The sequence below is a fragment of the Thermobia domestica genome, chromosome 4 (genome assembly GCF_964235325.1).
Source record: "Thermobia domestica chromosome 4, izTheDome1.hap1.1, whole genome shotgun sequence".
Classification (NCBI taxonomy): Eukaryota; Metazoa; Arthropoda; class Insecta; order Zygentoma; family Lepismatidae; genus Thermobia; species Thermobia domestica.
Genome location: NC_137457.1, coordinates 327,016,532 through 327,088,620, shown reverse-complemented (window position 1 = coordinate 327,088,620; position 72,089 = coordinate 327,016,532). Strand labels below are relative to the sequence as shown.

The 72,089-nt window shown below is 35.5% G+C and overlaps 1 protein-coding gene across 1 annotated transcript; it reads right to left on the bottom strand.

The window, feature by feature from the left end:
• Nucleotides 1-52,108: 52,108 nt before the first annotated feature.
• On the bottom strand, nucleotides 52,109-53,266 carry LOC145683570 (trypsin-4-like). The gene has a single exon (XM_081754919.1). It carries the CDS (start codon nucleotides 53,253-53,255, stop codon nucleotides 52,305-52,307), a length of 951 nt encoding a protein of 316 aa, XP_081611045.1. The 5' UTR covers nucleotides 53,256-53,266; the 3' UTR covers nucleotides 52,109-52,304.
• Nucleotides 53,267-72,089: the final 18,823 nt, after the last annotated feature.

Sequence of the window (72,089 nt, the reverse complement as noted above, 5' to 3'; positions counted from 1 at the left end):
ATCAAAAAGAGACTTTTCCGCGTGTGCAACAAAACCTGCACGAAGTGTTGCTTCTTGTCCTTGTCGACTGAAATGTTTTTCCTTAGTGTGGCACTTATTATAAAATGTTTTCAGCATGTCAAAAACTCTCTTTTCAGAAACCACAGGAATGCTTGCTTTACGCCAAATATGTACAACTCTTTGTCCAACTAGTTTACAAATGTCAGTCACTGGTAATTTAGTTACACTTTCGTCACCACTTAAACCACTTCGAAACCAATGACAGTGTCGCATTACGTCAGCGTATGTGGATAACTGCACTTCACTCATTTCACCTTGAGTGCCAAATAAGTCTCGTTTCACACTTTCCCGCGTTGGTCTGCTATGGGGCTTTTTCTTCATCTTGCTTTCCATCGCTTCCGAACTTGGAAACCAAAGCATACAAAATGTCTCTGAATCGTATAGCACTAAGAAGACTGAAATTTTAGGTACAATGCACAAACTCTCTGTCTTAACAGAAACAGTAGCGAACTAAAACCATTAAAGCTTAAGCTGCAATTAACTGGCCTGTTGGATTGGTTGGCCGGAGTACGCAATATTTATACCACCGCCGAACTTCGAGCGATAATATTCTAGAAGCGTTGGCGTAGGTTCTGGAGCCAACGAGTCGAGCGGGAGGTGCGCGAATCTTCTGGACGGAGCCGAATGTTGCAACGACGCTCAAAGAGCGTGGCCATAGTATGCAAACATAAAGTTGTGTAGCCTGCCGCTAGATAGCATTTGCTGTCGGTGTACATAACAAGCGAAGAGTTGCCAAAAACAAATCGTTGAGTTGATTTTGGGTTTAATGTCCCGTTCAGCAGCGAGGCTATATGAGACGTGGACCTACTGATTGACGTTGAATCCGAACCACTTGAGCTCCCTCCGGAAATCGAACCCGCGTACGCTAACCGCTTAGCCACGAAGGAGCTCAAAACAATTCGTGTTATATCAAGAGCTATGCCTATAATTATTCTGGCTATCACAAAATGAATTATCAGCTCTACAGCAGATGCTAGAAGTGCCCCTATTTTGATTCAAACAATAGTTTATACATTTCACCATGTTGGCAGTAACTTTACGAAGAGTAGAAGTGTTAATGTTCTCAATGGCACTGTGAATGTTCGTTGCCAGGTCTTGTATAGTTCGAGAACTGTTGTTGTATACCTGTTGCTTTAAATAGCCTCATAGAAATGAATAGCAGTGTTGCCGGGTGTATGTAAGTAAAAGTTTTATCATGATAATTTCAAAGCTTCTTTTTCATTGTTTTCAGGAATTGCATAGTGTAAACAGATCCTTAACACACCTTTTGATGCACTGAAACATCAGCAATGTTGCCAATTCAGAGTGTTAATTTATGAAAACTTTGATTTCCCTACTTCACCCTTACAGAGGCCTCATCGGATTAGTTATAGGTGGAAATAAAAAAATGTTTTTTCTGCTCCATAGTTTCCAAGATACTCCAACTAATCAAACTGAAAACTAAGAACAGAATATCCATACGTATGAGTTATGAGTCAATTTACGTGCTTTGTAAAAAAAAAAATTGATTTACACGTTCGGTTACATCTGGCAACACTGTGTGGTTCCTAGTGTACTTCAATCGTTGCTTTCTATTTTAAAAATATATACATGAAAAAGGTTTCATTTTGGTATAACCATTATTTGTGTATCCCTTCAGGTTCAGAAGTTCTACTATCCCAAACTCCGGGTTGCATTGTGTATTGGACACACTGTATAAGAATACACATACACAATAATATGCTCTATAGTATTATACTCTCAATTTTGTGTTGTGTTTCATACGATATCCACTTTCTCTTCCAAGCAGTTGTGGATAGTTAACCGCGTAGTTCATGGAAGGCCAAGAAACCACAAGAAGTTTTAACCACGATTCTGACTTCTTGAACAATATAACTGTTAAAGCTATCTACAATCATATAGATGGACAGAGTTAAAATTATTATTTTTCGGTATGTACGTATAATAAAACGTGCAAAACGGATGACATTTTCAATTCGAAGCTTTTACAATTACAGGTCTCATTTTCTTGCTTTCTATAGTTGCTTGAAAGAGCGCTGAAGAAATTAATCAATTTTGATACGTCTTCTTTTATAGTTATGCCCACTTGTTGGAGATCATTTTAGGACACTTTGAACGAAACAAGAACCATCACATTCGCAAACACTGCACGAGCCACCTGTAGATAGAAAGATGTAATTAAAAGATTTTAATTATCAAACTATATATATATAAAGCATAATAACAATAAAAGAACAACCTTGAACCTCTAACTCATGTGTTCAAGAACTCACTTGTATTTATGTGGTTAGGGTACGCTCGTCTGGCGTTGGAGACCCTGCTTCGATTCCCTGCGAGGCCACATGTGATTTGAAACACACGTTATGCTGTAGGTTCACATCTTATATGGCATCGGTGCTGAAAGGGGCACTAAATTAAAATTCAACCAATCCTGTATTAACAAGGTGCATACCAAAATTATGTGCCATTTTCCCATAACTCCCAGTTTTCAATTTTCGAGTTATATACGATATCGCTTTACAACACAATTTCAGTTCTGAGTTACACAAATTTGCAAGTTTGTATCCCACGATCAAAAGTTTCCAGGATGTGTTTTTGAGAGATATGTCTTAATCAACAAATCCCTCAGTTTTGAGAGTGGACAGGAGCTACTAGAAACATAATGGACGACGCACCATTTTGAAGTTTATATCCTGTAGAGCGTCTTCTACCGCCAGAAAACCTTGTCTCCATCGAGTTGTCGAAGAACCTAACTAAAACTGACCTTGATAACTTTAAGAATGACGCACAGTTTTGATGTTTATATGATGAAGAACGCATTCTTCTCCGGAAGTCCTTCTCCTCATCATCAAGGAACCTAACTTGAACTGACCTTGACAATTTCAAGTGATCTGTCAATATTCTTTCAATTATGCAATAAGAAAATCTTGTAACATTACAGATACCCTCAATGGTTAACCTTTTATAAAACATTACCATGGCCTCAACAGGAGCAATGTTTTCGAGTAGTTGCAGAAACTGGTCTTCCGGATCTCGACAGAACTTCAGTTTACTCTCTCCACCTAATAAATTCAAGCACACACTTCCGGAAAGTACAGTAAGCAAGATATGTGCCCTCACAAACATCATTTTACTGGCGATGGATATCTACACTCTTGTAGCAACATGTAAACAAGAATTTTAGGAATGATCAAGAAAAATAGTTGTGATCTTGGCCAAGAATTAGTTTTTGGATCAGAGGCCACAAAATTTTTGAACGGCCCCTAAATCTAGTTTTTTTTGTATCTTTTTTTTACGGACTAAGCACATCAAACTGAGTTAAGTGATAACTTGCATTTGGCTACACTATATGTAGTTCTCCAAATATAAGGCCTATAAGAAATCTTTTTACCTGAAATATATTGGATTTTTGATCCAAAAAGAAGAAGAAAAGAAAACCTTCTTAGGAACCTAGATGGTGAAATGTGTCACTTCAGCTCAGTATTCTAAAAGAGTCAATCCACTCTAAGTGATCAAGCATGTGCCGCTCGACCATCTCCAAAAAATCTAATTTTTTCATGAATGTTTATAGTATATCAGGGTACTTTAGAACCACAATTAATTATTTTTTAAAAACATCTCGTAGCGACGCAGCTTCTGCCCCCATTTCGCGTTTTCTCGATTTTAGGCGTTTACGTTGTTTTGAATATCCCAGCATGTATTTGTTCTAGCAAATTGAAAATTGCTGGGCGTGTCCAACTTGTGCAGAGCTAAAACTTTGTCCTCTTTACATTTTTGCCTAAAGCCACTTGAAAGGGTTGAAATCATAGCCTACAGTAGCAACATTTTTGGACATTGAAAACATGTTTGGGAAGAGTAAGCAACTGACGTAGACGTCTGAATTTGTGTGTGCATGTAGTCCGGTGTCATAAGTTTATACTAAAAAATTTTCCGACCTGTAGCTGCTCCCAAAGGCCTGAAAAATATCGTAAAGTTGGGAAATCATGCCAATTTGGATTATTTCACTGTCCAATATTTCCAATGGGCCTGATAAAAAATCTCAAATTTTGAGAGTAGTTACCGGTACTCCTTTAGCATACCATAACACACAAGAAACCGCGTTTTGTGCTTATGAGCAGAAGGGGGTCAAAGTATTAGGGAATGACGTCATACTCTAGGAGGTGTTTTGTTCATATATTCAACTGGAAATTAGTTGTTGTAAAGTAAAATAAAATAGAATGAATGGCTAATCCAGTTAAGGCCCTCAAGCTCCTTTGTTTCCTCTTGTTGTGACTCACTGTCTTATCACTCACAGCAGCACTGGCGAAGAAAGCCGCTATCATCAGAAGGTGAGAAAAGTCAATTTCTAAAAGCCTGATCTTATATATTTCCTGACTAAAGAATTTATTAGTATTTTATTAATATAATAAAAAAACCTTGATGTCTTTATTACTATTGTAATTTTTCTGAAGTACTTCAATATTGTAAAAAAATATTAGATATTAAATTTTGTTCGTTGTCTGTTGAAATATCTTTGCTTGTTCTTATAACTAAGTCTATGGCTTAGGAAACCCGGATATTCAATGCCGTGTTCACAAAAGCTCTCCATTGACTTCTATCCTTAGTCCGTATGGATCCAGTTTCTACTTTGTACTCCTATTTCTGCAAGATCCATCTTAATAGTGTCTATTGTCCTCCCATCTGCGCCTAGATCTTCCTAATAGTCGTTTTCCGATTGGTCTTCTAGTTAAGACTTTGAGAGCGTTCCTACTTTCTTTCTCCTGGCTATTTGACCTGCCCACCTGAGTATCCTAGACTTGATGACCCTAACAATGTTACATGAACCTCATGAATTATGTAGTTCCTGGTTATGAAGTTTCCACCATTCCTCATTCCCATTCCGTTTGGGCCCGAATATTCGTCTCAGCATTTTATGCTCAAGTATCTTCAGTTTGTATTTTTTCCTCAGAGTAAGGACCATGTTTCGCAACCATACAGCTCAACGGGCATATTATTGTTTCGTATATTTTAAATCTCAAATTTCACGACAGAATTCGAGGCGACAAAATATTTTGAACTGAATAACTGTACGAACTTCCTCCTTTCAGTCGACATTTAGTTTCGTGGATAGTGTTTTCATCTGTTCGATTGATTCTAAACATTTGGAGGCATCCACTTTGTAGAAAGTATTTGATTTTCTGACGTATCCATAATTCGCAGTATTACGATCCCAGCAAGCTTCCACGTTTTAGTTCTCTATGCAGTTACTTCCAACTTTATCTCCCTGCAAGCTCTTAATAAGACCTCAGCATTTCTTCTATCATCTCCTATCAGATTTATATAAGCAGCATACACCATATCCTGGTGAATACCATTCAGCTGTAGGCCCTGGTTGTTATCCTGATTTTTCTTATACAGTACTCCAAAACTGAGTTGAATAATAATTACAACAACACATCTCCTTGTTTCACGCCATTCTAGAAGTGAAAGCTCGCGAAAAAGAATTTTTCTGCTAGGACTTAACTTAGGGATTCGTTTCAACACATCTTAATTAATCTAACTAGCTTCTTCGGTATTCCAAATTTTGTAAGAAGAGTGCACAATGATGCCCTCCTGATAGAGTAGTAGGCCTTTCTAAAATCAATAAATAATGCACCGGGGTATTGTATTCCCACTTCATTTTGAGTACTTGCCAAATGGTAAAATATCTGGTCGATAGTTGATTGATTTCGCCTAAATCCGCACTGATTATCTCGAATAATTTGATATGCGTATGGTGTCAATCTTGAAAATAGAATGTTTTAGAGCATTTTATAGGAGATTGACAGATGAGAAATGGCTCAATAATTATTACAATAAGTTTTATCGCTTTTCTTGTGAATAGTAAATACAGTATGACTGATTTCTTCCATTCTTCTGGCAGTTTCTTCTTGTTCCAGGTAAGGAGAATGAGTTTGTGTATTTTGTTCTACAGTTCTTTTCATCCAGTTAAAATTAACTCAGCCGCAATTTCATCTACACTCAGAGATTTACTGTATGTTTCTCTAATTTATTTATAGCGATTTATATTTCTGTCCGGTTAGGCTCTAGAATACATGGTTTTACTGTATACATTTCACTTTCCATGAAAAATTTGTTTTGGCTGCCTGTTAGGCAAATCATCAATGAGATCTTTACATCTATTGAAGACTCTATCTGTATCAGTGAGAATTGTTCCGTCGGATTTCTTTAATATATAAGTGCGAGGTTGATATATTAAAGTTAAATCATTGATTAAAATCATTGATGCCCTTATACATGTCCTGAACGTTTTTGTATTTACTATTATGTTCAAGTTCGTTACTTTTAGCTTTCAAAAATCGCTTTTATTTGTTCTAACAGTTTCCGAAGTTTCCACTCTGATGTGAACGAAATTTTGTGCAGTCATATCGTTCGGATTTTGTAGCCATCATAGTTTTGCCTGATTACTCTTCTCTGCTAGTTTTGTGCATTCCTGCTCAAACCATGGTTTGTTCCTATGCATTTCCAAAATTTCTCTTACTTCACTTTAATCCGATCAATAATTTCATCCGACGTATCCACTATTCCACTCCGAGCCTTCTAAAGCAGAAAATATATTCGACACTTCGTTCTGGTATTCCCCTCTCACCTGGCTCTTCTTTAATTTCTTTTAGTTCAATTTCGATGTGTTCAGATGTTGACTATTTCGTTTATACAACGAACTCTCTCTCACTCACCTCCACTTAACTAATTGCACGCTATCTATCTGAAAACAACGTACTTAGAGAGGGTGCGGTAAATGTAAACCTGTTAAATTGAAGCAGGCAGCGTGCAGGATGCGTCAGAAAAAAAGCATTTGTGCACCCAGGTTGGTATATACTTTTAGTGTTATCTTGAAGTCAAGAATCATCTCCCAAATGTTGCCTGTGTTCGTTTGAAACACTCTGTCGCTTTTTGTAGTGGTTTGTGTTCATTTGACCCTTTCACCGTGAGTTGAATGCGAATGGAGATAAGGCGAAGGTCAGTTGCTGGTATGGGTATATCCAACATACTACTTGGTTGTGGCAGTTCAGTTACAGTACGTGAACTTGCGTAAGGACAAAGTGAACATGGGACCTTCACAGAGCATCATAAGAGCGTGTATCCTGTACGAGTTCAAACTGGGGTCAAACGCTTCTGCAGGCGGAAGATATGCCAGGCCTTTGGTGGGGTTGTCGTGACTAGGCGGACAGTGCAGCGGTGCTTTAACAAGTTGGCTGTGTGGCGTCGACGAAACACTCGAAGACGCACCACCTACCAGAAGACCAACACATGTACAAAATGAAATTTCTGGCAGAAATTGAGGCAAACAATGGCCAGACATATGAGGAACTGAGACTACAATTCAGTGTGAGTGAAGAAACCGTTCGACAGCACTCCATCAACTTTCGAAGCACTACAATTTGTGTCGATGGGTCCCACATGATTTGACTCGAAGCCAGAAGGCAACGCAAGCAGATGCCTATGTTTCTGTGTTGTCTCGTCTGAGGAAGGAGCCATTTCTCAACAGGGTGTTGACATGTGAGAAGAAATGGGACCTGTATGAAGCTCTACGATGCCGTCATAATTGATTAGCATCCCACGAACCGGTTCCTAAACGGCTGAAAGCAGCACTGAAGAAGGTGCTCCAGTGTGCTTGGTGGACTGCTCGCGGCATCGTGCATTGGGGACTGCTATCAGCAGATCAGAGCATCGATACAACTGTGTTCTATCAGCAGTTGAGCCATGTTCAAGAAAAATTCAAAACTCTGGAGCCAGCACTTCTGAATCGCAAAGAGGTCCTCCTTTACAGGACAATGCTAAGCTCCGCGTGGCTAGGTTGACCCGGGACACCATTCTACGCCTTGGATGGAAAACACTATTGCATCCACCATACTACCGAGACATTGTACCGTCCAATTATCACCTGTTCCATTCCTTGGACAATCACCTTAGAGAACGTCAGTTCAAATCCTTAATACAGGTGTAAAATGCACTTGATACCTTGTTCGCTTCACTGTCCACCAAGTTCTACCGCGATGGAATCAATGGCCTTCCAGAACGTTGGCAGAAGGTTATCAATGCTGAGGGGCAATTTTTGATTTTCCAAGTACGTCTTAGGAGATATATCGATGTTCGAAAGTGATGTTTGAAAAAGCAACAGAATTTTCTTGGTTACCTTTATACTGTATATATATACATACATACATACATACATATATATATATATATATATATATATATATATATATATATATATATATATATATATATATATATATATATATATATATATATATAGGGAGAGAAAGAGAGAACCGGTTCTTAAAAAAATTAGAATAGCACCACTGTTTGTATGGGTTATATTTTGCAGATCATGTCGCTGAAAATGTTCTCGCTTGCTCCCCTGCTTTGATCGGAGGTTAGGATTATTCTAAAGGTTCAATTTTTGCACTTTTTACATATAATTATATATACGTGGGAGAATCATGTTATTGCTTTGAGTGTCACCTTTCAGCTCACGAGTTGTTTATGGCTTAATCTGATATACCTTTGACTTTATCTCATTGAAAATAATCTATCAGGACAAATTACATGATTTGGGCTGCCATGTTTTCATTAATTCAATATGTTTAGTGTAATATGATAAATTGGAATAATTTCCGTGAGTTGTTCAAATATGTATCTCTCCCATGCTGATTTGCAATAAACTAGTGCAATCTACTTTAATCTCTCTAGCTTAGTATTGCCAGAACACGATTTCAAAGATCGTACTTTCTTATTGATAAACCCTTATATAGATACCTAAATACACCTATTCTTTCATAACTTCAGGTAACCCACTACATGAACAAAAACAGTTTCTTAACTTAGCAATTTTCCTATATGCTAATACGTTATTTATGCCCACACTAAAGACTTTTTACTCACAATATACTGCTCACTTTCCCAATAAGAATATGCACCGACCACTAGACCAGCGAGCAGACATGAACAATTAACATTGAATATGTAACCTATATTATAAAATTCAACGTGACCGTGACTTTTAATCTTTTGAACCACCCGACCGATCTCAATCAAATTTTCAACATTTATGAGGTTCGTGCCTGGGAGTGCTTTTATCATTTCGCTTTGACTGTAGAACTTGGGGTGGAGGAGGAGGGGAATTATTAAAAAAAAATAAACAAAACTTAACTTTTGAACCAAAGGAGCAATCTCGATCAAATTTTGAATATAGATAAGGTGTGAGCCTGGGATGGCTTTTATTATTTCACTTTAACAGAGCAACTTAGAGGAGGGGGAGATATACAAAAATGAATATACTATATGTAAAAATAAAAGTGACTATGTTTGTGAGTCAATAACTCTTGAACCATCCGATCGATCTCAATCAAATTTTTAACATAGATGAGATTCGGACATGAGTTGTTTTTTATCATTTCACTTCTACAGTAGAATTTGGGGAGGGGGAGAGGAGTGGAAAGGGAGAGAGAGATGCATAAAAATAAATCAATCTTAACTCTTGAACCACAGTACGGATCTCAATCAAATTTTCAACCTAGATAAAGTTATAATCTGAGATGTTTTTTGTCATATCACTTTTACAGTGTATCTTAAGGGAGGGGGAGATACATTTAAAAATAATCGAAAGTAACCGATATTAGTATCGAATCTGTAGTTTCTGGCGTCACTCAGATGAACAGTGACACTTTTGATGGCGTTTAAATCCAAATTCAGCTCCGCGACTTGCGAGAAAGGGAGGGGGAGATACATAAAAAGATCTAAAATGACTAATATTAGTGCCGAATATATAGATTTCCAGGTCGCTGAGATGAACAGTAACAATTCTGATGCTGTTTAAATCCAAATTCTGCCAAGCAACTTCGGGGAGGGGGTGATATATATAAAAAAGATCGAAATAACCAATATCAGTGGCGAATTCATAGTTTTCGGGATCGCTGAGATGAACAATGACATTTCCGATGCCGTGTCCCGCAACATGGGGAGGGGAGGGGGATGTATAAAAATTATCGAAAATGATCGATATCAAAGAGCGCTTTAGTAACACAAAAATGACTGACTAAAGGAACATATATCTATTTTTTTTATTTAATAATTTAATTAATGGGTAATTGATGCTAGTACTTATTAAGATGCTGTAGAGCTTACCATGTATAAGAATGTGTAGTTCAAAGGGAACCAATCATAGGCCGTGAATTCCACTTTCCTGAACTCGAGCAGATGAAAGAACTTTAACAGCTTGAAGAGAAAAGAGAAGACAAAGAATTAGTTACATGCAGCATGTATGTATTTAAAATGAAGCAAATACAATTAGCGATTTTATATTTCTAATAACATATTTACGAGAGTGGACTACAATCCCAGTAGTAATTTTGAAAATGCATGCTTCGGGTTTGATACCAAAGTGAACTTAGTAAGATCTTTACCATTCGTTTCAATCACCGCTGCTTTTCTTTATCTTGCACTATTCCTTCTGTGTTCTTGGCAGCTTTTTCTCAAGTTTTGTAACTTTTTATTAATTGTCTTTTCAGATTCCACAAGTGTCATGCATATATATCTAATCATTCTAATTTTTACTGAAATACAGTCTTCATTATGCAGACCCTTCTTCACTGCCTATTCCAGATACATATTAAGTAACGATGGCAAGAGGTAATATTCATAATGAACTTCCCTTCCTATTTTCACTCTCTTCTGTTACTTCTTCCCCTAATCTATTGCTTACTTATCGGTTCATATATGAATGCGATCCTTCCAGTCCAACGCAACATTCTTTTGAACTTCCATCAACAATTAACAGTTCAAAAGGTCAAAATATTTTCCAGATCAATACAATAACCCTGCCTTACGTCCGTGTATAACAGAACAAAACTCCTGGTTTCGCTCCGTTACAGACATATTAATACTTTAATAAACCGTCATTTTCATCTCCCAGAAGAGTTATTTACTAAAGAAGAAAAATTAACTTGGAGAATTTTTATTCCTATATTTTATTAATAGAAAAATTTAAATCTATCTTTTCACAAAATACTACTTCATAATCTTTATTTTTAACTTAAATAAAACTATGTATTTAACACCTTCTTTTTTGTAATACATCAAGCATGGAAGTAATATTACTACATTGCATTTTACATATTTAACTATATTTTTCATACCAGATTAATCATGGAACTAATCACCAAAATATAACGAAATTAACATACATATTTAACATTTTGTTATCCTACATCAATAATAGAAATAATAATCTGATATGATATGATATAACTTGGAGAATTATTTTTATTTCCAAAAATATTTTAATTTAGAAAGGACATAAATCTATATAATAGTAGGAGAGATTTCGATTATTTTAATATTTAAAATTATAATTACTATTGAATTTCTTTCCTTTAAACTATTAATATCAAATATAAATGATCATTGTAATGTAGTACAATGAAATTATGTTCTCTCTAAATGATTGAAAACATATTTATGATGTTATGTTTCTGATTTAACCTGTCAAAAGAAAAAGAAGAGAAATATATATGCTGTTGTTGATTTATAAAAGTAATATATAGATCTAATTAAGTATCGACGACAAGAAGTAGTTTGAGAAATGTCGTTAACATAGTTCACAGATGAATAAATCTCAAGATTTTGATTATTTCTGTCAATATTGGATATTCTGAATAATTTGAAGTTTATGTATTGTGATATGAAAACGGAATAAGTATGTGCGAGTAAATAAGTTTCGGGTTCCCTCAACTACTACATCTCACCTTACGATGAGCAAATTACCTCCTATGCGCTTATATATATTTCAATAAGAGATGATTTAGGATCGAATAAGGAAAAAATGGAGGAAAGTTGGAACAAATTTTATTTTCTCTATATAAGTGTCCGTAACAACATACTAAGTTTTTACCACTCTACCACCCCGGATTTGGCCGACGTCTAGGAAAAATAGCGCCAAAAATTAGTTTTTGTTTGTAAATATATCGCATGGAAAGCATTTTAGTGCAAAACAGGTTATTACAAAAAATAATTTACACTAAATTCTAACTCTACGGCCTATGGAACCCGGAGGTTCAATGCCGCGTTCACAAAAGGTCTCCACTGACTTCTATCCTTAGCTAACTGCATCCAGTTTCCACTTTGTATTCCTATCTCTGCGAGATCCATCTTAATATTATCCTCCCATCTGCGCCTAGGTCTTCCTAATGGTCGTTTTCCTATGGGTCTTCCAGTCAAGACTCTGAAAGCGTTTCTACTTTCTTCCATTCTAGCTACATGGCCTGCCCACCTAAGCCTCCTAGACTTGACGACCCTAACAATGTTGGGTAAACCGTATAAACTATGTAGTTCCTCGTTATGAAGTTTTCGCCATTCCCCATTCCCGTTCCTCTTGGGTCCGAATATTCTTCTTAGGATCCTGTTCTCAAATACTTTCAGTCTATGTTCTTCCCTCAGAGTAAGCGACCATGTTTCGCAACCATACAGAAGAACAGGCATGATTATGGTTTTATATATTTTAAGCTTCAAATTCTTCGACAGAATTCGCAACGACAAAAGATTTTGAACCGAATAGTAACACGGATTCCCTGCTATTAGTCGACATTTAATTTCTTCGTGAATATGATTTTCTTCTGTTAATATTGATCCTAAGTATTTGAAAATATCCACTTTATCAAAAGTATTATTTAATATTTTAACACATCCACAATTTGCCGTATTACGGTCCCGACGCACTTCCATGTATTTAGTTTTATCTGCATTTACTTCTAAACCCATGTCCCTGCAAGCGTTTAACAAGATCTCTGCATTTTTTCCATTGTTCTCCTATCATCCCCTATTAAATTTACATAATCAGCATATGCCATAACCTGGTGAATACCGTTCAGCTCTAGGCCTTGGTTGTTGTCTTTGATTTTCCTTATGGCGTATTCCAGCACAAAGTTAAATAATAATGGCGACAACGCATCTTCTTGTTTCAGGCCATTTTCGACGTGAAAACTAGTGGACAAAAATTTTTCTACCCGGACTTTACTTTGGGATTCATTTAAACATATCTTAATTAATCTAATTAGTTTTCTCGGTATTCCAAGTTCTGTAAGAACGTTGTATAATATTTTTCTCCTAACCGAGTCGTACGCCTTTCTAAAATCAATAAATAATTGATGTACCGGGGTATTGTATTCCCACTTTTTTTCGAGTATTTGTCGAATGGTAAATATTTGGTCGATAGTTGATCGATTTCGTCTAAATCCGCACTGATAATCTCCAATAATTTCATCTGCGTATGGGGTCAGTCTTGCTAATAGAATATTTGAAAGGATTTTATATGATCTTGACAGAAGAGAAATGCCTCGATAATTATTACAGTCAGTTTTGTCGCCTTTCTTGTGAATTGGAACAATGATTGATTCTTTCCACTCTTGTGGTAATTCTTCCTTGTTCCAGATAAGGAGAATGAGTTTGTGTATCTTGTTCCACAATTCTTCGCCTCGAACTAAAATTAACTCAGCCGGAATTTCATCTACACCCGGAGATTTGTGTTTCTTTAATTTCTTTATAGCGGTTTCTACTTCTATCCGATTGGGTTCTGGAATATACGGTTCTGCAGTGTGTATCTCCTTTTCTCCACGCATATTAGTTTTTGGCTGCGTGTTCAGCAAATCGTCAAAGAAATCTTTCCATCTATTTAAGATGCTATCCGTATCAGTGAGAACTGTTCCGTCAACTTTCTTTAATATATAAGCACGAGATTGATAGCCTTTCTTAAATTCGCTGATCCCCTTATACATGTCCCGGATATTTTTATTTTTACTATTATCTTCGAGTTCCTTAATTTTAGCTTTCAAAAAATTGCGTTTCTTTGTTGTAAAAGTTTTGGAAGTTTCCCGCCTGATATCTGCGAAATTTTGTGTAGTTATTTCATTCGGATTTTGTAGCCAGCGTAATTTTGCCTGTTTTCTCTTCTCTGCTAGTTTAATGCATTCCTGATCGAATCATGATTTGTTCCTACGTATTTCCGCGTGTCCCAATTTTTCTATTGCTGAACTTTTAATGCTATCTCTAATTTCAATCCAAGTATCCTGAACACTAGTGCACTCCGAGTCTTCTAAAACCGAGAATCTATTCGAAAGTTCAATCTGGTATTCCTCTCTTACCTGGCTCTCTTCTAGTTTCTTTAAATTAAATCTTTCCGTTTTCGGACATTGAATATTACCGTTATTTGAACGACATTTTCTCTCTTATTATCGCTACTACCAGGTAGTGATCAGTGTCACAATCAGCCCCTCTAAACGACCGGACATCAATTATGCTAGATTGCCTTGTTCTATCTACTAAAACGTGATCAATTTGATTATGTGTTTTTCTGTCTGGTGATGTCCAAGTGTATTTATGAACGTCGCGATGTGGGAGTTTCGTACTCTTCATGATTAGGTTTTTGGATGTTGCAAAGTTCACGAGTCTAACACCGTTGTCATTACTTTCCTTATGCACACTTTCGTTCTTTATAATCGGTTTGAAAATATCCTCTCGTCCTAGCTTCGCATTGAAATCCCCTAACAGAATTTTCATATGGTACTAGCTGAACCTGCGCTCACTACACAGCGCATCATACGCATATGAGCATAAATCTTCTTATCATTCCTTGCAACATCTGTACCTGTCCCCTTACAGACACAAGTGAAAGACGTATTGATTAAAAAAAAGCCAAGGGGTATCATAAAGGGGAGACTTTTTTCGATTATTTTTCTCAATATCTCGCATCGTTTGCAAGATTTGAGCCAGCTTCCGGTTGGAGTTTCTAATTCATGTATGACCAGTGTTTTATTTCTTCTTGCATGCAGTATGTAATAAGCAAATACATGACATACACCATTAATTATAATGTCAATTATATATGGTGTTCATTGGGCAAAACACTCCCCCCTCCCAAAAAAAGGTTCATCTTAGACTGGAGAAGTGCTTATCCTTCCTTTTCCATTATTATTTGGCCATGAAACAAACGACTGAGACATATACAACCCCTATATACAACAGTGTGGTGTTGGAATGTATAATGCTTAGGATGTGATGCTTTATTGTTTTTTTTTTAATTTCAACACTTCCAATGTACCCATAAAAATGTAATAAAGAAATAGTGTCCATGTTTTTTTTTAAATATTCAATTAGAACTGGACTATCTACATGAAATTTGCAATCGATCAGTGAAAACGTCATCTTTCTAGAGCCTGTAGTTTCCGAGATCTCATTGTCGAAAGGATTGGCCACATACATATACGCGTAGTTTAAAAGAGCTCCAAAGATGGCAGCACAATTCATTTGCATTTATTTCGGAGAAAGCTTATTAAAGGCAAAGGCCTTCGAACAATAATTTAAAAGGATAAAAATTTTCTGAAAAATATTTCTTTAGGTAATTTATTTAAAATACACTCTTTTAAAAATATTTGCCTTTGTTATAAACGTGAAATCACAAATAACCGTAAATCAAAGGGTTGAAAGCCAGGGTTATAGGTTAGAGCTCGGTCGCTCTTAAGAATCGAATAATCCTCTTATTTGTCCAATTACACCTTTGGAGATTACCGCAGTTTTAGCCAATAAGAAGAATACAGCTCCAGGGTTTGACGGTGTCACTTACCGCCATATTAAAGAGGCTCCACTGGTGGTTCTGCTACTACTGTCCGCTATTTATAACCTTATACTTCGAACAGGTGATTATCCGGCTTCCTGGAAAACTTCAAAAGTCTTAATGTTTCTGAAACCGCATAAAGATAACACCAAGGCAGAGTCATACCGTCCAATACAACTCACGTCTACACTGGGAAAGATCCTCGAACGCATCTTAGTTCGGCGTCTACATACTCACTTCTTCCATAATCAAATTCCTATACACCAAACTGGTTTTCGTCCTAAATGCAGTCTCAATGATAATCTACTCAAACTTACCACTATTCTTACCAACCACTTCAATAGCATCCAACCTTCCTGTTTATTATTATTTGACTTAGAGAAGGCTTTTGATTCAGTTTGGCACGATGGGTTACTTTACAAACTTCATCTTCTACGATTACCATTCGCATATATCAGACTAATTTATCACTACCTCACCAATCGCATAGCATATGTCTGCATTAATTCATCTTTATCATTTCCTATTTTTCCGCTTAGTGGTGTACCCCAAGGGTCAGCGTTATCTCCACTGCTATATATATTATATGTTCGAGATTTGCCTGTTCCTCCTGATCCTATCTACACCTTTACCTTTGCAGATGATACTGCTTATCTTGCCTGTGGAAAATCTATTCAGCATATCAATAGTATACTTCAAGAGGCAATAAATAAGTTCTGTGACTGGTGTGATACTTGGCGACTCCGAATCAACTCCACTAAAACACAGACACTTGTCATCATACCATCAGGACGTACCAGTAGGGTCCGACGCAATAGATCTCTCTTACATCTTACTATAGCTGGCACACGCATTTCCGTCACCCGTACAGCGAGATATTTGGGTGTTATCTTTGATGACCATCTTTCATGGCGTGGACACCTTCAGCATCTTACAACTCTAGCGCAAAATAAACTAAACCTTTTGAAGAGATTAGTCGGAACTTCCTGGGGCCTTCATCAAGTGACTGTGTTAAACACTTACAAAGTCTTCTTGCGACCATCCATACTCCATGGACACATCGCATGGCTTAATGCCAGTAACAAATTCTACAGCCGCCTACAGATCATTGAAAGACATGCATTACGCCTTGCATATCGTATCAAACTGCCTAGCCCTACCCGGCTACTCTATGAGCGTATTCCATTTCCACATCTTCTTCTTCATCTAGAAAAACTGCGTACCAGGTACATCACTACACGTTGGACTCAAGGCCATCCCATCCTTCGCAGTTGTATACGCATCGATGCAGATCAAGATGTTCCACCCCGTCTACAATCTACACCACTTCAGCACTTAGTTACACTGTATCTTCTCACACATCCTGACGAACAAATAGACGAATTTTTATTAGCATATCAACAACCAGACTTATCACCAAACATTTATCCATCTTTTGGACTTTAATTCGCACTAACAAGGGCATCATTGTGTCTCTCATCATGTGTCGAGTCGCCCCAACACAAGAAGATAACCCTTCACCTGTCTAACTAACAATATCACTGTGTTGTGGCGTCTAACTTGCACCTCATCTTTCATCTCATCACACATACATTTCGATAGATATTGTACGTAAAATAAATAACGATTCCTGATCAATTGGTGAATAAAAATCCCAATTATGAATGAATAAAGACAATAAATAAATAAATGAAATTAAACCTCTTTGTCCATCCAACTTATCCTTTGTTCCCCTTACGCATAACTCCACTCCCAAGAGAAGGTATTCCCTTCTACGGGTTCTTGCATTGTAAAAAAAAAAAAAATCGCTCTTAATTGGTACTGTAGCATTTTAATATATAGATTGCGGAAGTTGGTTAAATATCCGTTCCACTTCTTCGTAAAAACTATCTTTTATATCGTCACCCTTATCTTCAGTTGGAGCATGTACATTTAAAACAATAATATCACACCACCGTCTCTTAAGAGTAATAAAAGAAAGTCTGTCACTACAAAAAAAAGTCTTCTTCATTTTGCTCTACGATAAATCGTTTAGATGTTATAAGCGTGTCAAATTACGCAATTTTCTTTTAGCATCGCTTTGTAGCAGAATATAAACGAAAATTTTCTGATACTATTTTGTTTTGAATTTTTTATATATATAAAATATAAATTAATATATTTTTCATTCATTGCAGGTGTGACTAAGGATAAATAATCAGGTCTATTAGATCATCTATGTTCAAGATGTCAGCTAAAAAGTGTTTTATCTGTGAGAAACTTCTCGGGGATGGTGTTACATGCAAAATAAAAGAAAAGGGACTGAAAACATTAGTAGACTGCTGTATTAAAGTGAAAGATGGAAACGAATGTCAACTTAAGGGACTGAGAAGTGATACATTCCATGAAAAATGTAGAAAAGTTTTCACAAAAACAAGAAGTAACAAAGCGTTGCTATCACAACCTACGCCGATAAACCTTAGATCAGAAGTACTAAGATTTCATTTTTCAAGAAGACTGCCTGTTTTGTAGGCAATGTACATCATATGCATTTTTAAAGAGAGAGAGTAAAAAACTTGTGAGTGAGCGTGAGAATGCACATCGCGTCGAAACCATTTAAGTTAAAGATTCTACCTAGGTATTATGGAAGCTAACAAGGAAGAGTGCCAATTCTCATTCAGTGAAAATTTTCAAGATCATAATGATGCACTGCCAACTGAAAAAGCAATAAGAACTAAACTGAAAGAGAATAACTCGGAAGATATTATTATACCAACAAACAAAAACATAGAGCCATAGTTTGCTTCCGTGATACAGGGCATAAAATTCTCGCCGATGCATGGTATGATCGTCAAGAGCGTAAGTATATAGACGTAGAGATGTTGAGAATTATAATGACAGCCAGGCAAATAATTGCTGATATCAGATCCCAGGTTTACGAAACTGATGAATAGCCATCAACAGGTAATCTTTGAATGACGTTAATTCCTTTATTTCTTGTACCTTAAAATGCCTTCTTGATACTACTATCTTGAAAAACAAGACAGGCAATAGCACAAAATGGGAAGGAAAAAATATAACAATTTCACGTCATAATTGCAGCAGCTACACCAAAATATCTTTTATCCTCATCGTAGGTAGGACTTGCGGTGCATATCTTATTGTTCTCTCTTCGTTAGGACTGTGTGCATCATAACAAGTTTCGGTTCTTCTTCACCCTGCATTCTTAGTTTGTTCATATAATAATATCTTTTGAGTAATTTTCTTTCAGTTTAATTCTTATTGCTTCTTCAGTTAGCAGTACATCATTATAATCTTGAAAAATTTGACCGAATGAAATTTGGCACTCTTCCTTGTTAGCTTCAAGGTAGTTGAAAGCACAAGCGATAGCATCTGAAAGAACATTATCTTTCGGACGACCACATTTCATTCCAGAAGAAATCTTGTAGAACGTTTTCATGCATGAGACTGGTATCTGGCTTCTGCAGCAACTAAATCATGAACATTGCCAATCCTAACTTCTTTGTCCCAGTCGTTATTTCTTCTGTCGGCTGCGTCCATAATAGAATCTTTAACTTGAATGGTTTCGTTGCGATGTACACTCTCACGCTCACTCACAAGCTTTTTACTCTCTCTCTTTAAAAATGCATCTGATGTACACTGTCTACAAAACAGGAAGTCTTCTTGAAAAATTAAATCTTAGTGCTTCTGACGTAAGGGTTATCGGCGTAGGTTATGAAGTACGTTGTGATAGCAACGTTTTGTTACTTCTTGTTTTTGTGAAAACTTTTCTACATTTTTCATGAAATATATCACTTCTCAGTCCCTTAAGTTGACATTCGTTTCCATCTTTCACATTAATACAGCAGTCTACTAATGTTTTCAGTCTCTTTTCTTTTATTTTACATGTAACACCATCCCCGAGAAGTTTCTCACAGATAAAACAATTTTCAGCTGACATCTTGAACATAGATAGTCTAATAGACCTGATTATTTATCCTTAGTCACACCTGCAATGAATGAAAAATATATTAATTTATATTTTATATATAAAAAAAATTCAAAACAAAATAGTATCAGAAAATTTTCGTTTATATTCTGCTACAAAGCGATGCTAAACGAAAAATGCGTAATTTGACACGCTTATAACATCTAAACGGTTCATCGTAGAGAAAAATGAAGAGGACTTCTTTTTGTAGAGAATATAGTGTAAATTATTTTTTGTAATAACATGTTTTGCTCTAAAATGCTTTCCATGCGAGATATTTACGTTTAAGTATAGACGTTTAAGTATACGAATAGAAGGGAAATAAACGCTTATTCGTAACAATAGGATGGAAGTAGCGTTGTTCATAGACGCTTCTACTTGCAATTAGAACGAAAGTAATATTTTGTTCATAGACGTTTATTCATGTGAATAAGATGGAAGTAGTGTTACTCATCATACGAATAGGTGTAACTAACTACGAAAGTGAAGGTGAAATAGATTGTTTAATTTATCACAGTTTGTACACCAAGTTTTGACTTAATTCTGATTCAGTGTAGCTACAGCATAAATCGTTACCCAAGTGCGCTGGATTTCAAAGATCAGTTGGTATGCTATTGCAGTTCGCGACCGGAGATCTCAGGGTATGGAACACTACTCACGCTTAGCGGGGTCTTCTGAGGAGAACGTTGGAAATAATTAACCGTCCTGAAAATGCAGTGTTAGGTATACTTGAATGAAAATAGAACTTTTTCGTGTTAATTTAATTTTTTCTTCTTTTTTTTCGCAGTGGAATATATATATATATATATATATATATATATATATATATATATATATATATATATATATATATATATATATATATATATATATATATATATATCTTGAATGAAAGTATGAAGGCATAACCAGTTATGTTCTAAGGTTCTAGCTGAGCTTTGTCATGTCATTGTACGCCGAGCATTTTGAGACACAAGAAGTTCATAATTGTAGCTGACAAAGTAGCACGGAGAAACGCTCGCTCAAATTGTCACTCAAAACAAGCCTCAGTGTCATAATTCCGGACTTTTATATGTTTTTATCCATGGTGAAGTCTGCCTAAGCTTGTATCAATCTTCTCCGCTCTATGAATATATGCTGCTCCACTGTCATTTAAGAAATGTAGTTATATATTAAAATTTTTATCTGTTTTCTTTGTTTCTTTGTCTTTACGTCTTGTTTCTTCTTTACATTCTATTACTTGTCTTCACTTTTTAGTATGACTGCTCAGCGCCCTGCCAAAAAAAAAAAAAAAAAAAACGTTAGCAGCAGAGCACTCACTGAGTCGGTGCCCCTGTCGTTGGCCAATGCTCGATCAGAATATAATATATACTACTACTCCCTACAATAGGCTGCCAGCTGGCTAAGTTATGCCCAAATCGATTTAGAATAAGACAGAAATAACCAAAGTCTGTTGTAAGCCAGCAACCTAACCGTACTTTCATCTTCATGTATATGTATTAAAGTACATGGTATTGGACATTTGTTTACTATTTGCCACTTAATTCTAAATTAATATTCTAACATAGGAGGCGTACGGTAGAAATTAAGACAAAGCCAGGTAAAGGTAGTATAAAGAGTCACACGAAATTTTCAATGTGTGGAATATGGATAGCCACCTTTAAACTAATCGTTACCCGTTAAGATATTCAAGGATTGACACCATTAAAGAACACGACCAAGGTATAGCTCAAGCTGTCTACTGAGAAAAATGAAAAATTCGCTTAAGAGGCCACATCACGGCGAAATTAAAGCTAACTTTACAGTAATTATGTGATATCTTCAAGTAGATAATAGATAAAAGATAATCGAAATGTAGAACAAGACCTACTTAGACCATATTATTTTATATGAGATACCGTTATCACGACTCACTTATCTGCTTTCGATTTCCAGCCATTTAGAAAATCGGCATTTATTTTTGGGTTTCTAAATGGCTGCAGGCAGAAGGAAAACCAGGAAGAGGAAGACCAAGGATAGAATATCCAGATGCAGTTACGAAGAAGAGACCTTATCAAATTATAAAACAGCTCTCCCAAGGGAGAGAAAAGTTCTAAAATTTCCATGTTGCCCACCAACTTATGGTTGAGGTGAATAAGAAGAAATGGCTGCAAACTGAGAGCTACTAGGTGACTCGTGATAACAATATGTTATGCAAAATAATATTGTCTAGGGTGCTCTTGTTCCATATTACGATTATCTTTTATCTGTTTGAAGACATCACATAATTGCTGTAAAATTAGCAGTATTTTAATTTCGCTGTAATGGAGCCTCTTAAATTGGAGGCATCAAATTTCGTATTTAAGCTTAAATACTTAATTAAGAGTAAGGGAATACATGTTGCAGCGTTTTCGAATTCGCGGGGGCTCAGTGGTAGAGCGTTCACCTCTGGTGCATGAGGTCGTTGGTTCGATCCCTGCTAGCGACAAGTGAGCTTCGTGGTGGACAAACACTGTGTGAGGGGTTTTTCTCAGGGTTGCCCCGTTTCCTCTCACTTCCTCATTCCACCATTTCAATCATATCTCGTAATCACCATTTCGTTTATCTTAGCCGGCATAATCGTGCGACGTAAAACTTAGAGATTTCATTTCATTTGGAATATTTTGCTTTTAAAGTAGAAAAGGGGGTTCATGGTATTAACAATTCAAATGCTTTATTCAGGAAATGACGAACGCAGGGGCGGATCCAGGGGGGCGATCGGGGCGATCGCCCCCCCCCACGAGAGGAAAATTTCTTGTTGTATATATATAAATAATATCCATCCCAGAGTTTAGAGCCCTTAAAAGTAGCATTATGACAATCCATCGCTCCTCCCCAGAAATCGGTCCTGGATCCGCCCCTGGACGACCGTAAGAATTACAGCATGTTAAAGACGTGAAAATCTGCAACATTATTAGCTTTCAAATTTCAGATTTTATATTCCTTAAACTTTATTCTTCCCGTGAAAGGACCTGCAATTCTAGTCAGATTTACAGGAAATGCAGGAAATTAAGATGCTTAGGAAGGGAAGGCAACTTACCTGATGTTCAAATTCTGCTGATTGATATTCTTCTAACGAAATCCAATACAAAAGTTCATTGTGGATGTCTTTAGCCTGAAAAATACAAAAAAAAAAAAAAAAAAAAAACTTTCATAATTGAAACGCATACAAATTAATCGATATTATACAGCTGTATCTAGGAAGTATACATTTTAGATTTGAATCAAGGAGATGAATGATGAACACCACATTCAGTAGCGTATTTACGATTTTGTTTCGGAGGGGGCTTTGCGAACTTTCGGGGGGCTTTGCCTGAAAATGTGAAAATTCTGTAAAATATTTCATATACTTTAAGATAGTAAATAAGATTTCGGGGGAACTTAAGCCCGGAAGCCCCCCCTAAATACGCCACTGACCACATTGCATTATTGCAACACATCATCCACATGTTCGCCAATTTTGCAGTTTCCATTATTTTTTTTTAACATAGCAAGAAATATGCATTGCAATTGGGTATGTGTATTTCACGGCGCTACGACAGTATAATAGTCAGTGACCAAATACAGTCTGCTGGAATGATTCCTGAATGATGAAGCTAATAGCATACTTAAGATAAAAGCAGCGTGGTACTTCATTAATGTTAAATGGGTAAAGTAAGCATAATTTATGAATCATATCTTGTACAAAAAACGAAAGTTGTCTGTTATTTCTTTTCTGCCTACAACGCTGCTGTTAAGACATGGGAGAGGTAAATAGATGACTAATTTGTGAACAGAGTTCGTCACTGATAATTGAAAGTACGACCTGTAGGAGTTGTGAACTCTGTGGGTGTGAGTTTCCTGCGAACCTTAGTGATTGACACCCACACTCTGTCATTTGTACATAGTTTAAAAGATATTCTTGAGCCATGCGGATGGAAAACATGAAAAAAAAGATAGTTACTTTCCTGACTGATGTCTTCAATTCTCCCAATCCACCATTTCTGTCATAAATACAGGCTACGGTATCATTAGGTGCAAATGACAACATGCTATGTTCTGGAAGTATTGAAGTACTGCAATCAGTAAATTCATCTGATTGTGAATATTCATAACATCTGATTTGTGTTTTCGTCAGAGGTACAAATTTATGATATCTAAGGTGAGTCTTATTTATTTCGTTTCAAAATGTACATTCCAAAATAACCTTTTCTAGGTTTCCAACCTCAATGTTCAAAGCTTCTTTTTTCGATGTCCTAAAGTACGTCTCAATGTACACAGAAGACAGAATATTGTCCATTCCATTATCTTTCATATGGTTTTGGTTTGAACTCATTATCTTTAAAACCTAAAAATTTCCAAAAAGTTATAGCGTTTAACGGAATCCTCTGAAAAGTTCAAAATACTCTCAGGTGCCTATACAAAATGGCGGCCACAAACAAACCTGCGCGGCCAAAACATAAATGAATACCCGTTTTCAACTGCCTGAATGTGGTACGATCCTAGGTTAAAAAAGAAAAAAAAACTAATAAAAAACTAAATTTTGTCAGCAGCTTTTTTGACCTGGAAATTGATCGATTTCACTTGGATTGCCCCATCCTTGATTTATTCGTTTGCAACACAATTTTCCCATCATCTGTGAAATACGAAACAGAACTTCGAAATATTGCTAGAAGAATAAATTTTTGGTAATACTTTCTGTATTTCTGCTCAGCATTCCTTGACTGTTTTTTCGTTTATAGTGTATTTCTTTACTCGTCTGTGAAATATGAAACGGTAGTTTGTAATGTTGCGAAGATAACACATTTTGAACATTTTCCGTATCTCTGTTCAGCGTCCCTTGATTTACTTGTTTTTATAACGTTATTAGTGAAGCATCTATTACGTATGAAACAGAACTTTGTAATATTGTGAAAATAACACATATTGAGTAATATTTTCCATATTTCTCTTCTGTGTTCTTTGATTTCTTTGTTTATAGCGTATCTTTTATTCATTTATGAGATATGAAATACAACACATGTAATATTGCGAAAATAACACATTTTGGGTAATATTTTCCATATTTCTCTTCTGTGTTCTTTGATTTCTTTGTTTATAGCGTATCTTTTATTCATTTATGAGATATGAAATACAACACATGTCATCATCATAGGTATTCTGCCTTTATTGGCAGGTCACTTACCGCAGCTGAGAAGCTTCCATGCTCCACGGTCCTCCGCTAACCTCTTCGTATTCGCGTATGATCTTTCTAGAACACATGTAATATTGCGAATATAACACATTTTGGGTAATATTTTCCATATTTCTCTTCTGTGTTCTTTGATTTCTTTGTTTACAGCGTATCTTTTATTCATTTCTGAGATATGAAATACAACACAAGTAAAGTGCGAAAATATTCAGAGTAATATTTTTCGGATTTCTGTTCAGTGTGCTTTGCTTCGTTCTCAGCATAATTTTATATAGATATGTGAAATATGGAACAGGACTTTGTAATGTTTCAAAAATAGCACTTTTTCAGCAATATTTTTTTCATAGAAGAGTAATAGTATCTCTCTTCAGTACTCCTTGTTTTTATTTTATCAGCGTAATTTTTGATATGTTAGTTACGCTCGTAATAGAGGTACCATACGTCAAAGCAAACATCTTAACTAGAGGTACCTATCCATCTCGTTCTGTGAACTAGTTGCTTTTAAGTTTGTCTGATAAGTTTCCTCTCAAAAAACAGTAGCTTACTTTTACCTTACTTATTTAATGTTTTTATCCTCTACTCATGCTTTTGAACATGTTTTCTGCTAATCCAAATTTTGTTATAGAGTAAAATGTTTTTTTTAAAAAATAAAAGCTATAGGAAAACAAATAAAGTTATATTGGCATAAACTAAATGAAAATTATTTCAATAAAATAAATAATTGAAAAATAACTAAAATTAAAATTAACTCTGTGGCCTATGGAACCCGGAGGTTCAATGCCGTGTTCACAAAAGCTCTCCACTGACTTCTATCTTTAGCCAACTGGATTCAGTTTCTACTTTGTATTTCTATTTTTGCGAGATCCATCTTATTATTGTCCTTCCATCTGCGCCTAGGTCTTTCTAATTGTCTTTTTCTGATTGAAATTACAGTTAAAACTTTGAAAACGTTCCTATTTTTTTCATCCTGGCTACATGACCTGTCCACCTGAGCCCCTTAGACTTGATAACCCTAACAATGGTTAGTAAACCGTATAAATTATGTAGCACCTTGTTATGAAGTTTCTGTCATTTCTCATTCCCGTTCCTCTTGGGTCCGAATATTCGTCTCAGGATCTTGTTCTCAAACAATTTTAGTCTACGTTTTTCCCTCAGAATAACCGTCCATATTTCACAACATACAGAACAACAGGCATGATTATCGTTTTATATATTTTAAGCTTCAAATTCCTTGACAGAATTCGCGACGGCAAGAGATTTTCAACAGAATAAAGACACGAATTCCCTGCTTTTAGTCGACATTTAATTTCTTCGTGAATATGATTTTAGTTACTAATAATGATCCTGGACAGGCCGGTAGCCAGCCCAAAAACGTAGGAAGGGTGGAGGCCGGTAGAAGTTAGGGGAATCCGATCCAACGTATTATAGTTCATCACCATATTATAGGTCATTTGCAAGCCTACCGTGAAAATTTTAGGAGAGCCAGCAAAAATTAAGGGGGGACGACCCTCTCTAGACCCCCCTTGGATACGAGTCTGATCCTGGATATTTGAAAGTGTCCACTCTATCAATTTGAAATTTTAACGCATCCATAACTTGCCATATTACGATCCCGACGAACTTCCATGTATTTAGTTTTAGCTGTATTTACTTCTAAACCCATGTCACTGCAAGTGCTTAATAAGAGCTATGCATTTTTTTTATTGTTCTTCTATCATCCCCCATTAAATTTACATCATAATTGAATAATAATATTCAACTGCTCAATTGCTCAAAAGCTAAATCGCACGAATACTTCGATACAATGTTTCAACATGTAGAACTGTAGACATGTAGAGAGTTTTCGAGGCATTATATCACTGTTGATTACACTTGGAAACATTACTACCAGTCAGGAAGCAAAGAAATGTCAAAGAAGTAAATTTTACAACGAGAATATGTTTCAAGGGTGCAAGAACGGTTCGTTCGGCTGACAAGGCCATGGTTACAACTTTTTGGGGCTACTCATAAATCGCTTCTATTCATTAACTGTAGAAAGATAAAACTATTAACGTCAGTACTGTATCTCTGTATTACACTATCATTTCCGTAAAGAACTGATTACAAAAACTGTTCCATTTAGAGAGTGTCTGTGTGTGTGTGTGTGAGGGAGAGAGAGAGAGAGAGAGAGAGAGAGAGAGTGTGTGTGTGTGTGTGTGTGTGTGAGAGAGAGAGAGAGCCTCTGATCATATCTCTGCAATCGTCACGGCCAAAACTTCGAATCACTTTGTGAACTGTTATCTCATCCGCCACATTTTTCAGGTTTGGACTTCCTCGACCTTTTCCTCTTCAGAGACCTGAAGACCTGGTTCGGTGGAGAGGATTTATTTCTGACGTGGGGATTAAGATTGATATGAAGTCTTATTTTGTATCATTTGATAAATCCTACTTGTTTGTAAGGCATAAAAAGTTTGTAATAACGTTCAGGAAGGTATATGGAGCTATGCCGGAAACTAAATTGATTCTCGATGCGAAACACAATCCTTTCATTTCAGAGCAACGGATATGTCGAACGTGCCTCGTATGGATAAGCTAATGTTACAAACGTTATGGCTATTTGGGCTATTACAAACGTTATGGCTATTTGGGCCGGTTTACTCACCTTTTGCACAACTTTAGAGCAGTGAAACACTACACGGTAAAATATAAGAAAACTCAGCAAACTTGTTTTTGCAGCAATCACAATATTAGAAATGTTTTCCATATTAAACACTTGTGTTGAAAATAGAATATGTACGACGTAGAAAACACAACCAACAACCAAGATAAAATTATAAATTATCGACACCAACATATATAATCCAAACGTACCATTCACCTCGTCGATGATTTTACACAACTTGTTGTAGAATTCGCCAAGACTTCTCAGTTTCCTCGACGAATCGAACAAAATCTCTCTTTGAACATCAGATGGCAATTGTTTTACTACGTGACCTAATTCAATTCTTACTACCTCAAATCTTTGGTACAGCAGAAGACAAACGTAAGAGAAAGCCAAGATACAAATTAAATCTAGAAAGGAAGCAGAGAATGACACAAAAGCCAATACGAAGAACATTGATCCGGAATCCATCACCACGGCCATGACAATAGAAAGCACAGTTTTCAAAATCACTAGGACCAAGCAGAAATTAAAAATTGCTAATCTATTCCACGGGTTTCTACTCTGGGAAGTTGCCGACTGAAAATTTATAATCATTTTATCGACTTCAGTTAGCATTTCAAATACATTCGTTACATTTTTGGCGAAATTACAAGTATAAACAGATATGAAAAGTATAAAAGAAATACAGACGACTATTTGGCAGATCAAACACCATCCAACCACGTCCAAGTTGAGTTTATGTGGAAATAAAATGTAATAAATGCAGTTATAAACAAGTATAACCACAACAGGAAGCGAGACGAACAGTCTAAATGCTATAGAGTATACAAGCCATCCTGTAGAACGAACCAATTTTGTTGAATTTTTTACAACGTAAGGTAGTAAACCAAAATATCGAAGCAATTTAAGAGGCAGCTTTACAGTCTCGTAAACGTTCATTTTTCTTTTTTCTTCTTCTTCTTCAAACTTTTAAGATTGCATGTGTCTAAAATTTCGAGATAACACAAGTGACACAAGTTACTCGAAAAGTTCTCAAACGACAAGAGATTGAATCTTATATATCAAAAGAACATGTGAGTGTATCCAAAGCGCCAACACAAATTCAAGGCTATATATATATACCGCCTAACTGCTAATATCACATTACTGTATCGAACACGTACGGAGGCCACGCTTACATCGCATGCATTGAGAAAAGAAAGAAACATATGTTATTGATCTCATTTTCTAGCTGTCAATACAACACCATTGGTCGCTCCACCTACTGACAATTGATTTACTATTTAGCTACATTAGCGCCATAATGGAGCAGTCGGGACTTTCCCGATTTCGGAGAAAATATCCCACGTTCCGATGTGGGTCTGTTTGGACTTGCAAGTGTTATGACTTTCATGTTTATTAATGAAATTGTGACTATTAGCACCTACTAATTTTTCATATTATTTGTTAAATGTAGTTTTCACATTATTGTACAGAGCCTTAAAAGGAAAAAAAGTACGACGAAACCTTATAACAATGTCTGGCAGGCTGATAGATGACAAAACAAACCGTGTACATACGCCACACATTATTTAAATTTAGCCATATTTTTATTAATTAAATTATATAGAACCGATATAATTTAAATTTTCTCACTTTATTCAGTAGTTAAACAAATACTATAATTCGGTCCTCATTAAAAAGACAATATTAAATTTTCGTGGAAATAGAACCACTAGTCATCCCCTTCCACATTAGATGCAGCAAGTGTTCCTCCATTTTGCTTAGAAGAGTGGTAGCCCTAGTACTGGGTAAGGCACCTACCTACTATTTCAATAACCCGGTGATGGTAGAATTTACTATTGCTTTACGCAGTGGCGGCGGTTGGACGGTAAAAGTGGGGGGGCAAGACATGATCTTAGCAATTGTATATCAATGTTAGATTTCCTGGTTGTTTCTAACAGTGTTTGATGAAAGGTTGCATAACTAATAGGATACTATCTTTTTCACTTAAAATGCCGTATATCGTATTTCTATTTTATTAAGTAAATTCGTAAGATCAATTCAGGTAGGTACCTAGCCCTTTATACTCTTAAACAACGAAAGTGTAAGAAGGGATTTGAGTTCTTGATCATAAACATCTTAAAATTCTGTCTGGAAAATTGTGTGATCAGATTATTTAATTAATTTGCAAAACAAATAAATAGAAGGGATAATATTAATCATAGTAATGAATAATGAAGCTTGTTTTGCAGAAGTTATATTGAAACTGGGAATTAATGAACAACTTATACTTTTAATTCCACACATGCCATTAAATGAATGTTTGTACTTTTAGAAAATGAAATACAGTAAGTACTGCAAGCATATGCTATGACATTTAAAGAAATATGCAATTGCAATATTAATTGCTTTGAATTGCAATTAAAACGCAATTCCTGTAGCTTAACTCCACGAGAAGACAAATATCCAATACGTACTCACGCAACGGCAAATATCATATGGCAGCATTTTTTTCCTATGAAACAGTAATACATACAAAACCAGGGTGTCCACATTCTGGAAAATAATTGCAAGTCAGTTAAAGGTCAGGGAAGTAAAAATGTATCTGGTGAAGTCAGGGAAATGGCAGATTGGTCAGGGAAAGTCAGGGAAAAATCGATTTAGGTCCATTGTTCAATTACTGAATTTATGAAATAGGGTTGATTTCTTTACTGTTACTGGATGCAAAATGTAGTGTTCTCAATGATGATAGTGAGGGAGGCAGTGTTCTCTGATATAGTTGTTGACACTAATTTTCTGGGAAAAACACATATCTAACTGCATCCTGGCATATTTGCTCCGACGCTGTTCTAGAAGAATTGCATGGTGCCAAGAGGATATCTGGACAAGTGGGTGAGAAAGCGAAGAAATATTATCTCCAGCTCACAGTGAAAGTTCAGACTGAAGAATTTAAAGAACACTCGAATGAATTCATACCCAATGATAGAGATGGTATTGGACTTGATGAGTTTTTTTTACTTAGTGTTAGGAAATGGGAAGAACTTCGTTGACTTATGGTCAGTTATTAAATTGCGTTTTATCTTCTTTCACGGAAACGCATTTTTTGAAAGCGGTTTCACAATAAATAAAATTCTCATTGTTGACAACTTACAAGAAGAATCTCGGGTGGCTTAACGGATCATATATGATTCTGTGACGAGAATGTATGAATCATCAGGATTAATAATTACAAGAGGTATGATATATTCAGTGAGAAATTCAATGAGACAATTCCATGTGTATCTGAAAAAGAAAAGAGAAATAAATGCTGGAGACGAGAGAAACGGAAGATTCCAACGAAAGGTGCTGGAAACGGAACAACTAAAGGTGCTGGAGGAAGAAGAGAAGAAAATTAAACTACGGAGACAACAAGAAGGATATTCATATTAATGAGAAGAAAACTATGCGAGAAAGAATGAAAACAAATTTCTAAATGGGTTGCATTTAACAACTGTACCAGCAAAAGTATTATGGTACATAATTTGTGTGTGTGTGTGTGTGTATTTTTAATAATCAGTAAAATCATGTATGAACTGTTTATTACTATAGGCAATATTATAATGCTGTGTAATTGGTATTATAATGTGTAAGCATATAAAATGTGTATTTTTTTCATATCTTAAGTACTCTGTATACTGCACACTTTCGTTTGTAACTTTACATTTTGTGTAATATGTAGGCCTAATCAATATTGGCCTAATGCATATGTTTGTAAATTTACATTCCTTTGGAAAGAAAATTGAAAAAAAGAAAGAAACAGAAGCGGAAGAGAACAAGGCCAACTATGGAGAGTATGGAGGCTGGAGTTTTTTCTTTTTTCCTATATTTTAAAGTTATTCAGGGGTCAGGGAAGTCCGAAACTTTCGTCATGGAAAGTCGGAAGAGTCAGAGATCATTTCTCCAAATTGTGTGGACACCCTGTTTACAATTCCAAATGAAATTATATAAATTATGGCGTCACTTCAAAAAAGTGGGGGGCAACTTCCCCCTCTTTCCCCCCCTAATCGCCGCCCATGGTTTTACGTCTGTTAGAACATAGCTCACGAGCTCACCTAGAGACTCATGGTCTGTAAAATTGAAAATTGAGGTTTAATGGCACTTACGGATTGCAGTCATCGGCAGAAACTGAAAGAAGCAGTAGCGTAACCAGGATTTTTGCTTTGGGGGAGACTCAGCGTTGAATATATATATATATATATGAACATCAGTTACCAGCTTCGCTACGTTAAATTAAAAAAAAAATAGTAAAATGTTCCGTTAGTCTGTCACTGTTTACTATACTAAAGCTCTCTCTGATATCAATGATTTTTGATCATTTTCATACGTCTCCTCACTCGTCCTCCCCACGCTGCGTGGCTGAATATGGATTAAAACGGTTCGGAAGTGTCACTGTTCATTTCAGAGACCCCGAATACTATGGATTCGATAATAACATTGCTCGAAAATTCGCTCGAATTTTCAATAATAATAATAATAATAATAATAATAATAATAATAATAATAATAATAATAATAATAATAATAATAATAATAATAATAATAATAATAATAATAATAATACATCTCTCTCTAAAGTACTGCATTCTTTAGATATTTCTTCCTTGTTTCTCGATTTCTGTTTTTGCACATTTTCTTCCCCAAAATTAACACCACTATTGTCTTTTTTTCGTTCTAGCCAATTTTCTAAAACGTTTTTCGAGCCTTTCTTTAAACTAAAATCTTGTTTAGACTTTTCTCCATTGGTTTCTGGTTTCTTTGTTTACACATTTTGCTCACCGAAATTAACACAATTGCCTTTTTCCCACTTTAACCACTTTGTGAAACGTTTTGCGACATTTTGGATTTTGCAATTGCAAAGTAAGTTTGTATTTGGAGATCCCGAACACATCTAGCTCAGGCAAATCTTCTGAACTGCTCTAATTGATCAAACATCAGAGATTTCTATGAGATAGTCACACCCTACAAGTCTTTACTATTATTTTTCACCCTCTCCTGTTAACAATTCTTTCTCAAATATTTTCCATCTCAATGAAACCAAAACAACAAAGGAAAATCTTTATTTTTATTCTTCTTTCTTTGCTTCTCCTTTTTTTTCTTGTAACTAGCTGCCCTGAGAATTTATCTAAATTAGGGATGGCCACATTTTTCGGAAAATGGCTTTTTCGAAAACGAAAACCGAAATTTTTTTTCGAAAAACGAAAAATGAAATTTTTTTTCGAAAAACGAACAATTTTTCGATAAACGAAAAACGAAAAAGTGTTTGAAAAACGAAAAACGAAAAATTTTTCGAAAAAACGAAAAAGGATTTTTTTCGAAAAATGAAAAACGAAATTTTTTTTGAAAAAACGAAAAACGAAAATTTTTTCGAAAAAGCGAAAAACGAAAAAACGAAAAATGAAATTTCCGAAAATCGAAAGACAGATTTTTCAAAAAACGCCTCGCCGATATCTTTGATGCCAAATGCGGAAGGTTTCCTGTTGTAGTTAATCCTATTGGGAACGGCGGAGAATGACTCAAAATATGCGATGATAGGTCACGTGTTTTGTTATTTTTGTCGAGGTCGGTGATTTCTTGGGCTCAAATATGTTCATTCCCTCTTCAACTCCTCTTCAACTTTAAACCTTCAAGTTAGGTAGTATTTTTTTCTCGGATTTTTTTTTTTTTTTTTTTTTAGAAAGGAAGTGATTCTTTTCAGTATAGCCTGACTCAGTCTGCAAAGGCTTTGGGCCAAAAGAGACACGTGAAAATTATGGTCATTGCTATGCCAAACAGTAGAACAATAACTTCAAGGTGAACATCTGCATATAAGTTTTCACTCTCTTTCCTCTCTTCCCTATGAACAGTAGGAATTCCTAGAAAACTCGATTTCCACACACCACAAAATTCAAACGTTTTTAAGGACTAAAGACGATGTTGGCGAACATAGCTTGTTTAGGAACTGTTTAATGACATATTTTGTTTTGAAATAGAGTACATGAAAGGCATTTACTGTCTCTTCCGAGAAAAACTTACAAACATCAAACTTCCAAAGTACATTGTCTGAACCTCTTTTGAGGGGGGAGACCCCTGATCCCCTTTCCTACGCCACTGGAAAGAAGAAAAGGGAGTCATAGACGCACACACTTGCATGACCAAGTTTCATGAAAGATTTGTTTCATCATGCAAGTTGGAAATTTTTTTTGTTCACACACGTACCAATCCTGTCCAATTTACAACCTTGGCATTACGAGAAAAGAGTCACGTGATTTCTTCCGCTGTCGTCATTGGCGGACCGAAATATAAAACAACCAACTTGCATGAACGAGCACATACACGGTAAACATGCATGAAGAACGACAAAACCATCATTCAAGTTTACAGAAGATTTTGAAAATTTTCAACATACATGAACGAGGTCATACATGATGAACTTGCCTGTGGTTTTATCATTTATCATGCATGTTGGAAGATTTCTTCATGGATGTGTCTGCGTGTATGGACGTCTTAAGGAAAAAAAGCTGAGGTGAATCGAAGTTAAAAACTCCCGAGATGCAAATTATGGAACATAGACTCTGTTACCAAACCGAGCTTGTCTATGACCAATCTCGGCCACCAAATATAGCAATCTTTATTCCTCGGAGCATGGAATACTTGGCCATTAAATTTCGTTCAGATCCGCCAGTTGTTACCGAAAAATAAAGTACCCGATATATATTTATATACAGGGTGTCTCAAAACAACACCGACAACGTTGGGGGTGATTCCTGACATCAAGATAAGACAAAAAGTATCGATCAACCTGGATGCAAAAATGCTACCTTTCGGAGTTATAGGCCACCAAAGACATAAAAAATGAATTTTTAAAGATTTATAGTTCCAATATAATGGGACCCACCATAGTCGTGTGAAAACTTCACTTAGGAACTAGTACGTGCCCTATCCAAATATCCAAGTTTCAGAATCCGCAACAATTTTTATAGAGGTAGTTAGAGAGTACTTCAAACTATATGCCCGCAGCCAAACTCCCTCTATAAAAATTATTGCGTGAGTGCCTTAGGATTCTGAAATATATATTTTTGGATAGCGGACATACTAGTTCCTAAGTGAAGTCTTGACCCTACTACGGTAGGTCTCAGTTTTGGAGCTATGGATCTTTAAAGTATATTTTTCATGTTTTCGGCAGCCTATAATTCCGAAAGGAAACATTTGTGCACCAAGATTGGTCTATACTTTTTGTCTTATCTTGGTAGTAGAAATCAACGTTGTCGGTGTTGTTTTGAAAGTCCCTATATATATATTATATATATAGGGTGTCCCAGGAGGAAGGGGCAATACTTCGGAAAATGATAGTATGGATAATTCTCAATATAAAAAGTTCATATAAACCTAAGTCCTAATCTCAACGGTTTGAGAGGTACAGGTTGTCAATCATTTTTGACTTTATATTTCATATTGCTCACCCTATTGCTTTTCTACGGAGGTAAAACATACTGGATTTGAAAGGTGATGGAATGGCCTTTCCTACAGTATGCAATATGTGGCAGTAGTGTCGTTGGAATATAAGTTATTGGGGAATATGTGGGAATCAGTGTTGAAATCAAATTTCTTTAAATAACCGTAACTTTCCCAAATTTCCCTACTGCCACATGTTGCACACCGTTGGAAACGCCACTCCACCTCCTTTCAAAGCCGCTCTGTTTCACCTCTATAGAATAGATACAGGTTGAGCAATACACAACATAATGTTAAAAGTGGTTCACAATCTGTAGCTTACAAACCGTTGAGACTAGGACCGATGTTCATATGAACCTTTTTGCTTAGAATCACTCATACTGCCATTTCCTAAAATATTGACCCTTCCTCCTGGCACACCCTATATATATATATATGTTAATAAACAAATTTAAAAAATAAAATGTATAATCTACTATCTTACGTTATGCTATTTAAGCCAAATGTGACAAATGGAAATATTTACGAAAGAACTGATGGTATGTGGTGACGGTAATAACAACTCCGCACAGAATGGAGTGTGGGAGATCCCCAAACTTTAGGGTCCCTCTAAACTTATGAAATTAGATTTGTGTATTTTTAGTTCTACAGGAGTACTGAGGAACAGATCTGGCTTCGCTGCCACTGGTGGGTCAAAAAAATCTGGAATGAAATGGCAGGGACAGGAGAAAACGTATTTACAAGATGTATTGTCAGCACAAACTTACATGGCCTGGGTTCGGATCAGGGACCTTTCGCATCAGAGGTAAGTGTTCTAACAGTGAATCACTACGCCCCCCCCCCAAAAAAAACAAGTAATACGCTGATGCTTATCAATTTTCATATTAAGAATGAAACCAAGGTGAAAAGAAGCACATTGAACCTACTTGTATAAGAATCTAAATTTTATCGTACTGTGTGCCTCTTCGTGGCTGACATTAGGGTTTCGTACGAGACAAGACGAGAGGATCTATCCGTTGTGGCTAAATGGTTAACCTATGGGAAATTGGCACAGAGGATCGGAGTGTGACGCTCAGCGGAAACTCATGTGGTTCGGATCCCACGTTAACCTCTAAGTCTGCCTCTCAGAACACAGTCTGCGCTGAAAGAGACAGTAAATTTTAATCCAACTTTCTCCAGAATTTTACTCATTTATGTTAAATCTTTTTATTTGTTCGACACATTGGCTAATACTGGCTTTTATTTTATAGAGGCTATTAATATACTATACCGACAACCTTTAAGACATTATTTCTTACATCAAAATAAGGGGAAAACAAAATACGTGAAAAAGATAAGTTGTAACACGGGTTATTTTGAAATCGAAAACCATGGAGCGCCAATCCATATTGGCTTAAAAAGAGTCACATATGCTTTATCCTAAAAAGTATATTACAGTACTGCGCATTGCATGCGCAAGGGATTTCCTACCGGGCGGAATTCGCAGGCATGCTCATAACAGGATTTCCTAATATATATGCCATGCATAAAGTAAAAGGTGTGTTCAAAGCAAGTAAAAGGCAAGTCTTGGCAAGAGTGAATACGGAGTACATGGCGGGAAGTCAGGGCGTTAACAACCGCCAGATCCAGTGTTTCTCGATTTGTGAATAACGCATCGTGCGATGCATTTTTTGATCAACTTGGACGGACCTAGCTGCATAATTGTGCACACTTTCTCGCACATGCCCACATAAACCTTTGTTTTGTTCATTTGATGAAAGGAATCATCTCGGACAGTTTGTCGATATAGCACAAATAGCCACATGTCTTTCACTTCATCTGGCACCATTGGTTTAAGATGTAGAAATAACATTTTTATGAATCTCTTGTAGACAATATGTAATATTGTCAAAGCCGTACATAGTATTACGTGCAACTCTATCCATCACGACTCTGGAATTGACTAAATAAATAATAAGCACTTCTGACCAGAGTATATACACTTGTTTATTAAAAACTAAATTACAGTGACAATACAATCAATACTAGTAACTAAATTACACTGTAATTTAGTTTTTAATAAACAAGTGTATATATATATACTCTGGTCAGAAGTGTTTATTATTTAAATATTACGTGACAGAAATATACGAAACAACTCTGGATTCGGCCCTCATTGTTATTTGTGAAGTTTGTCTCATGGATTAGTATCACGATAAGACACTCACCTTCAGGCTGCATATTACAAAATCAATAGGTCAATGATATCTATAAGAATAAGCGAAACATGTGTAAGTATGACAATCAATACTAGTAACATGCAAAAATACTGCATATCACTCAATACTTTTGTTACTAAGAGGAAGCTTATGTGAGTATATTAACTAATTCTGGCGGTGACAAAGGGGGAAAAAAGTAAAAGAAAGAAAAAACATGTGAAAGGTTTATGACTCAAAAAGTACCGTTTAGTTTTTTACATGTACAAGCTAGTTCTCGTGTTAGCTAGCTCTTGACATCCCAAACGGTCGTGAACAAGCTTCTATCCACGGACTTCCGAGTGGGGAGCTATTCAATAAACTCAGGGGGAGGGTATATCCACGGTAATGGCCGTAGGCAAGTTGGAGTTATAATACCGCGTAGACAAGAATTCAATCTTCATTTATTAGTGCTGCTTAAGGATTTCTACGCGTTACAGGTTTCCCTGTGGCTTATTGCTACATCATTCACCTCTGGTAAATGGGTCACTGGTTTGATACCAAGCCATGTGGATTCGTAGTGAACAACATCGTGTCACAGAGTTTTCTTTGGATTTTACCGTTTCCTTTCACATTGTCATTCCACTAATTATTTTGTAATTATTAACCAAACGATTTGGCGTAACGGCCCATTTTGTGGGCCTAAGCCTACTCAAGCACCATCTGCTAGCGACTGACTGAACTAATTCCAGTGTTTGCTTACTATACTGTTGTATAAATGGCAATTTGACTGCTTTAATCATTTTGAAGCTCTTTCTGTGTCAGTGTATCTTTCGCATTGATATCTCCACATGATTCTAGATCCTTCTTTCTTCTATATCTCCTGTTTCTGGGTGTCGACACGTAAAACTTTGGATTTCTCACTTTTCTTCACTCGTCTATCGATTGTACATTGTTTGATTGGGCAATGCTACTATCAATATAAGATGTTCCCTTGTGAGGGTGGGAAAGGAGGGAAGAATTACAAAATGTGAAGACTTCACATTCCGTGCTTTTTCTCTGTCAGTGACAATTATTTTCGTGCGAAACAGAAACTGTGCAGTTCTGTGAGTTTAGACAGAAACCATTCCTACTGAACACTGGTTGCCAGCTCTAAATTTGTAGTCGCCTATGGCGACCGTAAATTTTGCGCCCTGATGTAATATCAATAAAATTCAAAACTATCGTTTCCTTTTATAAGTCAACTTCATTGAATAAAATACAATAAAATTAACGCAATCAAAGAAACGAAACTAATGGAAAACATATATTCTTACTTTATATTTGCTGAAGTGAAGGTTTCTGACAACAACATTGTGGGAGACACGGGTTCGATTCCCGGCGGGAGCTCACGTTGTTCGGATCCCACGTTAAGCTGTAGATCATGTGTCACAGCCTTACTCCTGTAAGCGACGCTGAACTAAAAATAAAATGAAATAAAGTCAAACTAATAATATCAGATCTGTCAATTAACCTTAGAGCCAATCCTTTTTGTTTTGTTCTCTTTACTCACAAGTAGGGACCGGATGTGTAGGTATTAAAAACCTGGAAAATTGGCAGGCAAATAGACACTTAAAATTTAAAAAATAGGCACTAAAATGTAACTCAAAATAATGAAGATAACTAACTAACTAACTCTATGGCCTATGGAACCCGGAGGTTCAGTGCCGCGTTCACAAAAGCTCTCCACTGACTTCTATCCTTAGCTAATTGCATCCAGTTTCTACTTTGTATTCCTATCTCTGCGAGATCCATCTTAATATTATCCTCCCATCTGCGCCTAGGTCTTCCTAATGGTCGTTTTCCGATTGGTCTACCAGTCAAGACTTTGAAAGCGTCTCTACTTTCTTCCATTCTAGCTACATGACCTGCGTCCTAGACTTGACGACCCTAACAAATGTTGGGTAAACCGTATAAATTATGTAGTTCCTCGTTATGAAGTTTCCGCCATTCTCCATTCCCGTTCCTCTTAGGTCCGATTATTCTTCTCAGGATCTTGTTCTCAAATACTTTCAGTCTATGTTCTTCCCTCAGAGTAAGCGACCATGTTTCGCAACCATACAAAACAACAGGCATGACTATCGTTTTGTATATTTTAAGCTTCAAATTCTTTGAGATAATTCGCGATGACAACAGATTTTGAACCGAATAGTAACACTAATTCCCTGCTTTTAATCGACATTTAATTTGTTCGTGAATATGATTTTCGACTGTTAATATTGATCCTAGATATTTGAAACTATGCCTCTTCCATACCTGTTAATAATTTTTAATTTTTTTCAACAGATAAATGATGCAATTATCTTTACTAACCTCGTTAATGTTGGTAACCCGTCAGGGGATAATAACTGCTTTGACAGTGGCAATTTATAGCCTATTGTTATTGTTAGTTAACTTTTATATACTTTCTTTTCAACAGATGGGTAGAGCAATGAGCTCTATCAAGTTCGTTTAGGGAGTAAACCCACTAACGTATTAAGGGATAATTGCAACTTCAACGTTGATTATCTAGAGCCCATAATTCGTGCATGTAAGTACATTTGTTTAATATAGTTTAGGTTAGTTTGGTTTCATATTTTCTGTACAGAGAGGTTGTAGAAGACCAAGCACATAGGACACTTCGTAAAATAATACATCAAATCAGAAAGATAATAATAAAAAGTAAAATAAAATACTAAAAAAAATAGATTACAATTGATAACAAGATAATAGTAGCAAAGAATACACCTAAGTATATACTTAGTTTAAGAATTACACTCTAGATATTCAGAAACGCTATAATAAGATTTATCCACAAAAAAATTTGGCACTTAATTTTTAAACACCTTTGTGTTCTTAATGTTTTTAAAATGCTGGGGTAAGTGCTTATATAATCTTGTACATACAGAGTAGACACTATTTCTAGTTGAGTTATAATTTTGTTGCGAGATATAAACATCTGTTGCTTGCCTTGCATTATGTGAATGTATAGAAGACGTAACTGTAAAGGAAAGTCAATTAGTCTTAGTAAAGATAATGCTTTTGTATATGTACAGAGATGAGTGTTAGAATTCTATGGTGTTTAAATATTTCTGTACAAGATAATCTTGGTTTCAAGTTAAAGACAATAGGTATGTTTTTTTTAGTATTGTGAAGGTGGATGGGGCAAGGCGCAATGCTCCCCCCAAAATAACTCCAAAACTGTGAAGTGAATATATCTTACCATAGTATAGTAAAAGCAAAGTATGACGAGAAACGGTGCCTTGTAGTATATATGTGAATTCTGTTTTGCACAGTGGACAAGTAGAGAAATAACTCTGTTGAATATATTAATTGAGTCAATTGGTTGATGTCTTAGCGAGTATCAAAGACTTCAAAGGTGGCTATCTGTATTCCATACTTACAAGCAAGGTTTGGAATTCACATTTTACGAACAGTTCTTAGCTCTCTCGGCTAACTTCATTAATGGAGCCAACCTGTGAACATCTTAAGGTTAAAGGTGTCTATCAGTATCATGTAAAAAAAAAGCTCATGTTATCCTCTTTACTGTATTTACCAAACCTTACTTCACTCATATAGAAGATAAGATAGTGGCAAAAGTAGCAGAAGAGTGGCAAGAGAATCAGAAATAATATGCGCTGTTTGTAAACATGTTTGAAGTAAGAAAAATAAAAATTTATTTCGTGAGTATATGTAGTACCATTTTTTTATTTTTGTAGATTGTGGACAATAGTACAATGCTAATGTATTTCACTCACCTATTACTAGTAAAATGATCTCGAAAACACTCAACTGGGCTAGGTCTTAGATTGGCGCAAGTAAGAGTTTCAAATTCGAACTAATTTTTTGAAATTATTATTATTATTACTTGGGACATAGATAAAATATTTGATGCCTGTGGATTGAGAGAATTGAGCTCATAATTTATTTCACTTATCGAATAACATCTACAAGATTTCAATTTATATCTTCCAGGGTTAGAAATGAAATACTTGAACAAAAAGATCCAGGTTTGGAGTATATTACAAATATAAAGATTTGCAAATTTTGGAAACCTGTGTTCGGAGATGACTTAACCTTTTAATGATATTTTTTTTTTTACTTTTAATTGCAGATGTTATAAATTAAAGCTGTCATTTTCATTATATGAGATCAGTAAGTTACTAATTTGAGCTTTCTAGAATCTAGAAAAAACGTCCCTTGTATTAGCCCTTACATAATTTCTATTCGTTCTAATTCAAAAACGAGGGACGAAGAGCATGTAATTTCATCCCAGTAGCATTTTAACAATCTATTGATGCATTAAAATGTGTTAAAATACAACAGATAGTATTAATATTACATATTTTGGTTGTTGCAATCATAAAAGAAAACCCAAGAAATTTTGTAAGATACACGTTACAAAATTCGTATCATTATGATAAACCCTCAAAATAATCTTCCGCATTGTCCACAGTACGCTGCAATGGTTGTGGAAGATGTCGAATACCATCAGAAAACCACTCTTTACACCATACTTAAAGCGGTGCATCTGTTGCTGCACAGCATTTTTAATGTGCAGGTGAATCGGAAACCGTTCTAATACGGAGTGGAAGGATGAGGTCAGAGTCACATAGCGACAAATCGAGTGAATACTCGACGTGATCAAAGTCTTTCATCCCCGTCAGCATAGTAAGTCCCGTACACCACCTGCTTACTTTGGTTTTATATTATCGTGGAGGATGATTACATTACTTAGTATAATCCAATGCTTCTCGCTAACGGCACGCCGTAGACAGAACTGTATATGATTGCAACAATTTGCATATCTTGTCCACTTTTAAAGTTTTGTGAGGACATGCGGCGTCCATTTCGATAGAACTGTACGTATGTTAAGATCTTGAGCAATATTTTGGGAGATGTGTTTCTCAAACTCATTTTTCGCTTCTAAAATAGCGCAGCGTCCATCGTTTCTCACCCTACAACAAATATCCAAACACGGTAGTTCGCACATCCACAGGCCTTCCTCATCTTTCGATTCTTGGTGGCACACACTCCCGTAACTACCCCAGAGAACAACCGCTTTAATATAGATCGCTGTTCCACTCTGATCACTTCCATTTTACACCTGGACTCACTGACAAATGTTTCCCACCGCTCTGTGCACATGCAGTAAGACACACGAAGCTATCAGTTAACCGTAGGTTAAAGTGCTGATGTCAGTTCTTCTTCTGCAGGTTTCATTTTTCATCCTTATTGCATATCGTTTAAAATTGGTGAGTTGTTATGAGGTATTTTGAGGATTTATCACACGAACATAAGATTTCGTAAATGTGCATTAATAGATGTGTATGTAATAGTAGACATTTTAAGGGAGAGAAAATGACACGCAACTTTTAACAATGTTGCAAAAATTTAAAGCAGAGCTTTTAGGAAAATAATATTGTATGTTATAAGTAAATTATTTATTTTGGTGGATATTTTTAAATCAGAGAATTATAAGCAAAAAAATATGTGTACATTTAATTGAAATGAGTTATAAGCATGTTAACCAGAGAACATCTTCGATAGGGAATTAACAGAGAAAATTATATGTAAAAGTTGTAAGTATATTCTGTTCATTAGAGGATACTCAAAGAGAAGTTTGTATATATATATTAAAGACTTGTGGCTAAATTTTGTTTGTAATTTTGTAAAAAGGTAGCCGAAACTTGGTAACGGAGAAGCAATGCAACCTGGCTTTCGTAACTATATAAGAAAAAAGAGAAGTGAAACAGAGAGTGGAACACTTACATTAAATATTATAAGAAATTTGATTTAAGTTTAGATGAAAGTCTTTTATGGATATTTTCCTTAAAGAACTTAGCTTGCTGCTGTGATTAAAGCGGAAGGAATTTATTCAAATACTCTTATAATCTACAATATACTTTACTCCTATCACTGTATCAGTAATATAAACTCCACTTTCACTGCCTAAAAAATGTTTGTAATAACTCCAGTAACACCTGTCATTTGCTTAATTAAATGATTATACTGGGAACAAGGAAAATATTTTCTGAAATGTGCTGGGAAAGGTTCAGAAGCTGGTTCTGTTTTACATTCTTTTATATATTTGAATCTTATACCATCGGTAACAGTTCACCACCAAAAAAGGGATAGGGTCACCTACATAGTAGTCGATCGAATTTGATTGAAAAAAAAAAAAAAAAAAAAAATGTGTCGTTAATTTGCGTTCCTTTTATAACGCCGCAATTCTAAAGAAAAATGTATCGTACATCGTGCTTGCTTTGGAATAATCGGATTAGGTTAATTTACTAAAACATTTCTTAAAACCATTTATTTTAAATTTTAATATAAAATGTGATAAATTGTACAGTTGTCGACCGCAGAGAAAATAAATTCGACCACTACGTATACCGGTAGTCTACCAGGACCTGCAAGTTACAGAAGTGCGTAGCTATTTTTAGAACTGATGTAAAAATTTTGCAAAAATAATTATACCTAGACCTACCTTAACCACAAAAGTCTCTTTCAGTAACTATAGCCCGAAGTAGTTATACTGTACATCAACCAATTTATGCAAGTTATAGCTTAATGTATGCATGCAATTTATGAAGTTAAACGAAAACCTACAAATGTAGCTGAAAATATTGTAAATAATAATGTTACGTTTGTACCCGAGACACAAAGGTCCCTTACAATGAATATAGGCGTAAGTGTAGTCATTTTATAGGGCCACATCAACTCACTAAAAAATCTTCATCGCGTATTGTCGCTTATTTTCTCTACATAGAAACACTTTAAACACTAAGTCTTCATTCTGTTCAGCAGCTTTCAAATCACAGAATTCTGAAAATGCTTTGAAGACGTCATCGTAATTTTTCGTCCAGGATGTGTTTTCTGTATGGGTAGTTGCAATATGTTGCTGGCATTGGCGTATAGGGCATACAGACTAATGCTATTCTCAGTTTTTGTAAAGCATGCACGTGCTTTAAACACTGTTTACGCTGTCCTTAAAGTCATTCCAGACATCTTCTAAGAAATGCATAGTACCCACGAGCGCCAGATATTCCCGTTGTGTTAATTTGCTGATCTGTGTTCAATGGTATACGTAAATCATCTTTCTCTGTGAAGCCCAATTTCGCCACTCATATTAACCACTCATCAAGCTCTCTTTGGACCATACCGTTTTAGGTCCCATTTGTCGACTTTCTGGACACTGACCAGACTGCTTACCGAGTAACGTTCGTCTGGGCACGCCGTGGGTTACTGAAGTTTTATGCGCATTTATATCCTTGAGCACAGGAGTAAAAGTGAGGGCGAACCGAGGGACGCTGTCCCCACCTCCAAAAAAATATGTACGGCGTCCCCCAGTTCCTAAAAAACGGGCAAGGATAAGCAAGGGGACGGCGTGATGTGATGCCGCTATCTAACGCCCCCTACCTTTTCAGATCCACTTTTATTTCTGGTTAAGCATGTAGTATGTAGAGCATCATGAAATGCATGCTAACTATATCTGAACTGTTGTTCTTTAATTGGAGCTTCATGTAGACCTATCGTAAGTTAGTCTACCTGTAAACTGTAAAATAAAACATAATTGAACACATGCCATCTTATGCACACTAACTACACTAACAGAGTTGAAATAATCATGTGATGGGTCGTCACTTACACTTGTCAGACTTGCAAACGAGAAAACAAGATTGGGAACCTATAGCCTTTCGTCTCGAAAAAAAAAATATAATAATCAACCCTAGGATCACTAAGGAGGGGGGCACTGAGGCCCACAAATTATTTTGTTACATTTCTGATTGCATAAAAATTCTGAAAAAATTGATATTGTCCAGCATGAGCAAATTCATCATAAAACGTGCTTGCTTAGTTTTTAATGTTTTGTTTTTGCTATTTATAAATAAAGAAAGGTGTGGGCCTCAGAGCCCCGATCCCCTTAATAGTACTAAGGGACCATTCATTGTATACGGTGTTATATTCCAGTGTTTTTGCTATTTAGTTTTCTTTGAAATAATTTTGGAGTTACAACATGCAGGGACACTCTGAGCGATTATTCTGGTGCAGTGATGCCAACTACATATTATAAAAAAAATAGTATATACAGTTTTCTGATCATATTTTCTTGGCACCTAAATATTTCACTTTTTATTAGTTTCTTCCTTCAAAACTGCTAACACCTAAATATGTCACTTTATATTATAATCACACACACACACACGCACACACCCACACACATTCACAAACAAACACACACACACACAACAATGGGTTTTACTGATAGTGCAAAATTTAGGACTACAGTTTCATAACTCGAATTTAAGACACCTTTATTTTGGAGGTGAAAAACCGAAAAAGAAAATACATTTTAAAATGAATTAATCTCTTAGGGATGAGAAAAAGGATGAAAGCGAAAACACATGAGCATTAACTTGAATTCCATATTTATTAGTTATATGTACAATGTAACATATAAACAATATGCATGTATATGTACAATGCAATTTTTTGTCATGTAAAATATTGTTAATACTGTTTGTAATGCAATAAGAAACAAAAATTGTCCATATTATTTGTAATACAAACAAGATATACATAGACATTGCATATTTGTTGACTATAATCTAAAACTTACAGAGATATTTTAATAATATAAAATAAAAAGAATTAAATTTTCCTAATGATTACCTATCAAGGAAAACATTGAAAATCTACCCTGCAATCAAGAATCCAAGTATTAAAAACAAACAACAAAACAAAAACTCAATTGTCCTTCGACAACGAGGCGTTACCTTCAAAGATCCCTTTACAGGTAGAAAAAAGGAAGCACCCAGCAAAGGAACATGTAAAAAATGGGAACTTCCACCACAGCAGGTGTCGTAAGGAAAACAAAAATCCATTTTTTGATGTCGAATTTTCTCTCTTTTTTTTTCGTTTAGATGTTCTGAGCGTTTCATTTTGTTACGTGTTAAGGAACCTTTAAAGGTAAAGCCCCGTTGCCGAGGCCAATCCATTTGTGTGTGTGTGTTTTTTTTTATTATTATTACAAAGACTCCTGTTTGAACGGAAGATGCAGATTTTTATAAATTCTGAAGACAAAACTAAAGGATGGAAGAAACTGCTACTGAAACAATAGACAAAGAAGTGAATGGGAGAAGTAGCATACTTATCTCAATCTCCTTTCTAACCTATTTAAGCACGTAGGCTTCTTTGATATTATGATGAATTTCTGTACTTATAATAACTATGAAAAATCTTTAGAATTACTATTACTTAGATTGTCTGAGTAGTCATTTTTCCACACCTTCAAGTTTCAAACGTATTCACATTGTAGGATTTATGACATATGTTGAACCTAGACATTTGTAGCACAAATGCATGTATTAAAAAATCAAGCATTGTGCGAATAAGAAGTATAATTTACAGCGGTAATCAATCTTTTTCACACTAGTCTCTAATTGGAAAGGCATACCTTAAAAGATTCTATTCTTTTTACCATTCAAAAGAAGACTGCTCAGTGCCAAGCTTTGATCGACTCCAACAAGCACTGAAAATTCACTAGGTAACATTTAATGCACATTTTATCATACAGAAACAATTAACCCTGTTTTGACCTTTCCGTCATTTATATTTCAAGAACTTCTTGCCTATTTTATTTAATACACTGTCTGCTTCATGACATGAAATAAGATTGAAGTCTTCGAAAGAGATGCTTTTACATTGCTTTCAACAAAGCTAGAAGGAACAGGTCCTTCAATATATCTCAAGCACACCGAATCCTTTCCATCCTCTAACAACAAGGCAGATGGAAGTAAATATCTTTCTAATAAATAAGTCTCAAAACTACGCTTTTGTTACTTACGCCCTTTCTGCATCAACCTATTCAATTTCTCTACATTGTGCTTGATAAGGTTTTACCGACGCAAACATCTTGGAAACTACGCGTTACTTCCAGGAACTTATCCCAAACTTTTTCTAGTATCGATACAATGCATATGGCGATGTACTCTTTGTGTCATTGGTTTAGAAGCCGCAGTCGAAATTATTCTAAAAACTTCTAACTTATATTGTTTTCTTAATTAAAGTTAAGAACTTACCTAATTGGTTCTGTTATATTCTCTTCTCCCGTATCCTGCAATATTGTAGAATATAATGATTATATTTGTTACTACTCAGACAGCAGATACATCCACATCAGAGTCTTATGTATTACTGACTTAATCGTCAAAACCTTGTGTACATGTGTTAGTTTATTTGCTTCAGAAAATAATTTGTTTTTTCTTTTCTTTTGTTTGTTTTCTTTTTCTTTTTTTAATCTACGTTGATATCAACAGTCGCAACCTTTCTAAGCCTTTTGTTCAAGAAAGTTCTTTGACGGTGCGGTTAAGTGCAAAAGAAAAACAGCAACTCAAGTTTGTATTGTTGGTGTCTGTGTAGAGGCGGCGTTAGGTAAGCGCGGGGCCAGGAGTTCCGATAAAAGTCGCCGAGCGCCGACATGCTACTTTTCAAGTCGACTGGGCAGTAAGCAAGTTCCTCAGATGCTTGACTTTTAATTTCAAGACTTACATTTATTTTTAAATATTTTCTTCTTTTTATGAACAACGGTTTCTTATATAAAAAGGAAGAAATGTCTTCAAAACGCGGGGCCCCGTAAAGCGCGGGCTCCCGGGGGGGGGGCTGCCAGATTGGCCATCCTCAAACTTTGACTCTGGATGTTATTACTTTTTATTTAAATCAAATAAAATCAACACATATTCAAAACACATGTTCGGACACAGTGTGGGACACATTACCTGCAAATTTGATAAAGCCTTATTTATTCAGTTAATTTATGCATTTCTTTACTAGCCTCACGCTTGTAATGAAATAAATGATTTTATTTTGTTATTAAGTGTTCAAAAAAAGTTACAAACTTCCAGTGTATTAACGTAGGATCAAAAAAAAAAAAAAAAGACGAAGGTCTTATAGTTAACATGTGTCCTTGACGCATCATCTTGGAGATATGAGCTGCCCAAAACGTCGCATACTTCAGAAGCCTGTATTTCAGAAACTATTCAAAGTACACAGTGCGGCTTAAAAAATCAGGAAAGAAATTCCCCAGAGAGATAACGAGGCAACAAAGAATTTCGTTGTCTTTTGTTAAACCGTTTTGTGCAATCCATTCCGAACACATTGCAGAGATTTGAAACATGCTTTACTAAATAAAGCAACTAGGACTTTGAGGGTTAAGTATTAAGCCATACTCCCTGCGTTGAATAGTTTCTGAAACATAGATCTCTCAAGTTCAGTTTCCATCGTTTTCGGCTGCTTACATCTACGGAACGACGCGTCAAAGACATGTATTTTGACACCGGAGTACTTAACTCTTTTCCTAATATTCAGATGATAAACATGAGTCCCAGATAGGATTGTTTTACTAGACCCTAATGTGTGTGCAATAGAAATGTTGAAGGAAACAGTGCTTTCTAAGATAATCTATGATTCATTTATCTTGGTTGGTGGATTTTTTGGTGGTCCTGCAGCGTGAAGTTGGCAGGACCACCTTTCAAATGAATTTAGAGCCTTTAAATTGAAAGCTCAAATTCTGGGAGTTGTTTTTTCTGAGAGCTCAAATTCTACTCAATATCTGCACCGAGTTTCAGAATTTGAGCTGTTGGTGTCCTGGTACGATGTGTTCAAAATTGTAGCTTTTAAGTGGACTTAGACCCTTTAAATAGAAAGCTCAAATTCCTAGAGTTGTTTTTTTTGAAAGCTCAAATTCTAGTGAATATCTGGACCGAGTTTGAGCTTTCGGTGGTCCTGCAGCGTGAAGTTGGCAGGACCATTTTCAAATGGACTTTGACCCTTTGAATTGAAAGCTCAAATTTCTAGAGTTGGTTTTTTGAAAGCTCAAATTCTAGTGAATATCTGGACCGAGTTTGAGCTTTCGGTGGTCCTGCAGCATGAAGTTGGCAGGACCATCTTTCAAATGGACTTAGAGCCTTTAAATTGAAAAATCAAATTCTGGGAGTTAGTTTTTCTGAGAGCTAAAACTCTACTCAAATTCTGCACCGTTTTAGAATTTGAGCTGTTAGTGGCGCAAGTTTTAAGTGGACTTACACCTTTTAAATTGAAAACTCAAACTCCGGGAGTTGCTTTTTTTTGAAAGCTCAAATTCTACTGAATATCTGGACGGAGTTTGAGAATTCGAGCTTTCGGTGGTCCTGCAGCGTGAAGTTGGCAGGACCACCTTTCAAATGGACTTAGAGCCCTTAAATTGAAAGCTCAAATTTTGGGAGTTGGTTTTTCTGAGAGCTCAAATTCTACTCAAATTCTGCACCGAGTTTCAGAATTTGAGCTGTTAGTGGTCCTGCCAACTTCACGCACATCAACCCATGTATGTTGAGGTTGTTCTTCCGTTATAAGTGGCCGTTCCAAACGATTCGGAACTTTATGGTGGGAATAATACTTCACTTCCGTGGGATGACCCAGAGGAGGTGGGATGCTTTTGGTTTTTCTTCAATAACACAATACATTGTTCTTCTTTACACAGAAAACCATAATAACACAGCACAATTCTACAAAAGACTCAGGATTCCCAGCATGCACTACTTGAAATGCAATTGCAGTACGGGGAACGTCCGTGCCTTCAACACCTAAAAAACAGGTCTATTTTTGGTGATGTGCGAAACGTATATTTCTTGTACCATTCGGGCACAAGATAAACACGTATAATTGTGCTCATGTTCAACACTTCCCTTTGGTACCATTTCGGTACGTGATAAAGACGTTCCAATTTTTCAAAGAACGTCATTTTGAATTCGAACTCCCCCCCCCAAACACGCGTTTATGACGTGACAATGTAGCCCGGGTAGAAATTTTTGAAACGTATTACGTTCTTTACACTCACAGATCTTTGTATTCTGGGCAAAATGAGGGAATTCAAATTCAAATTTCTGTCTTAAACCATTCAATTGAAACAATTCCAAGTTGCTTGCTTTCAAAATAATCCAAGCAATCAGGAAAAGTACATAGATGTTTTTACAAATGTGATTATCTTCTTTCTTTTACTCTTGACTAGGTTATGTATGTGTCTTTGTGTGTGAGTGTTTCTGACTGGGTATGACAAACAGTTCTGCAAACTCAAAATATTTTAACTGGAACTCGAAATATTTTTACTACCGGTTGTAGCGAACCGTCAGAATTCCACCACTGCATCGAGGTATGTCTCTTGTTTAATTTTGATGATGGATTTTTCTTCTGCTGAACTTTTGGAGAACCTACATAGGTCTTTAAAGAGATTTACGTTTAGTATATAGTTCTTAATTTACCGTAAATGTAAATTTGTATTCTTCCTAAATTTGTATTTATTCAGGATAGTCTCTCTGACTCAGTGAATGACGAGGCAAAGAAAAAAGTACCTCCTCAATCATAAGTGGTATGGTGTGTCTTAATTTGTCCAATATTTAGGAAATGTTAAACAGAACAAATTGGAGTTCGGAATAAGGGACGTCGGCAGCTCTTTTTATGTTACCCTCCAATCGAAAACAAACAAAGAAAATTGAATGAAGAATGGTGCAGGGATCCGCGTGAATGGATTTTGATTTTTTTTTTTTTTTTTTGTTGAAGTATTCGATCACATTGTACTTCTCATTGAGTCACGAAACATTCGTGATCCTCTAACTCTTTCTATTTCCTGCCGGAGGTTTGAGGATGAAGCCTCTTTTGATTAGAGGCAGGACATTAACGATAATAATAATATAATTTTAGTATTAGTAATATTAATTTAGAGCGTTTTTCGAAAGTCTAACACTGTGATAAAGCTTACCACCCATTAAATTCCATTTAAATTAATTTCAAAAAACGGATAATATCTAGTGTACATATTTGTGGAAGTGTAGAAGGATTAATAATGCAGTTCCTGGATATATATATTACTATATATAAAACTTTTATTTTACAGTTTATGCTTTTTTAAAGAACTTTACTAAAGAATGGAATATACACAACCTAAATTTTTATCTGTGCTTGGAATTTCCAAAACACTCATTCAACAGACTGTGGAAACACACAATGCTGTAATATAAGAGAATTCAAATACATTAGTAAGTTAGAAAAACATTCAATCATAGAGAGAGAGAGAGAGAGAAAGAACAAAAATAAAAAGGGAGTAGAAAATAATCAACGGAAGTTCGTTATCTAAATTTCCTATGTTCTATTTGATAATAACTATTTAGATGGACTCTCCAGATTTCCAAACTTTATACTTTATGTAATAAAGGGAACTAGGTATTCCAAAACAGAGACTGTAGAAAAATAACAATCTGTTCCAAAGTTGTTTGCAGAACAAAATAATAATAATAATATACAATTGTAATAGATAAAATGGAAACAACAACAATCCAAAAACAAGAAACGAAAGAAAAATACATAGCGCCTTATCTCTCACTCTCTTCATCTAAACCAATGGACGGCCGCATGTGTATCCAAACATAAGAAAACATTGCCACCGACAGAGTCGGTGCCTGCGATATCGCCTACATTTTCGGGGATCGGTGCATGTGCAAGCTATAACTTGAGTACATTGAAATCGATTCCATCACCGACATTATCTTCTTCCCCAATATTATCGTTGCCGTGTGCAAACGACCTTATTGGCTCAAAGCGTGAGCGAATCGATGATGTGATATTTAGTTCGCATTGTTTCCACGTATCAACACATTGTTTCAACGATATACCTGATATATCGTAGTGACTTTAGTACATTTTGCAAATTAAATTCTAATTCCGAATTTAATATCGCGACGTTCAGGTAAATTAAAGCTCTCTGAAAGTAAATTTAAATGTGTTTTTTGGATATTAATAATAATAATAACAATAATAAGTTCAAGTTTTATTTTTGTTGGAACTAAGACAAACACACTTTTAAAACGAATTTCAAATGTTTTACACTAATTGTATTATACACTGAAAAGTGTGTGTACGACAATATGCATGCAAAAAAGATATATGACATGAGTTTAGGAATGATGAACAATTGATTTAGAAACATCTTTTGATGTAGAACCATCTTCTTCAGAATTATTAGCTATTACATTTTGAATATAAGTTCTAGTTTCATTTTCGTGGAAAATAAGACAAACATGCTTTTACAACGAATTTTGAAAACCTTTACACTAATTGTATTATACACTGAAAAGTGTGTGTACGACAATATACATGCAAAAGAGATATATGATATGAGTTTTAGGAATATTTTGATGAGCAATTGATGTAGCACCATTTGTTGATGTAGAACCATCTGTTGATGTAGAACCATCTGTTGATGTAGATCCATCTGTTGATGTAGAACCATCTTCCTCAGAATTATTTGCTATTACATCTTGAATCCAATTCAGATATGAAGGAACTTTCGTGAATACACCTGGACTTTCTTTTTTGCCACAAGAACCCGCTGAATTAACTCCTACAACTACATTATCACATGTTAGAGGTCCGCCTGAATCACCGGAACAAATATCTTTGCCCCCTTCTAAAACTCCAGCACATATTGTATTATTCATATCTACGCCGCCCTTGTAAGCCATATTACAAATATTTACATTCAGGATAGAAATCTCAACTTCCATTAGCAATTCAGCCGTTTTGTTTTCATTAGTTACACCCCAACCGACCGTAGTACATGTACTGTTTGGTGTCATTGTACTAGAAAAAATATCCTTAGGCAATGTTGCCACAGACAACTTATGAAAATCTGTTAGTCCCGATTTAAGTTTCAGAAGTCCTATATCATCATGTACATCATCAGAACTGTAATCGGGATGTGGAAACGCAAGGGAAACCTCGCCCCAGCTATAAGATTCTGATGGGATTCTTTCCGCAGTCCCTGCAATCATTTGAATTTCTCTGAATGGCCCTTTATCAACAACACAGTGTGCTGCAGTAAGGATCCAATACTCAGAGAGAATAGATCCTCCACAAAGGGATGTACGTTCTTCTCTAAAAATAAACATATGGACAACATACTTATATTTCTCTATATCTGCAACGTTTCCTCCAATAATTCTACTGTAATTTGCTGTAGCAACAGTACATAAAAACGTGTTTGCCACAAGAATTTCCAATAGGTATAACATCCTGCTTTTTCTTTGTTATAACTGATCACACAGTAAAACAGTAATGGCACTTCCTCTTTTAAATGCGTAGGAATGTATGTTGTAAATAACACATCACGCCATATGATGATTTCATGTAGCGGTCGATTGTCTGTAGAAACAAGGTTCAAATCTAAGGGCCTGTGAGCACACGCTGTATGCTTCCTGCTTGTAAGTGTCATTTAGGGTAAGAACGCCCAATATAAGACTATAAAAGTTAGGATGCTATATAGTATTAATTAAAGCGTAAACATATACTGGTGTTACTTTAATATATTCTGTGGAGTGTGTAATTTAAGATATGAACTATGAACATACGATACGTAATACATAAAATATAATAATAACAAATTATATTAAAAAAAGAGGCCAAAGTTACTACACTGCCATTTTTATTAGGGGTACCAAATAGGAGAGGATCCTTCTTTTTGTGTAGTATTAGCAGTCCCTTTATTAATTTTTATTCAACACTGTATTTAAGCGAAATCCTAAATGGTACAAACATTTGAAACGTTATATTATCAACATACTTCATTTTCTTCAATTTTAAAATATGCACACTGTAAAATAATACACTTTTTGTACGCATAAACTGTAACGAGTTTCACTCACTTCTTTCAAACTGCAAATCTGTACCAAGTGAGTAAGAAATGTGTCTAAAATGACAGCACAATGCCAAAGACACTACTGGCTCTATGCACAGGACTAACGAGGAAACGGTCTTAAGTGTAAACAACCGATATGGCTGGGGTCGGGATATGTGCTACAGGAGACCAAAGAAGGAGACACGTATTTTGGCGTTTGGGCCCATACGCAGAAATTTCCGAAATACGGAGCCCCAAAGTGGCCCTATATGCTATAACTAGGAAGCGAATGACGTTACTTGTACACAACCGATTTGGCTGGGATCCGGATATGTGTTACGGGATACCAAAGTAGGAGACAAGTATTTTGGTGTTTGGGCCCATACGAAGAAATTTCTGAAATACGAGGGCACCAAAATGGCCCTACATGCTATAACTAGGAAGTGAATGGCGTTACTTGTACACAACCGATTTGGCTGGGGTCCGGATACGTGTTACGGGAGACCAAAGTAGGAGATACGTATTTTGACGTTTGGGCCCATACCCAGAAATTTCCTAAATACGGAGCTGCAAAGTGGCCCTTCATGCTATAACTAGGAAGCGAATGACGTTACTTGTACACAACCGATTTGGCTGGGATCCGGATACGTGTTACAGGAGACCAAAGTAGGAGACACGTGTTCTGGTGTGTGGGCCCATACGCAGAAATTTCTGAAATATGGGGCACTACAATGGCCCTACATGCTATAACTAGGAAGTGAAAACGCCAAAATACGTGTCCCCTACTTTGGTCTCCCGTAACACATATCCGGACGCCAGCCAAATCGGTTGTGTACAAGTAACATCATTCACTTCCTAGTTATAGAATATAGGGCCACTTTGGGGCCCCGTATTGCGGAAATTTCTGCGTATGGGCCCAAACGCCAAAATACGCGTCTCTTACTTTGGTCTCCCGTAACACAGATCCTGACCCCAGCCAAATCGGTTGTGTACAAATAACGTCATTCGGTTCATAGTTATGGCATGTAGGGCCACTTTGGGGCCCCGTATCTCGGAAATTTCTGCGTATGGCCCCAATCGCCAAAATACGTGTCTCCTACTTTGGTCTCCCGTAACACATATCCCGACCCCAGCCAAATCGGTTGTTTACACTTAAGACCGTTTCCTCGTAAGTCACTCCTTGTTGGCAAAGATTAACTAGAACGATTTTCGCTTGTCGTTTGTTTCAAAAAAAGCAAAAATTATTTTCACCTTTCGTTTCTAATTAGGAAAATGTATGTGCATTTAGTTACGATTTATGAGGAACTAGAGAAAATTTATGCAACCTATAAAATATGAATATTCTTCCAACAATTGAAGTTGTTTTTTTTCTTTTCTGATAAACAAATAGTGCCACACATTGTTTGTATTTTTTATATGATTTCTGGTACCGGTAGATTGAAACTATTACTTCACAAGATAAGGAGGGGTCTCAATTTAGGTGCCTATCCTCATATTAGGAGTTCTTATCCTAAATTTTTAGAAAGTATTTTTTTCTATATTTTCATACTTTTTGATCGAATATTTACTACCTCTTAATTTTATTTTCCTATTTGCAAGAAATATATTACAAGTTGCAGATTTATTGTACAGATTCATGCATAAATTCAATGTATATGTACTTCTTATACAGTAAATCGAACTTTTGTATCTAAGTAATCGCTTTCATGGTATAGATTTGCATTTATCTCTACAGATTCACTTTAGGGGACATTCAGTGTAGGAACACGATAAAAGACATTAACGTGTACTAAAACGAAATGAAATCTTTAACGTCCCACGATTATGTCGGTTAGGATAAAGAAGACGATGATAATGAGAAACGAGTTAAATGGTGGAATGAAGAAAATAGGAGGGTACGGAACAATACCGAGGAAATCCACGAGCACGGTGTTTGTCCACTACAAAGTCCACACAACGCGAGCTGGGATCGAACCACGGACCCCAAGCACCGGAGGTGAACGCTCTACTACTGAGCCACTGCTTCCCCTTAACGTGTACTAGTTGGCCATAAAAAAACAAGAATGACATCTAACATGACATCTATATTTCTGGAAGACTCTCAAGAGTAATATATCTGCTAAAACAACTAAAAAATCATGTTCCTGATAACTATGTCAGATGGCTTACTTTGCTTTTTTTCAGAGTATAATTTTGTATGATATATTATTTTGGGGTAACAATTATCATGTAAATAGTATTCTTTTAATACAGAAAAAGGCCATCAGAATTATTTCAAATGTAGACAAATTAGCTCATTGCAGACCTTTGTTTATCAATTTTAAAATTATGATAATAATAAATCTATACATTTACACAGCACTCCCCTATATGAAAAGTAATCACCAAAATTTACAACTCAGGCAAGGCATCCATTCGTACAATACTAGAAGCAGTAAATTCATAATTGTCCCGTATCAACGACTGTCCAAATCATTAAATAGTTATGAGACAATTGGAATAAAACTGTATAACAAGTTGCCTGCATCACTAAAAGATTAACATATAGATAGATTTAAATGCAAGTTATACAATTGGTTAGTTGCAACGCCCTTTTATTCTTTACAGGAGCATTTTAATTGTTCAATAGAAATGTAACAAAACTGTATTTTATATTCTCATGTTAAGCTTGTATTTAAAATGTATATTGTTATTGTAATTTATTTTGTAATGTCATTTCATCATTAATTTAGTTATAGATCATTATGTATTTATACTTACGTATCAATATTGTATCACATTTTGACGTTGTCTATTGCTATGTATAGCTTAACGACAATAAAATTCTTTATTATTATTATAACAGAATCAGCACAGGAGCGCAGCAGGTGGGCCCGAGCGTAAGCGAGAGGGATGTGTCCTACGGAGCAGAGCAGGTGTTACAGAGAATGTGAATATAAATACACGAGGATAGCGCAGAATATTGTATATAGCATAAAATTGCATATGCGTTACGCATTAAAGTATGTACTTGTACGTTGCTAAATTATTAGTGGAAAATCATAATATGTTTTCGTTGCTTGTATATTTGTGTTCGAAAATAACATAACATATATTTTACAATTATGTGGATCCCCTTACTTCAGGAACACTGTAATGTTGGTTTGCGCATGTAATGGGGCGGTTTACTTTGACGTCAGTTCCAGTGAATCGACCACAAATCGACTCTTTCCACTCTGTCGATTGTGTAAACATGATTTGGACTTGGTCGAAAGCGACTAATCGACTGGCAACTGAATTGAAAGACGTTCGTTTTCCTGGGGTCTATTGAATGAGATTGCCCAGCAAAGACGACTGAGTTGCCTAGTGTAAATACCTGATTCCAGAAAGTTTTCATTCGAAAGGAAAAGTGTCTTGGAAATGACCCGTTTCGGAACAGCTAAAATAATACTACTTTTACAATTATTTGAGAAAAATGACTCTTTATGGAATACAAAAAATTATCTTTATAGGAATATTGCTGCTAGATAAATAGAACAAGAAATTATTTTTCATTAAATGAATTTAAAAGTCATTTAAAAATCGTCAGAATTAAAAATATTGAAATGATTCAAAAGGTCGGGTTAATGCAGGAGTGAAAGGAATGTCCCAACCAAAGATAGGTTGGTTTATGAAGCTAATTGCTTTTTACGCTACATTATACAAGCTTTATAAGTATCTAGAGGTTTACGTTTTGCACCACTAGAAATTATTGTCGAAAAATATATTTTTTCACAAATCTTTTTGTTAATAACCCCTAAAGGGTTTCCACCGAGTGACATGAAAATATCTCACTGGTATAGACAAAGCTCAAAGAGGCCACAAGAAGTAATTCCTGAAAAAAATGTAATTCAATTATGAATACGGCTTGCGGTTGTGTAGAATACAAGGTACAGTCGAGAAAACATAAACCAAACTGCGCTAGGTGGCCAGTAAAAAAGATGCTATGTAACCGAGTCAAGGCATGGGGAAGCTGATGGGACCGCGTGTTTGTGCAGAATGTGTCCGACAGGACGATGCGCTCAAGCCATGGTGTGTATGCCATAGTATCTAATAGAGTCTTCTCTCATATGCACTCACTTTTTATCCATCGCAAATCACTTGTAATGACTTGACACTAGTAACCCTACGGTTGTAAACTTAAAAAAATAGTGTTTTAGTTTGTATTTGATTCTGATGGCTGCAGGAATATTTTCCTTATAAACTTATCTTTTCATGCAAATAATTCAATTTTCCGTGCAAATCTTCCAAAATGGTGTGCGCCAAAACAACGCCTGAACCCGTTAGTAACATGGTAATGTTATGATATCGCCTGTTAAAAACAATCTAATATTTGGTGCTAAAGAAAGGTTTCCGTGTTCCTACCTTGTGTGGTTTAGAAAGCATTCTCACTTTCCCTTTTGTGAGAGCGCTCCTGGGATCGATTCCTGGTGAGGGCACTTTGTTTAAAAAGTGTAAGAATTTTTTTTTCAGGCCAGCCATTCTGAACGAGTTTTCGTCATTCACACTAGGCAAATGAAGGAGTGTTATCTAACGTACAGGTCCCATGCTTCTTCCTTCCTTCCTCAATCCCTTATTCCTTCCTTCTTCCCGGATAGTGTGCTCGCCAACGGATATCATCTCTCAAAATGATGACTAGATAACATGGTCTTAGATGCCGGAAGCTCAGAAATCTAAATCCTAAATCCTACCATTCTCGCTTTTAGTAGCTGTATAGCACAAGTTGGTTAGTGCTTTTTGTATTTACTGTTAGTTTTTTATGATACTACGCTCTATTTGTACCGATAACAGATAAGCCTTTTTAATGTAAATCTGATTCCAGTAATACAAGTCCTCCCTTATGCAAGAGTAAAAAAGCCGTTGACAGGTATGGATATATTATGATTCTAAGTATGAGTACCTAAACTATAACTGCACAGTTTTTACTTACTAGTAAGGAACTTTGCAATTTTTTCGAGATGATGTTAATTTAAAGAATTCATATCATTTTCCATTTTTAAATGATTTCTTAGTAAATTGCATATTGCAAGTTTACAATAGACCGTCAAAAAATTGTAATTTTACGGTTAAAATGAGAGGAGACTAATAGGAATTGATTTCCACTATCAGAATAGTTTTACAAAATGTAGACAGGCAGTATTTTACGTTTACAAGTAAAAGACGACTGTGTAATATATTGATTTTAACCAGCGAAGTGTTTCTCTGTAATGCAGGGAAAGAGTATATTATGTTTTCAAGTTTACATATATTACTGTGAAGGTTTGACAAATGCACAAATATCTTCTACTGAAAATTCTTTCATCAAAGTACATATATAAGATGCTCCTAAATATTATTTTCTTAACATCAGTTCCCTTATACAACATCATTTTAATTTCTTTTGTCTTGATACTACTACTTTAATTTTCGTACCTTAATTCTTCTGCTATAACACGGCAAGTTGTTCCAATCACTTTTAGCTTGAATATCTTTAGAATTGATAGTTGATTTTGAATGGACCGGGGGAGAGCGAGTCTGCAACCAGCATTCAATTTTGGTTGAATTAATTGAACAGATCCACCGATCTGATTCGGCCTATAGCACAGCCAACAAGAGATGGTCTCTGACGTTTCTTACCACATGCGGTGGGACATTGCAGTCCCTACTTTGATACCAGTGTTATCAACCACGATCACTCTGTCTTATACCATTAATTAAATTGCCACTACAGTTGCACCGAAGAAAACCTTGACACGCGAGTAGAGGCAATGTCACTGCGAGCTGTCAGAGACGTTCTCTTACTGGACGCACTATAGTTGCTTCGAATTAGTCGCAAATGAAGAAAGTTGATTTAGCTTTGCGACCAAGTCGAAATAATTAAATTATCTATTAATTTGTAATAAATATTCAGTATGATAGACAATACCAAATGTAACAAAAGTGTAACCCGAATTCCCTTGTGGCTATATGGTTAACTTAAGCATCTTTCATTCCGAATGGGAGTTAAAGCGGTTCAGTACCTACGTTAGCTTATAGTTGTACGTGTGAACAATAGCATTGGTGCTGAGTGGGACACTAGAACTCTAAATCTACCTACTAAAAGCATAATCTAATGAGAAAAAGTTAAACACTCACAGAAGCTCAAGTTATTTTAACTCAAAATATGTCCTACAACATGGTTAGTTTTAGTAAAGAATACAAATTATCTCGTACGTCATTTAGTTGCAAACGTAGGCTGTGTCGATCTACCTTTGTAGTTTTTATGCAGGTTATCTCGCAGCTGGGAACCAACAGAAATCTGCCATCATATAGACATCCCATCAACCCTGATAACTAGTCATCTTTTTAATACCTTGGTGGAACGTCTTTCCCTGTTCTTTGCTTAGTGCACTTAAGTTTTATGAAAGATGGTTGACATGAAAGGGGAGATATGGTACTTCAAAGTTATGTGGCACTTCAGTGTATGTATTTCCTTCGGAGCAAGGTTTTCACAATTTATTCATATCAGTCATGTTTGACCGACACTACGATCTTGTAGAAAACATCGATAAACGAGCAACATGCATGTAACTCCAAGTCGTTCATGGTATAGACTAACACAAATGACATGACTGCTGGTCAATCAATATTATAGATAAATATAATTTATTAATTTTTCATATAGATAAATAAATAAACAATAGCTAGAAATGATTCGTTCGTTATGATTGTTGAAAGGAAGTGTAAATACAGTGTTTTGTTAGTTAAAGAACTCGTGCGATTTCAAAGTCTCAGAGTACAACATATATTTTTTGAGTTATATTTCTTAACCCAGAATCTTTCAAGAGCTTGCAAATCTGTGGGCCATCAAAATTACTCTGCTTAATCTTTGCATTGGATTGCAAGATAAATGTTTACATTAAACATAATGCGAACTTTGTATAACAGTTTGACAAGCTGATTCATTATTTCTAGGTTAATATGTAATGGACAGAACATAACGTTCTGAAGGTCAATTAATGGAGAATGCATCCAGACATCAAAAGATGATTTACATGTTGTTCATGAAGTCTCAACTGCAGAATGCACACTCATGCAGGAACAAACACCGTTTCTTGTCGTTGATATCCTTTAAAGTAGATGACGCTACAGTTTTGAAGCACCCGATATAAGAAGGTAGCGGCGCTCTTAAGACTCTAGACTCCAAGGAAAACTTAAATTCATATATACCCTAGAAGAAAAGGCACTTTGAAATGTTAGACGCTGATGAAAACAAAACACACCTACGCAACAAAAGCATCGATAGCAGAAAATCTTACGTGATAGGGCAAAACAACTATTCCATGCCGTAAGCGTCGATGAACCGCGAATGGGCAACTAGTGTTATCTTCCCAAAAATTGGTGGCCTTGCAGTGACGATCCGCGGTGGCACCACTTTCGTTTTAAAAATCATAGCACCAGCGGCCCACCAGTGGCAGAGACGCGACAAGGCACCGAAGAACCACAAAATTACTCTCCCAAAATATGTTAAATCGCCTATATGCGTTTTCTTATATTGGGTCTAAAACACTTTAAAATGTAAAACAAAAGGTATCCTTGGTGGACGGTAACCACCACGCTTATGATTAACAGACGAATGTTCTTCCGACTTGGCTACGGAGGCGGCGAAGAAAACGTCGCTTGTAGAGAGACAAATGGTTGAAGTCTTTCTAACTTGGGTAATCACAGTGCTCCTGAAACGTGTATACTCGATAAGCCGTTTGGGATCAGACAAAACTCGCTCGCCATATAATTTTATAACAAAATGACGCGTGTCTATTTATTTTATTTCATGGTTCTCCTGTATTCACTTTCAAATGATCGGCGAAAGTTCCCATCTAGATTCATATGATTATACACAGTCATCTCAAGATTTTTTACTTTCTGCTATAGAGCCATGTATTACCCTTGACCTCCGGACTTGTGGAGCTTACTTAAGGAACAATATGTCAGGAAAAAATAATGTTTAATGATAACCGCTTATACATGACTGCCGATAGCTCGTGTTGGTCCCTTCGCGATTCTGCGCAAGGAATCGAAGAAGCGTGGACCAAAATGAAGTCCTCGCGGATACGTGGTGGTAACTTCAACACCCCGACTCTAGATACCTCTTTGGACTCAACGAAACCCAGCACAAGTGGCATACTAACTTCAATCTATCCACGTGTCGCTATATCAATGATCGCCCAATATGTTCTTCACTATATTACTTTATGAACTCTTTCTGAGCTGGAGAGCTTTATAGAATGCTATAATAGCCACGTGTTGATAAAATTAGGCAAGTAGATACTACACATAAAATAAACGAATACATGCTTTATTTAATTACTTTCTGCGAGAAGATGTTCTAGGGGCAGAAGCCCCAACTGAAATTAAAATCAGGGAATACGTTTTTCTTATATTACTGTATAAATGACAGGGTGGGGCACAGACTCCTCCAAACTTTTGATCACGAAATATCCAGTTTCTAATAAGTGTAATTCAATACTATCTAAAACATGAGCAGAATTGCAACGAAACTCCATTTAGGACAATACGCAAAACATAAATGAATACCTGTTTCTTTTTTAAATTTTGAATAGAAAAACGGTTTGAGGGCCAAAACTTCTACTCGAAATTTTAAAATTTGGCACCAACAAGTGCCAATGGCAGCAACAAGTGGACCGAAGCAAATTAAATTTTATTCAGATATTTTAGACTTAAACCATTAAATACAGGTTTCGTATTTTCCTTAAAAAATGGTTGGTGGGAAACAAAGATCCCTCCAAACATTTTATCACGAATTATCTAAATTTCTAATAAGTGTATTTGAAAAGTAGCTAAAGCATGTTCAGAATTTCAACGAAACTTCAAACCGCCTGCCCAGTACTTCTTCTCTCCTACCGTCGCCCCGAAGCAAGTGCATCTTCTACTATCTTTCGTTGGATATAGTTAGCATTGTCTCCCATGTATTTTCCCGCGGGAGTTAAGGACGAAGATTTAATTGAAAATAAATTTATTGCTATATAATTTATTTAAAACTCTACTTCTCGAGTAAAGAAATGCAGATTAGGTTACTTCATTGTACTAACCACTTGGTTTTACATAAACATAATAGAATAAATTATTGCAATGTGAAGTATTTTAAACTCTCTTAACTTCATAATGGCAAGTCTGGAAATGGTAATTCCACATGCGATCCACGTAGATATATCTAGACTAGGTAGGATATGGAGATGGCATATACGTAGATCCATCTGGGATCCACATGGGATGCCAATTTTCCTTTCACCTATTTCTTCACTTTACGAACAACAAAATCTACATGAAATTTTGCTTCTACATTGATCGCTATATTGGCTATTTAAAGCGCGCACTATATGTTCGTGGACATGTTTGGATTCTACCTGGGACCCATAACTGGCCTATGTGCGTTCAAATACGTACAGCTTCATCCCACATTTCCCGCATGGGGTGCTGTTTGACCAAAGCGTGGCCAATGTTGGGATGCAACTGGGGTGTTTGTTAATATCGGGTAACTACTAGTGATGGAGAGTGGGAATATTCCCGGTGGGAAGGAATTTAAAAAATGGGAATATTCCCTGGCCTATAAATTCCCGGGAAGAAATTTAATTTTATTTGTTTACTTTATCTTCCAAAACCATACGACTAATTACTTTATTTTAATAGATTATGATTTACTTCTAGATCTTAAAGACTTTGGGTAATTGTTTGTGTAAAAATGTAGGGTAAAATGTATGATAATTGTTTAGTATTGGGGGGCCAAAACTAGCCAAAACTAGGATGATTTACGGAAGAAATGAGTTTGTAGTGGTGTTCAAGTAGTCAAGAAAGTATCGAACACAATTTTTTTAGGGCAGTAGGGAATTTGTACTAACCGTAAAGGTAAGTCGAAGTGATTTATGTGAGAAAAGAAAGAGAATTGTTGGTAACGAAGATAGAAAACAACGTGGCCTGCGGGACTCTAACCCGCCTTCACTCGCTTGCGCTCGCTCTGCAATGCTGTCTGAATGTAATGCTGCTAACGTAGTTTAATGTATGAAACCATAAAACAAATTATTGGAATAGAATATCGCGAAAAAAGTAGGTGAAAATGTGGCCCCCAAAAGCTAAACAAGAGCCAAATGTAGCAAAGTACTAATTTACAAATGATGAAAAGGATCCATTTTGTAAAGTAATGTAGAATTATATAGAAATAGAGATGAACTACTATTCATAAATCCTGAATCACCGTTAGTAATAGACGTCGGTCTGTTTCCTCTCTCTGACTCGAATTTCTGAAGAGATACTCGGACTTATTTACATGTGCATTAACGCATGAACTTTCGAGAAATGGGCAGGAAAAATGGTCGTGTGTGGCAATGATACATTCAAAATTATAAAGATATAAAAGTATCTCGCCAATATTGTGAACATACATATTTATGCGCAAATGTTGACAAAATTGTGAGACATGTGTTCTCTGACAGTTACCCAACCTAATTTGTTTATAACATTTAAAAATTGAATATGTTTATAACATCAGTAGCAGTGTCAAGTTTAGAAACTCCACTTACATGTAAATTTAAACTGTTTAGGGTTTAAAAGTATGAGGACTTACTATACCATTTTTGAAACATATTTCCTTTCATAGGACATATTGTAAATAAATATCCAATTATGCGTACTCTCTAAATACAATAAAATATTAATAAAGTATCATAACATTGTTCAGAATATACATTTTAAATTCCTCTCTGGGGACAAACGTAATAATATACTGTCATATAAAAACGAATTTAACTTTGAAATTATAATATAGTAACAGATGATATTATATTTGTGATTATATATAAATTCCCCAAAAATCCCATTTTGGGGAATCTTCCCGGGAAAATCCCCTAAAAATATCTTCCCGGGAATATACATGTTACGTGCAGGCAATTAGTAGAAGCTAGAAGGCATTTTCATTGAGTTTTCCTACCCACACTACTAGCGTTAACAAGGCATAACGTGTATGGAGAAACTTTTGTCTCTTAAATAGCATGATTATTGCCATTAATTATATTCTAGCATGTATTATACGTTAAGATATAACAGAAGATACCAAAACTGCCAAGGTGTAGCCTGGAATTAGAATATACACAATACGTGGAAGCAATTAGTAAAAATTGGAAAGCATTTATTTTTATTGAGTTTTCCTACCCACACTACTAGCGTTAACTAGGCATAACTTGTATGGATAAACTTTTGTCTCTTAAATAGCATGATTATTGTCATTAATTATATTGTAGCATGTATTATACGTTAAGATATAAGAGAAAATACCAAAACTGCCAAGGTGTAGCCTGGAATTAGAATATACACGTTACGTGCAAGCAATTAGTTGAAATTGGAAAGCATTTATTTTTATTGAGTTTTTCTACCCACACTACGATTATTGTCATTAATTATATTATAGCATGTATGATACGTTAAGATATAACAGAAGAGACCAAAGCTAAGCAAATGTAGCCTGCAATTAGAATATACACGTTACGTGCAAGCAATTAGTAGAAATTGGAAGGCATTTATTTTTATTGAGTTTTCCTACCCACACTACCAACATTAGCTAGGCACAACTTGTATGGATAAACTTCTGTCTCTTAAATAGCATGATTATTGTCATTAATTATATTGTAGCATGTATTACACGTTAAGATATAACAGAAGATACTAAAGGTACCCAGGTGTAGAATCGACTTAGTATATACACTTTACGTGCAAGCAATTAGTAGAAGTCGGAAAGCATTTATTTTTATTGAGTTTTAATACCTACACTACCAGCGTTAGGTAGGCATTATAAAGTGTATGGATAAACTTCTGTCTCTTAAATAGCATGTCATTAATTATATTGTAGCATGGATTGCACGTTAAGATATAACAGAAGATACTAAAGGTACCCAGGTGTAGCCTCGACTTAGTATATACACTTTACGTGCAAGCAATTAGTAGAAGTCGGAAAGTATTTATTTTTATTCAGTTTAAATACCCACACTACCAGCGTTAGGTAGGCATTAAAAAGTGTATGGATAAACTTCTGTCCCTTAAATAGCATGTCATTAATTATATTGTAGCATGGATTACACGTTAAGATATAACAGAAGATACTAAAGGTACCCAGGTGTAGCCTCGACTTAGTATATACACTTTACGTGCAAGCAATTAGTAGAAGTCGGAAAGCACTTATTTTTATTGAGTTTTAATACCCACACTACCAGCGTTAGCTAGGCATTATAAAGTGTATGGATAAACTTCTGTCTCTTAAATAGCATGTCATTAATTATATTGTAGCATGGATTACACGTTAAGATATAACAGAAGATACTAAAGATACCCAGGATTAGACTGGAATTAGAATACACACTTTACATGCAGGCAATTAGTAGAAGTTGGAAAGCATTTAATTATATTGTAGCATGTATTACACGTTAAGATATAACAGAAGATACTAAAGGTACCCAGGTGTAGCCTCGACTTAGTATATACACTTTACGTGCAAGCAATTAGTAGAAGTTGGAAAGCATTTATTTTTATTGAGTTTTAATACCCCCACTACCAGCGTTAGCTAGGCATTATAAAGTGTATGGATAAACTTCTGTCTCTTAAATAGCATGATTATTGTCATTAATTATATTGTAGCATGTATTACACGTTAAGATATAACTGAAGATACTAAAGGTACCCAGTATTAGACTGCAATTAGAGTACACACTTTACGTGCAGGCAATTAGTAGAAAAGTTGGAAAACATTTAATTATATTGTAGCATGTATTATACCTTAAGATATAACAGAAGGTACTAACGGTACCTAGGCTGAGACTGGAATTAGAAAATACACTTTACGTGCAGGCAATTAGTAGAAGTTGGAGAGCATTTATTTTTATTGAATTTTAATACCCACACTACCAGCGTTAGCTCGGCAACATAAAGTGTATGGATAAACTTCTGTCTCTTAAATAGCATGTCATTAATTATATTGTAGCATGGATTACACGTTAAGATATAACAGAAGATACTAAAGGTACCCAGGTGTAGCCTCGACTTAGTATATACACTTTACGTGCAAGCAATTAGTAGAAGTTGGAAAGCATTTATTTTTATTGAGTTTTAATACCCACACTACCAGCGTTAGGTAGGCATCATAAAGTGTATGGATAAACTTCTGTCTCTTAAATAGCATGATTATTGTCATTAATTATATTGTAGCATAGATTACACCTTAAGATATAACAGAAGATACTAAAGGTACCCAGGCTTAGACTGGAATTAGAATACACACTTTACATGCAGGCAATTAGTAGAAGTTGGAAAGCATTTAATTATATTGTAGCATGTATTACACGTTAAGATATAACAGAAGATACTAAAGGTACCCAGGTGTAGCCTCAACTTAGTATATACACTTTACGTGCAAGCAATTAGTAGAAGTTGGAAAGCATTTATTTTTATTGAGTTTTAATACCCACACTACCAGCGTTAGCTAGGCATTATAAAGTGCATGGATAAACTTCTGTCTCTCAAATAGCATGATTATTGTCATTAATTATATTGTAGCATGTATTACACGTTAAGATATAAAAGAAGATACTAAAGGTACCCAGGCTTAGACTGGAATTAGAATACACACTTTACGTGCAGGCAATTAGTAGAAAAGTTGGAAAACATTTAATTATATTGTACCATGTATTATACGTTAAGATATAACAGAAGATACTAACGGTACCCAGGCTTAGACTGGAATTAGAATATACACTTTACGTGCAGGCAATTAGTAGAGGCTGGAAAGCATTTATTTTTATTGAGTTTTAATACCCACACTACCAACGTTAGCTAGGCATTATAAAGTGTATGGATAAACTTCTGTCTCTTAAATAGCATGACTATTGTCATTAATTATAGTGTAGCATGTATTAAACGTTAAGATATAACTGAAGATACTAAAGGTACCCAGGATTAGACTGCAATTAGAGTACACACTTTACGTGCAGGCAATTAGTAGAAAAGTTGGAAAATATTTAATTATATTGTAGCGTGTATTATACGTTAAGATATAACAGAAGGTACTAACGGTACCTAGGCTTAGACTGGAATTAGAAAATACACTTTACGTGCAGGCAATTAGTAGAAGTTGGAGAGCATTTATTTTTATTGAATTTTAATACCCACACTACCAGCGTTAGCTAGGCATTATAAAGTGTATGGATAAACTTCTGTCTCTTAAATAGCATGATTATTGTCATTAATTATATTGTAGCATGGATTACACGTTAAGATATAACAGAAGATACTAAAGGTACCCAGCCTTAGACTGGAATTAGAATACACACTTTACATGCAGGCAATTAGTAGAAGTTGGAAAGCATTTAATTATATTGTAACATGTATTACACGTTAAGATATAACAGAAGATACTAAAGGTACCCAGGTGTAGCCTCGAATTAGTATATACACTTTACGTGCAAGCAATTAGTAGAAGTTGGAAAGCATTTATTTTTATTGAGTTTTAATACCCACACTACCAGCGTTAGCTAGGCATTATAAAGTGTATGGATAAACTTCTGTCTCTTAAATAGCATGATTATTGTCATTAATTATATTGTAGCATGTATTACACGTTAAGATATAACAGAAGATACTAAAGGTACCCAGGCTTAGACTGGAATTAGAATACACACTTTACGTGCAGGGAATTAGTAGAAAAGTTGGAAAACATTTAATTATATTGTACCATGTTTTTTACGTTAAGATATAACAGAAGATACTAACGGTACCCAGGCTTAGACAGGAATTAGAATATACACTACACGTGCAGGCAATTAGTAGAAGTTGGAAAGCATTTATTTTTATTGAGTTTTAATACCCACACTACCAACGTTAGCTAGGCATTATAAAGTGTATGGATAAACTTCTGTCTCTTAAATAGCATGATTATTGTCATTAATTATATTGTAGCATGTATTACACGTTAAGATATAACTGAAGGTACTAAAGGTACCCAGGATTAGACTGCAATTAGAGTACACACTTTACGTACAGGCAATTAGTAGAAAAGTTGGAAAACATTTAATTATATTGTAGAATGTATTATACGTTAAGATATAACAGAAGGTAATAACGGTACCTAGGCTTAGACTGGAATTAGAAAATAAACTTTACGTGCAGGCAATTAGTAGAAGTTGGAGAGCATTTATTTTTATTGAATTTTAGTACCCACACTACCAGCGTTAGCTAGGCATTATAAAGTGTATGGATAAACTTCTGTCTCTTAAATAGCATGATTATTGTCATTAATTATATTGTAGCATGGATTACACGTTAAGATATAACAGAAGATACTAAAGGTACCCAGGCTTAGACTGGAATTAGAATACACACTTTACATGCAGGCAATTAGTAGAAGTTGGAAAGCATTTAATTATATTGTAGCATGTATTACACGTTAAGATATAACAGAAGATACTAAAGATACCCAGGTGTAGCCTCGACTTAGTATATACACTTTACGTGCAAGCAATTAGTAGAAGTTGGAAAGCATTTATTTTTATTGAGTTTTAATACCCACACTACCAGCGTTAGCTAGGCATTATAAAGTGCATGGATAAACTTCTGTCTCTTAAATAGCATGATTATTGTCATTAATTATATTGTAGCATGTATTACACGTTAAGATATAACAGAAGATACTAAAGGTACCCAGGCCTTTACTGGAATTAGAATACACACTTTACGTGCAGGCAATTAGTAGAAAAGTTGGAAAACATTTAATTATATTGTACCATGTATTATACGTTAAGATATAACAGAAGATACTAACGGTACCCAGGCTTAGACTGGAATTAGAATATACACTTTACGTGCAGGCAATTAGTAGAGGCTGGAAAGCATTTATTTTTATTGAGTTTTAATACCCACACTACCAACGTTAGCTAGGCATTATAAAGTGTATGGATAAACTTCTGTCTCTTAAATAGCATGACTATTGTCATTAATTATAGTGTAGCATGTATTAAACGTTAAGATATAACTGAAGATACTAAAGGTACCCAGGATTAGACTGCAATTAGAGTACACACTTTACGTGCAGGCAATTAGTAGAAAAGTTGGAAAACATTTAATTATATTGTAGCATGTATTATACGTTAAGATATAACAGAAGGTACTAACGGTACCTAGGCTTAGACTGGAATTAGAAAATACACTTTACGTGCAGGCAATTAGTAGAAGTTGGAGAGCATTTATTTTTATTGAATTTTAATACCCACACTACCAGCGTTAGCTAGGCATTATAAAATGTATGGATAAACTTCTGTCTCTTAAATAGCATGTCATTAATTATATTGTAGCATGGATTACACGTTAAGATATAACAGAAGATACTAAAGGTACCCAGGATTAGACTGCAATTAGAGTACACACTTTACGTGCAGGCAATTAGTAGAAAAGTTGGAAAACATTTAATTATATTGTAGCATGTATTATACGTTAAGATATAACAGAAGGTACTAACGGTACCTAGGCTTAGACTGGAATTAGAAAATACACTTTACGTGCAGGCAATTAGTAGAAGTTGGAGAGCATTTATTTTTATTGAATTTTAATACCCACACTACCAGCGTTAGCTAGGCATTATAAAGTGTATGGATAAACTTCTGTCTCTTAAATAGCATGATTATTGTCATTAATTATATTGTAGCATGGATTACACGTTAAGATATAACAGAAGATACTAAAGGTACCCAGCCTTAGACTGGAATTAGAATACACACTTTACATGCAGGCAATTAGTAGAAGTTGGAAAGCATTTAATTATATTGTAACATGTATTATACGTTAAGATATAACAGAAGATACTAAAGGTACCCAGGTGTAGCCTCGAATTAGTATATACACTTTACGTGCAAGCAATTAGTAGAAGTTGGAAAGCATTTATTTTTATTGAGTTTTAATACCCACACTACCAGCGTTAGCTAGGCATTATAAAGTGTATGGATAAACTTCTGTCTCTTAAATAGCATGATTATTGTCATTAATTATATTGTAGCATGTATTACACGTTAAGATATAACTGAAGATACTAAAGGTACCCAGTATTAGACTGCAATTAGAGTACACACTTTACGTGCAGGCAATTAGTAGAAAAGTTGGAAAACATTTAATTATATTGTAGCATGTATTATACCTTAAGATATAACAGAAGATACTAACGGTACCCAGGCTTAGACTCGAATTAGAATATACACTTTACGTGCAGGCAATTAGTAGAGGCTGGAAAGCATTTATTTTTATTGAGTTTTAATACCCACACTACCAACGTTAGCTAGGCATTATAAAGTGTATGGATAAACTTCTGTCTCTTAAATAGCATGACTATTGTCATTAATTATAGTGTAGCATGTATTAAACGTTAAGATATAACTGAAGATACTAAAGGTACCCAGGATTAGACTGCAATTAGAGTACACACTTTACGTGCAGGCAATTAGTAGAAAAGTTGGAAAACATTTAATTATATTGTAGCGTGTATTATACGTTAAGATGTAACAGAAGGTACTAACGGTACCTAGGCTTAGACTGGAATTAGAAAATACACTTTACGTGCAGGCAATTAGTAGAAGTTGGAGAGCATTTATTTTTATTGAATTTTAATACCCACACTACCAGCGTTAGCTAGGCATTATAAAGTTTATGGATAAACTTCTGTCTTTTAAATAGCATGATTATTGTCATTAATTATATTGTAGCATGGATTACACGTTAAGATATAACAGAAGATACTAAAGGTACCCAGCCTTAGACTGGAATTAGAATACACACTTTACATGCAGGCAATTAGTAGAAGTTGGAAAGCATTTAATTATATTGTAACATGTATTACACGTTAAGATATAACAGAAGATACTAAAGGTACCCAGGTGTAGCCTCGAATTAGTATATACACTTTACGTGCAAGGAATTAGTAGAAGTTGGAAAGCATTTATTTTTATTGAGTTTTAATACCCACACTACCAGCGTTAGCTAGGCATTATAAAGTGTATGGATAAACTTCTGTCTCTTAAATAGCATGATTATTGTCATTAATTATATTGTAGCATGTATTACACATTAAGATATAACAGAAGGTACTAAAGGTATTCAGGCTTAGACTGGAATTAGAATACACACTTTACGTGCAGGGAATTAGTAGAAAAGTTGGAAA

Excerpts from the sequence above, each read along its gene's own strand:
- LOC145683570 (XM_081754919.1), bottom strand. The coding sequence starts at position 53,255 with ATGTTATACCTATTGGAAATTCTTGTGGCAAACACGTTTTTATGTACT.